At 37.5% G+C, this 68721-nt stretch overlaps 9 protein-coding genes across 21 annotated transcripts; 2 read left to right on the forward strand and 7 right to left on the reverse strand.

The window, feature by feature from the left end:
- Positions 1-4887: 4887 nt before the first annotated feature.
- On the reverse strand, positions 4888-7614 carry LOC106639908 (TIP41-like protein). Of its 4 annotated transcripts, none has more exons than XM_089596497.1 (6): positions 7336-7614; positions 6169-6389; positions 5922-6098; positions 5631-5853; positions 5397-5558; positions 4888-5269 (listed from the first exon to the last, which is right to left on the reverse strand). In XM_089596497.1, the coding sequence occupies exons 2-6, from the start codon at positions 6351-6353 to the stop codon at positions 5066-5068; spliced, it is 951 nt and encodes a 316-aa protein (XP_089452623.1). In that variant the 5' UTR covers positions 6354-6389; positions 7336-7614; the 3' UTR covers positions 4888-5065. The 4 variants fall into 4 exon arrangements, with proteins under 4 accessions (XP_089452623.1, XP_014209210.2, XP_089452624.1 ...); XM_014353724.2 differs by lacking the exon at positions 7336-7614 and adding an exon at positions 6592-6676; XM_089596498.1 differs by lacking the exon at positions 7336-7614 and adding an exon at positions 6493-6567.
- On the forward strand, positions 6878-8045 carry APC10 (anaphase-promoting complex subunit 10). 3 transcript variants are annotated; one of them, XM_089596499.1, is made up of 4 exons: positions 6878-6914; positions 7221-7268; positions 7339-7591; positions 7669-8045. In XM_089596499.1, the coding sequence occupies exons 2-4, from the start codon at positions 7244-7246 to the stop codon at positions 7958-7960; spliced, it is 570 nt and encodes a 189-aa protein (XP_089452625.1). In that variant the 5' UTR covers positions 6878-6914; positions 7221-7243; the 3' UTR covers positions 7961-8045. The 3 variants fall into 3 exon arrangements, with proteins under 3 accessions (XP_089452625.1, XP_014209216.1, XP_014209217.2); XM_014353730.2 differs by lacking the exon at positions 6878-6914 and adding an exon at positions 6987-7051; XM_014353731.2 differs by lacking the exon at positions 6878-6914 and adding an exon at positions 6987-7051 and having other exon boundaries at positions 7342-7591.
- A 195-nt stretch (positions 8046-8240) lies between these two features.
- LOC106639910 (RWD domain-containing protein 2A) lies at positions 8241-9492 on the reverse strand. Of its 2 annotated transcripts, XM_089596749.1 has the most exons (3): positions 9067-9492; positions 8675-8987; positions 8460-8613 (listed from the first exon to the last, which is right to left on the reverse strand). In XM_089596749.1, the coding sequence occupies exons 1-3, from the start codon at positions 9259-9261 to the stop codon at positions 8531-8533; spliced, it is 591 nt and encodes a 196-aa protein (XP_089452875.1). In that variant the 5' UTR covers positions 9262-9492; the 3' UTR covers positions 8460-8530. The 2 variants fall into 2 exon arrangements, with proteins under 2 accessions (XP_014209214.2, XP_089452875.1); XM_014353728.2 differs by having other exon boundaries at positions 8241-8987.
- A 3493-nt stretch (positions 9493-12985) lies between these two features.
- Positions 12986-17236, forward strand: LOC149373465 (uncharacterized). The gene is made up of 7 exons (XM_089596729.1): positions 12986-13158; positions 14437-14541; positions 14604-14790; positions 14872-15101; positions 15163-15599; positions 15697-16078; positions 16158-17236. Exons 2-7 carry the CDS (start codon positions 14462-14464, stop codon positions 16933-16935), a joined length of 2094 nt encoding a protein of 697 aa, XP_089452855.1. The 5' UTR covers positions 12986-13158; positions 14437-14461; the 3' UTR covers positions 16936-17236.
- An 886-nt stretch (positions 17237-18122) lies between these two features.
- mah (solute carrier family member mahogany) lies at positions 18123-21980 on the reverse strand. Its single transcript, XM_014353723.2, has 10 exons — positions 21769-21980; positions 21162-21282; positions 20972-21084; positions 20760-20892; positions 20465-20599; positions 20265-20374; positions 19750-19956; positions 18863-19145; positions 18514-18723; positions 18123-18421 (listed from the first exon to the last, which is right to left on the reverse strand). The coding sequence occupies exons 1-10, from the start codon at positions 21914-21916 to the stop codon at positions 18214-18216; spliced, it is 1668 nt and encodes a 555-aa protein (XP_014209209.2). The 5' UTR covers positions 21917-21980; the 3' UTR covers positions 18123-18213.
- A 470-nt stretch (positions 21981-22450) lies between these two features.
- On the reverse strand, positions 22451-30534 carry RpII215 (RNA polymerase II subunit RpII215). Its single transcript, XM_014353742.3, has 7 exons — positions 30387-30534; positions 29112-29381; positions 27965-28972; positions 27669-27891; positions 26868-27578; positions 26256-26795; positions 22451-26158 (listed from the first exon to the last, which is right to left on the reverse strand). Exons 1-7 carry the CDS (start codon positions 30462-30464, stop codon positions 23271-23273), a joined length of 5718 nt encoding a protein of 1905 aa, XP_014209228.1. The 5' UTR covers positions 30465-30534; the 3' UTR covers positions 22451-23270.
- Positions 30535-32851: 2317 nt separating this feature from the next.
- Positions 32852-34962, reverse strand: LOC106639855 (uncharacterized). Of its 2 annotated transcripts, none has more exons than XM_014353653.2 (5): positions 34751-34962; positions 34502-34670; positions 34305-34367; positions 33866-34013; positions 32852-33795 (listed from the first exon to the last, which is right to left on the reverse strand). In XM_014353653.2, exons 1-5 carry the CDS (start codon positions 34889-34891, stop codon positions 32961-32963), a joined length of 1356 nt encoding a protein of 451 aa, XP_014209139.2. In that variant the 5' UTR covers positions 34892-34962; the 3' UTR covers positions 32852-32960. The 2 variants fall into 2 exon arrangements, with proteins under 2 accessions (XP_014209139.2, XP_089452284.1); XM_089596158.1 differs by having other exon boundaries at positions 34502-34636; positions 34751-34805.
- Positions 34963-35685: 723 nt separating this feature from the next.
- LOC106639877 (protein transport protein Sec24D-like) lies at positions 35686-42189 on the reverse strand. Of its 6 annotated transcripts, none has more exons than XM_014353683.2 (16): positions 42043-42189; positions 40832-41065; positions 40538-40604; positions 39652-40469; positions 39477-39575; positions 39213-39392; positions 38937-39132; positions 38748-38863; positions 38246-38656; positions 38040-38166; positions 37810-37970; positions 37355-37736; positions 37090-37284; positions 36618-36809; positions 36343-36536; positions 35686-36261 (listed from the first exon to the last, which is right to left on the reverse strand). In XM_014353683.2, exons 2-16 carry the CDS (start codon positions 41054-41056, stop codon positions 36121-36123), a joined length of 3504 nt encoding a protein of 1167 aa, XP_014209169.2. In that variant the 5' UTR covers positions 41057-41065; positions 42043-42189; the 3' UTR covers positions 35686-36120. The 6 variants fall into 6 exon arrangements, with proteins under 6 accessions (XP_014209169.2, XP_089452281.1, XP_014209168.2 ...); XM_089596155.1 differs by having other exon boundaries at positions 42156-42175; XM_014353682.2 differs by lacking the exon at positions 42043-42189 and adding an exon at positions 41755-41803.
- Positions 42190-46094: 3905 nt separating this feature from the next.
- LOC106639904 (uncharacterized) lies at positions 46095-47929 on the reverse strand. The gene has a single exon (XM_014353719.2). The coding sequence runs from the start codon at positions 47715-47717 to the stop codon at positions 47040-47042; it is 678 nt and encodes a 225-aa protein (XP_014209205.2). The 5' UTR covers positions 47718-47929; the 3' UTR covers positions 46095-47039.
- Positions 47930-68721: the final 20792 nt, after the last annotated feature.

Raw genomic sequence — 68721 nt, forward strand, 5'->3', positions numbered from 1 at the left:
TGCAATCCGAACGACTACGTTATTCTTTGATTATTCGTCAGATGTGACGTTTTTGAATTATTTCCTTGCATAGCAAATGTTGGATCGTGGGACAAATTCAATAATTTGCGGATCCTAATGGCTATTTTTCATTTTAAACAGAAGAGACACATAGACAAAATGTTTTATGACTCGCGGTTTTTTATATATATGCACATTCATACTAATAACTTACGTTAAAGTATTGGCTATCATATTAAATTTTAAGCTGTTAATCAAAAAAATAGGTGTAAAAGTATTCGTAATAAATATCAATTAAAACAAATGTAAGTACTTCTGGAAAAAATGTCAAATGGAAAACATGTCTCCCGACACTAACTACAAATTTACAAGTTGGTTTTATGCATGACTATTGCGATACAGGAGTAAACAAATATTGTCTAGAGCAAAAAGCGTAACTACCTATGAAACGACTATAAAAGTAGTTTGTTTCTTAAACAAATGAGATTCAAGTACTTACACACTCACAAAAGTATACAATATTCTTTTTTAAGTATGAATAATGGTTTATGTAGTACCTAAGACATAACACTTTACTTTTGCCTCTAGTCGCGTATACCTACAATTTTTCATTAAAAAAAGTACGTCTTTTTTCCATTGATACCTATGAGGATCAAAATATTTTTCTGTATGGGCGAGAAGTTGTATTTTCAAGTTGGAAAAAAATCCAAACTATTTTACTTGTGCCGCTACCGGTTATTATACCCCGCAATTTGCCCAGAAATCTGTATCCGCAGTTAAAAAAGAGCGAAGAAAACCCTTTTTTCATTTCAAACAACGTATAACATAAATACAAAGTACGCACACGTGCAAAAAAAAGTGCTTACGCTTACACGTGAATCATAACCAGGTACCTATACATATACTGAGATATAATCAGCCGATCGTTGTATATAAGTACGTATAGGAATGCGTCTGTTACAAGTACTGTATTATATTTCATGCGACTTGCAAGTCTGTACCACAGTGCAGAACTTATCATGTCCATAAAACGGGCACACGCACCGGTGCCGCATATACCGGTCATTTCATAAAAAAAACCCGATCGACGTTAAGAGTTTTTTCACGTTCAAAAGATGAATAAAAAACACATTTCATTTACAGGTGTGTTCGCAAATTTTTAACTGCACGCGCCAAATGATTTTATAGGATAAAGAAAGTCCAACTGTGGGACGCTTGCTTTGGATAATTTTATTTTCCCGAGTGGCCAAGTGTACACGCGTATCCAATCTTTGGTGAACCGAAACTTCGGGTGCATAGCTGTAGCAACAACAAAAGGTTTTCTAAAAGTGAAAACTTTCCAAGTACAGCTTGTTTTTCTGGCAGTACGTGTGGAAAATGTCATCTTAGGCGTTAAAATTTATCAAAGTCCGATTGCTTTTCGGGAAAAGACCCTGCACGTACTCGCTTTCTTTGTCATCACGTTTTGTACACACTCGTTACAGAAATGTATACTTATACGACTGCTGATATTATATGCTTACTTGGAAGCGGTCGAGGCTCGGGTGGTGGAGAAAAAGTTCCGAGAACAAAATATGAACGTTTTCTTTTGTACGCGTTCGCTATCTTACTTGAACGAATGTGTAACGATACGATTCGAAATCAAAAAATCGGATGATCAAGGGAATCGAGAAAATACGAGATAATTTTCATTCTCCGGAACTATGTTTTGGTTTTTCTTTTTTTTTTTCTTTTTGCAAAACCAAATTTATATATCCGCAGATAACAATCGTTTTAAATGATACGAGGCGATTTATCAATGTACGAATAATGAGTCACACTGATAATGTATCTTTTTTATTTACAAAGCGGTTAATCAAAGAAACATCAAAAAATGACGCGTCAGAGCAGCCGAGCCGTGACATATTACAGTTCAATTTCCAAGAAAGTGGTGACAGATAAAAAAAATGTATATAGCACTCAAAATTAAAATTTATTGAAAAAAATCGAAAATTCGGATAAATATGTTAATGACTAAGTGATCATCAATACAATAACAATAAAATAGGATGTCGTGCTTATGTACACTCAAAAACAAGTAATAACCAGCCCCCGTAGATTCGGTGCACTTTTTTTTTTTTTTTTTTTTTTGACGTAGGTATTATACACACAAACACATTTAATTTATGGTTTGCGTACCGAGCCAGTCCCAGAGGTGCGATTCAAACACACAAGCCGGAGTCTTTTTACATGCACGTATTGAGGGGAACCAAAATTCCTCTAAAACCAACGTCCACCACGTTATTTACCATTTTGACAGGAAGTAGGTGATTAGTCATATCACGTGCAGACGGTAAGTTGCAATGACTTCAAATGGGATTTTTACTTGCAAAAAATACAAGTGGTACACCTGCTTCAGTTCAATACTTAAGACATTGTACAGATTGGTGTACATACAACTTCATTACAAAGTTACAAATATGTATCATAGCCATGCAAAATAAAACATGATATTTTGTAAACTGCAATGTAGTTTTTTTGTATATTTCCTTAATATGTCGCTCTATTAATAACTGATAAGTATATAGTCGCTAGTTAGTGACACATTTTATATATGTAAGATATTGAGTTTTAAGTATTTGGAAATGTCGAAGTTTCAAGTACCTATATACATGCGCCTTGAAATTTTATCAACTAAATTGAGAATATACGTCAGCTGTAACATTGATATTATATAAGTAATTAACTTTGTAAAAGAATTAGATTTGTATGGATTCCTGCTCATTGTGGTATCCTAGGGAACGAGGAGGCAGACAAAGCTGCTAAAGAAGCTGCCGTGAAGGGAGTATTACTTGATGCACCTTTACCTTATACCGATGTATTTAGTAAATTTAAAAAATTATGTAATGTAAAGAACAATGAAGAAATCACTAACTTAGCACTTATCAGTAACAAAGGTAAATATTATTTTCAGAAGTTTTTTGATAAAATATCAAATAAACTTTGGTTCCATGGATATAACTTGAGCAGAAATTCTATAGTATATATTAATCGACTAAGGTGTAATCATAACTCGTTAAAATCTAGTCTTATTAGACAAAATATTGTAAATAATGCGGACTGTGATTGTGGAGAAGGTGTTGAAAATATTGATCACGTACTATGGCAATGTCAAAAAACTAAAACACAAAGAGAATTATTATTGGAAAAATTAAGAGATATGAATATCTCCTACCCGTTTAACGTACAGGAGTTTCTCACTAATTTAAATATTAATGTGATTAAAGCGGTTTGCGAATTCATTTATAAATCAGAAATAAAAATATAATATAAAAAAAAAAAAATAAGTAAATACACAATTGATCTCAAACGAGATAAATAAATAAATTAAGATGAGTATCTAACCTTACACATAAGATTACTAGTACTATATATAGATTTAACAGTTCTGTAAGACTGTAATGTGATTTATGTGATATAAAAATACGAAGTCAATTATATAGAAACTATAATTATGTAAAAATTCCTTGTAATTTTGCCGTATGGCCATGTACATTTAATTGTGGAGCCAATAAATTATCTTATTTTCAACTACTAACTCTGTGATTGGTCGTAATTGTCTCTCGTCACTCCCCCGACACCCAAGACCCATCACCACCATGCCGTTTCGCAAATCAGCGAAAGATCAGATCAGCGATGCGACCAATCAGTGACAACCAAGGCTAATTTTTGTTTATACTGTTTACTCTCTCCGCCAATAAAGAATTTCAATACAAACAATGCCTATGCATATAAAAAATAATGCCAAGTGCCAAAATAGTAATGGCTGCAGATTCACAATGGAATATGTGTAAAAAAACAACATAACACACTCATACAAGCAGAAAACAATGACTTCTTCGTCTTGTTCTTCGTACACGCGTGTACGAAATTATGCTGTTTATTTTCAGACACTTCTTTCTCGTTGATGCTTCATTGTTTATATACCTACGTAAGTATATCGCGTACTTATATTCCTTGCAATACTACATCGTAGAAATAATTATTCATACATTTAATTATTCATTTATATTTATATACGGCAAATACATATACAAATACGGTTATTTCATAAATTATACATACCTCGAAGTGAATATCGATAATTTATGACTGAGAAAGCGGTGTACGGTTGTATTGTTGTAAGTAATGCTTGTTAAGTATATGTTATAACCGGCAAAACGACTCGACACCTTTGTTTATGTTTTATTCCCGTGATATAAATATGACTTATGTATAAGTATAAATTATAATTAATCTGTGCCAGTCTATACTGTCCGCAGTCTCAAGTGTCTCGACGCGATGACAGATTATACTATTATAAAAGTAGAAGAATTATGGCACTACACACGCGCGCACTTGGCCCAAAGGCCGGCCATAAAAATATACGCTTCTAAGTAATTCTTGCGCTTCATTTGTTTGTTTCGCTCGGAATCGCACCACGCGGAGAGTCTCCACGTGGTGCGATTCCGACTGGAGAGTATATATGTTATATATATGTATAGTACGTAATATATACTCAATACACTTTTACTTGACAGTTTGACGGGAGACGGGATTGGCCAGACTGTGAGCATCGAATCGCAGTTCGCAGTTCGAGCACGGAGAGCAGACAGCAGCACTGCAGCAGGAGTATATTAAAAAAATTATACCTATATTTAAATTTTAAAATGTATGTACACAATGTACAGTACGTACTTCTATTACAAGAAGTAACTTATTAATAATGTTTTTAACGTATCCTTAAATTTTGATAGGAAGAGAAAAGGAGTCATGGGTGCTTTCTGTGATAACCAAATAAACAAATATTTTCTTATCATTTTATTATAAATCTTTAGAAAACAAAAAAAAAAAAAATTCACATTACTGTTACTGGTAGGTAAATGAATCGGTAATGCAGAATTACAATTACCATTTTTTCTCCAAATAGATGTTGGATGTATTGCTAAACCTTTTCTGAAAATTATTGAGTCCTTGCTTAAGTGTACAATGACTCAATCAATTTTATTGATCCAAGAACAAAAAAAAAAAAAATATTTTAGGCACGTTATGCTTTTGTAGATTCTGAAGGACTGGCAGACTCTTGGCTTTGAACTTCTGTACTACTGGCATCACTAAAAGATGAGTCTGGTATTACAACGTTGCTTGGAGATTGTTCTAATTCATCGATTGTCAGCTTGTGATAGTAACTCCTGACTAATGGTAGTAAAGGTGCAATTTCATTTTCTAACGTAAAAATAGCAGGATGTATCTAAAAAATAAAATTTTAATCACAATGAATTATTTAATGCAGCACAAGTTTATAACGAAACGGTTTTACGAGATCTTGAGAAAAATGAAGATGTGTAAATTGATAAACCAATACTTGTAAAACTCACATGTTTTAATTGCTGCACTTTTGCTTCTCTTGACGTAAATTCTCGTAATAAATAACTTTTTCTGAGATCATGGTAGATTCGTGTGTCATTCACTCTCAGCATGACATTGTCTATTCTTAAAAAGTATCGAAGAAGGATATAAAAGGTTCCAGGCATTACTCTCTAAAACATTTTTAGTTACTAGCATTTAGATGATAGTAGGAATTACAATTGAAAACAGTTGGATTTACTAACCATTTTCACTTTCATAGATGCAATTCCATTGTCATGCAGTTCATCTTCAAATAGTGTTAGGTCGACATAAAATAAAATCTTATCTTTGCGTTTCAATTTTTCAAAATCTATCCTTTCATCTGTATTCTCGACTTTAAAGCCTGAAGCAGTACCCATATATTCTGTAGTATAAGTCCAGTCAAAGGGTGGAATACTTTCCTTCAAGTACTCTTGATTATCTTGCCTGCAGAAGAAAATTATACAATGTAACATGATATAAATTTTAATTTTAAAAAATCGTACGTTTAGTACCTAGTCTCACGCCAAGATTCAGCACAAGCCAATTCTATGTTAATTTTACCACTTGCCACTCTTTTCAGAGCATCAAAAGCCTTGAACTCTAAAAAGGCTCCATTTTTGTGTTTTAGACGAAGAACATTGTTTGGAAACACCATGTCAGGTAAAATCATTTCGAGTTCTCTGCTATAACTAAAATATTTCTTATTAATTTTACTGGTTTACTTACAAATTAATCTTATGGTGATTTGCATGCGCATACGTGCAAAATTGGCATGCATTTTCATTATCCAGACAGCCATTATCCTCCTGACCAGTTTTCGAACATTTAGAGTGAAGTATATGGGACTCGGTGTACTTCATGTGCCAAGGAGGAAAGACATGTTCCTTTTCGTTAACAGGTAGCCGCAAAATTTCAATGCCACCTTTAACCTTCACCATTGTCATTTTGTAGAAAACTTGAGTTTGCCAAATCGATGATACCTGAAAAATCTTTATTTTGCACATGGATGTTTACAGGAAATCGTAGTCAGAGTGTAAAGAAAAATATTTGATGATCACATTAACCAATTGTTTACTATTTAACCTGTCAATAAAGTTTGGCACTCAGTTGAAAGAGAACACAGACTCTTAGTCTTGCCAATTTTTTACACATTCACGTTTATCTTAAATATTCTTTGCCTACCTTGATCTTTGATAATATTTTAAATTTATGTTTAATACGCTTTTTTTACATTTGATGAGCGCAGATCATTTATGTCCCAAATTTATAGCAGACGATGAAGAGCAGAAAACGTACGTTGTAAGCATAGAGATATAAGGATATAGAGTGCGCTATAGAGGCTGAATACAGCGATACGGTAAAAGAAAGAGATGGTTGCCGAGTGTCCTATCTGTCTCTTTCTACCCGAGTGACCTTACCGACTGAGGATAGAATATAGATGCATATAACAAACAGTTTTGAATTTCAAAACAAACACGCACTTTTGAAGCGGAATGTTTACAAAGGTAAACTACTTAAGTATAGGTGCAATATGTTATTTTATACTTTGTGGGCACTGGCTTCTAGTGTTTTTACACTTTGTCTTTAGTACTAATCTAACAATAAATTTCAAAGTGTATGAGTCCTGAGATGGGTTCGAATAGTATGTGAAATATATAAATTAAATCGTCGATTATTAACTAATTACTTTGTATTTGTTCGCAACAAATTTGCTATTTAATGATTGCTGATTCTATAAAGGCTAGAATCGTATATTATATTTATATGTATTTATTGCACGTATTGATATGTTGTATGTACGTATGATGCAGATATTCTCAAACATAACCCCGAAATGAGCGGCAAAACCAACGCGTCGGGTAAGTGTATTTTTTTAATTTGCAAAAAAAAAGATTTCACGGTCATACAGAAGAAATGTAAATTTACCAGGAGTCATCGATCCCGTGACGGAAGAGCTCGCGGGCCGAGTGCGAGAAGTGGGCAACCAGGCGATCTGGAGCTTGTCCAGCTGCAAACCAGGTTTTGGAGTCGATCAGTTGAGAGACGATATGACAGAAACTTATTGGCAATCGGACGGACAACTGCCGCACCTTGTCAATATTCAGTTTCGCAGGAAAACGACGATTCGCGACATTTGCATCTACACGGATTACAAGCTCGACGAGAGCTATACGCCAAGCAGGTACTTTTAAATCGTCGATCGTCAGGTTTGCTTACTTGCTTCTGGCTGTATATTACCTGAAAATTTGTCAATTTTAGAATCAGTATTAGGGCTGGGACAAACTTTAATGACCTTCAAGAGGTGGAAGTTATGGATCTCAATGAGCCCAGTGGTTGGGTAGTGATACTTATTAAGGATGACAATGATCGGCCCATCAGAACGTTTATGCTTCAAATAGCAGTTATAAGCAATCACCAAAATGGACGAGACACTCACATGAGACAAATAAAAGTACATAGTCCTGCTGAGGATCGCTTTGGTCTTCATTCGCAGATTGTACCTGGACGTTTTGTCACCAACGAATTTCAAAGATATGCCACTATAAGATAGTAGGGCTTGTGTAAATATTAGCTGTTAAGTTTAAATTTTCTATTTTTTGTATATTTTTAATAAATATTATATTGTATATACTTAATCTGAGTATTCCGATTCCTTAAAACCTTGACATAATCTAGTCTCACCTACACTATACGAATAGGGTATCTGTTTACTAAACATCATTAAATTATTGGCTATAACGTAACGAAAAAAAAATATAATTTTTATTTTCATATGAAATGTGAGGATATAGACAAGTTTTGAAGTAGCAGACAAATCTTCTAACGTAGAAAAAATAAATTTATTTCAGCGAGTTTTTTTATGTACAATTTAAAAACGTTAAAAATAGAGATTAGGATTTGTCGTCAAGTTGAGCACTTTTATCCTCAATACCAAAGAGCTCTTTAAATGCATAATCCAAGCAATGTTCTGTTAGATACTTTTTTAATAGACCCATGTCATTATGACGATCCAAAGTAGGAAAGCACATCTCATGAAAATCAGAAAATTGTCTATATGTGTCAAGGTCATCTACAGGCTCAAATTCTTTTTCTAAGAATTTTACAAGTATACGTTGCCAGTTCATCGCTTTGATTTGCTGCCAACAATATTCACAGTCATCGGATGCACCCTCGAAACAAATGATACCTGGTCTCCCAACAAAACTAAAACCAGTCAAGTTACAATCCTTTGCTAGATCAACAATATGTTTTCTCTTGATCTTACTGTAGATGTGATGGCTGTAAATCCAGTATCTGGCAAAGTCAATGCTCTTTTTGATGCTACCACTGTGAGCCAAAGTTCTTGTGTTTTTTCCATTCTGGCTGGAGCTCTCCAGGTAAGTTTCTGCATTGTCTTGGATCCAAGAAATCAAAGAGTAGATAATCGGCTCATCTTTTTCTTGAGATTGAGTAAAAGACTGCAGTGCTCTGTTTAACTGCATTTGTTCATTTCTGTCCAGAACTGAGCTTCTGCAGTAAATTTCTGGATAAATATTTGGATAGTCCAACGGAAGGTTCACAAGCAGTTCAACAGTACCCTTACATAGTGGAGAAAAAAAAAATGTTTAAACATGACAACTCATCAATCACGAATAGTCTACTTTGTTTTTGTGTTACCTTTGAAGTTGAAACTTTTATTTCATATTCTAGCCTTTGCGGAACTTCTTGAATCTTTCCAGCAATGTAATCATTGATGTCAGCCACATTTCCATGGTCACATATCGATAATTCTTCGGGGTAAACTGATTGTAGGGCTTCGAGTTCGACAATTTGAGTCTCTAAATTTACTTTTATGTTTGACACAATGGACATTACTATTGATGGTGATGGTATAACATGGACGAAGCATCAAAAAATACCAAGTGTGAAACAAATTATCGAGTTAACAATCACGAAAACGTTATTTCACCTTGCACTACAATTCGCGGTATCCACCCGTATGGATATAAGCAAAAGTGAAAGTAAAAGTTCAAACTATAAAATTAGTGGCAAACTGCACGTTGCACAGCATTCCTTGGGTGTATTCCGCAAATGCTGCCAGCAGTTAAGTTACGTAGGTCGTGGTAACGCCGCATGGTCGGGCGGCGCTAGCATCAACCTGTACTAACTGTCGGTGGGTTCCGCATGTCAACAAACTTCGATATTTTTTACTGTTTTCACTCCTATGCCATCTGATATTTCGGAGTTTGTTGACATGCGGAACCCACCGACAGTTAGTACAGGTTGACGCTAGCGCCGCCCGACCATGCGGCGTTACCACGACCTACGTAACTTAACTGCTGGCAGCATTTGCGGAATACACCCTTTGATATTTTTTACTGTTTTCGCTCCCATGCCATCTGATATTTCGGAGTTTGTTGACATGCGGAACCCACCGACAGTTAGTACAGGTTGACGCTAGCGCTACTTTTTCACTAACGTTTAGAATAATGATTGAGACAATCAATGATTGTATCATGAGTTTTTGTATAAAGTTCAATTTATACAAAAAAGTTGGTAAATATAGGCACACATGATTAATATTTAAACATTTTAAGCTGTATAAATATATTACATAGATTCCGAAATATGCATTATTACCGCTGGAATATGCTAACAAAACCAAATATCCGTCTTTCTCACCCAGCAAAATAATAGGTAGCTGTATAATCCTGTATCAATTTATTGCACACATGCGAAATGTTCAATGACAGTAAACAATGACATAATTTCAAACTTTACTTTTAACTCTTCATTTCACACGTAATTTTACAATGCAATTGATAAATTATTATTCATACAAAAGTATTAATATTCTTATAGGAGGTCGATTTTCAGGCAAAAGATTATTTGTAAACTTGCCGTAAACAGCACAGCCAATGTCAACTTTTTATTTTCTATCTACACAACTAGTTGCGGCTGGTTTTAGCGTTTCAGATTTCTAAACTAAAAAGTGGCCCTAAAATTCTGAAGGAAAGCTTTAGATATTTTAGGCCCTAGAGCCATGTTGTCAATTATAAACCAGCCGCAACTTATTTGACAGATACAAAATGGAAATTCAACATTTTCTGTGCTGTTTGCGGCAAGTTTACAATTTATCTATTACTCGAAAGTATAAATATATAGGAGGTCAATATTCGTATAAAACATACACTGCAAACTTGCCGCAAGTAGCACAAACATCGTTAATTATTTATTTTGTATCTATTTCAAGAGTTGCGGCTGGTTTATAAGTGACTAAATGGCTCTAGGGCTAAGCTGCCTAAAGCTCTCCTTCAGAATTTCAGAAGCAATTTTTGGCCAAAAAATCACGACCGCTAGATGGCGCTGATCCTAATGATTATAACTACTTATAGTAGAGCCATTTAATCAATTATAAACCAGCCGCAACTAATTTCGTAGATACAAAATTAATAGTTAAAGATAATTGTGCTACTTGCGGCAAGTTTGCAGTATATGTTTTATACGAATATCAACCTCATATATATTTATACTTTTGGGTAATAGATGAATTGTAAACTTGACGCAAACAGTGCAAACAACGTTAACTTTTTATTTTGTATTTATGAAATTAGTTGCGGCTGGTTTATAAGTAATTAAATGGCTCTAGGGCTAAGCTGCCTAAAGCTCTCTTTCAGAATTTCAGAAGCAATTTTTGGCCAAAAAAATCACTACCGCTAGATGGCGCTGATCCAAATGATTATTACTACTTGTAGTAGAGCCATTTGATCAATTATAAACCAGCCGCAACTAATTTAGTAAATACAAAATAAAAAGATAACATTGTTTGTGCTATTTGCGGCAAGTTTGCAGTGTATGTTTTACACCAATATCGACCTCCCTTATATTTATACTTTTGGGTGATAGATAAATTGTAAACTTGCCGCCAATAGTGCGAACAATGTTCACTTTTTATTTTGTATTTATCAAATTAGTTGCGGCTGGTTTATAAATGATTAAATGGCTCTAGTATAAGTATAGTAATAATCATTTGGATCAGCGCCATCTAGCGGTAGTGATTTTTTTGGCCAAAAATTGCTTCTGAAATTCTGATGGAGAGCTTTAGGCAGCTTAGCCCTAGAGCCGTTAAATCACTTATAAACCAGCCGCAACTGTTGAAATAGATACAAAATAAATAATTAACGATGTTTGTGCTGTTTGCGGCAAGTTTGCAATTTATCTATTACCCGAAAGTGTAAATATAAGGGAGGTCGATATTGGTGTAAAACATACACTGCAAACTTGCCGCAAGTAGCACAAACAATGTTATCTTTTTATTTTGTATTTACTAAATCAGTTGCGGCTGGTTTATAATTGATCAAATGGCTCTACTACAAGTAGTAATAATCATTTGGATCAGCGCCATCTAGCGGTAGTGATTTTTTTGGCCAAAAATTGCTTCTGAAATTCTGAAAGAGAGCTTTAGGCAGCTTAGCCCTAGAGCTATTTAATTACTTATAAACCAGCCGCAACTCATGACGAAGCTATAAAATCAAAAAATAAGAATACATGTGTTTTTGGCGGCAAGTTAACAATTATTTTTTGCTCGAAAATTTATCTTCAAAGGTATAAATACATAGGAGGTCGATTTTTTGGTAGAAAATAGATTGTTAACTTGCCGCCAAAAACACATGTATTCTTATTTTTTTATTTTATAGCTTCGTCATGAGTTGCGGCTGGTTTATAATTGACTAAATGGCTCTAATCCTGATTGCTCTGGTTGAGAATTTTAGGAGCCACTTTTGGCCAAAAAATAAAGACCGCTAGATGGCGCTGATCCCAATAATTATTACAACTTACAGTAGAGCCATGTTATCAGTTATAAACCAGCCGCAACTACTCTTTGAGATAGAAGATAAAAACTTGACACTGTTTGTGCTGTTTGCGGCAAGTCAACAATTTATCTTTTACCCGAAAATCTATGTTCAAAAGTATAAATACATAGGAAGTCGATTTTCGGGTAAAAGATAAGTTGTAAAGGTTCAAGATCAATTGTAAACATTCAATCGTTTTGGAAGGATACGGTCCTTAAAGATATTTGCCTCGCTTTCAAAATTTTTTTTCGTGTATTCACACAAGAGGCGCCTTTAATTCGCTGCGTGATTGGTCGATTGACCACGTGGTTTGTTTGGCGGGGTTTTCAAATATTTGAATACACCGAATAGTCGCTAAAACCATATTAAAATGCTATAGAGTGACAGTACTCGGCTTATTTGTTAATTTACGTAAAAAGTTATATATATAAACTCATGATATTGTACAGGTAAGATGTAGCAGAGTTGTTTGCAGAAATGAAAAATTATGTGTCATGTTGAGTAACAAAACGTGGAAATATTAACCATTCATGATTATAAAAGTCGTGTCAGTAACATCATATGTGGATCGGAGGAAGGGCGACCAAAATATCTTTGAATATAATAACCACACAGATCTCATTTGGCCAAGGACAAGGGGAAAGAAGAAGATCGATGGAACGTAACGTGTAGCCTCCTCATCTCTGTCCTAAAGTCATTGTTGATGAATCATTTCTGCTTCGTCGTTCGTCCATCCATGTAAACTTATAATACTTAACCATTCGGAGTCTACTCTTAAGTTCACACAGTCGCTTTGCCCTTTTACATATTAAGTATATTTTGTCGCATACACCGATTGGTGTTTTTACTTTTCTCAATACTCAAAGACACGCTCGGACAAATATAATCAGCGAATATCCTGCCAACACACAAAGAGGTAAAAAAAAATCGGATTATTGTATTAATAGCGCTCCGCATATCCTGACCGATGATTCGAAAGATCATTCGAAATGCAGCTTGAGAAGATGGGATTTGAAGAAAAAAAATTCTGAAACGAAGGAAAAACAATTTTATATCTTTAGTGTTTATATGTATATTGTATTGAAAAGTAATTGTTGATTAATTTATACTCTATGTATGTTTTGAAATACTTAAATATTTAAAGTAAAAATATATTCTGGGCTGCAAGTGATCGATCGTGTCATTTTGACATCAGAGCCACTCTTTTGAGTGATGAATCTCCATCATTAATTATTTTCCTTTTTTTCTGTTTAAAAATTTATTTTACAAAATTAGTACAATTTTTTTTTTTTTAATTAATAAAGTGTAATCAATACATTTAGTAACAAAGAATGTTGTGTACCATAAAACAATACATGTTATTACACAATACGTGTTGCTTAACCAATTTTTTTTTTTTTTTTTTATCATGCGTATAATATGTCACATCGTTTGTTTATTTGTATAAATAAAATACGGAAGAGAATGAACGCCCTTTGCGTATAAAATTTCAAACAACGTCCTGTGAGAGCCAATAAAAGTTTTTCTGAATTTTCATTCTTCGAAATCTTTCGGCTTGTAAAATACTGTCAAACCAGAAGAAGGAAAAGAGAAATTTTATTGCTCTCGAGACAATTGAACTCTACGGAAATATACCAAGCTGCTAATCTCCAACTCTCACCTCTCGTCTCATACACTTATATATACATATATGTGCTTCTCGAACTTTTTCATGCTCTTCCTGGTATAATTCACGGAGTTTGGATTTTCGGAATATAAAACTGCGAGGCGTAACACCTTTAACTTGATAATAATAATTTCCAGTCTTTTCTGGCAAGTAGTACTTTGATGCCCTGGACAATATGTCATTGCGTTAAAAGTAGGGGAATTACTCGAACGTCGTTTTTACAAACACCCACCCAGTCTTTATCTTCGCGGTGCCTGTGTACATTATAAATTGTCCATAATTAATAAATTAAACCGAAAACAGCATCGGTGTCGAATCAAGGGAAAATGGAAAACAATTTGAAATAAATGCCGCGCGTTCAGTCGAAAAGTTGTTGCAAATAAAAAATACCAGTAAGTATTTATTAATAATGATGCAAGTAACGCAGAATTGCTTTGTTTCCCCTTAAATTATCGAATTACAAAAAGTACTTTTTTTTTAAATGCCCACACTTACATAAGATATACATATATGCCGTTTTCTCAACAGAAATCCAATTAGAACACGAGTAATCATGGATACTCGTCTCGAAGGACCACTTCACTTTGCAGTCGTCTTTGGGACTATAGGCGACGTTCGCGATATTTTGAAGAGGTAATTTTCATGAAAAAAAGAAAAAGAAAAGAAAAGCTAATTTTTTCCTACCAATCCACCAGAGATCCGTCCAGTGTCAACGATTGGAATTTATTTTTCAAAACACCTTTGGATTTGATCTGCAAAGACAACTTGACCGTAGACAAATTGCCAATGATAGAACTGCTCATCAGTTACGGAGCGAATGTTAATTTTCATGGCCATACCAACGTACAACCAGTACTGCACACGGCAATCAATGCAAACAAGGTAACACGAGGATTAAACAATAATGAAGAAAATTGAAATGATTTATTTTTGTTTTTGTTTTTTTGTTGCTTCAACACAAAGATCGACATGGTGAGATATCTTCTGGAAAACAAAGCCGATCCAAACATCATGGGTTATGATAATTTCACGGCTTTGCATTGCGCGTTGGACGCGAGACGCGAAAATATTGTAGAGCTGCTATTGGAATACAACGCCGACCCCAACATCGTTGATTTGAGTGGTAAGACAGCACTGGATCGAGCGGTTAATCTTGGAGTAATCAAGTGTGCGAAGATACTCTTGGAATACGGGTAAGGCACAAGTTAATTTATACCTGTTGTACTTCGATGGTGACATTGATGCGTTCCACAGGGCGAAGAGCAAAAACATCTACAAGCGCCTGATGGCTGCGTGTACCTTGAGAAAAAAAGAGAGCCAGGGGGACGAACCGCTGGTGGAGCTGTTACTGAGTCGCGCCGCCGAAGTGGACATCCACGGGAAATTCTCGCTCCTGGCCCTGATGCACTACGCGCACCACTCATTCAGTTTTCATTCGCACGAGGACAACGAAAAATGCTTCCTCATGGATTTCCTGCACAGTCGAGGCGTCCGTAAGTACGACGTAGAAAGGTTTTACGGTGATCTAAGGGGAATGGAGCATGAAAAATGGATTCGAAACTTCATCAAGAGTGGACGGGTCAACGACGTCGATCCTTTTGGCAAGACTCCGCTGCACATGGTGCTCACTTCGCCGTCGAGCTATTACGAACATACTTTTTACGAGATTGTTGGCGCGCTCATTGACAACGGTAATTTATTGCATTTTCATTCGACGACTTGTATATTTGTATGAAACAAAAATATATATAACGCCCATTGTCACGAATGCATTGTTTTTTTTTACAGGTGCCGATGTACGTGCTAGTGACTGTTTGAACCGCAGTCCGTTGGCTCGGGTTTGGACTTTTCCTGACAAACAGAACTTGATAGAAATGATGCTGGAAAAAAGCACAAATGTTGACTACGAGACGAACGTCAAAAGGTCAGCTCCCGTAAACTGTCCTTTGTTACTTCGCAATCGGTACGAAGTACAGCTGTTGGAGCTCGAAGCTGCCATTGATGCCGGTTGCCGACCTTCGACCATCGAGCGCTTGCTCGACGAGCTCGAAGTCACCGAGGCAAACGAGCACTGTTCTCAAACTGTCAACCAACTGCTGGATCGAGCCATCTACGAAAAAAACAGCTACGCCCTTCACCTGCTCTTCCAGGCTGGCCTTCGATCGGACAGGTTAGCCACACGCCATGCTTTCAATGATTAAATTTTACATTTTTATTACTTTTGTTTGTTTCCTTTTATTTTTCAACAGGCGTTTTACAAGGATTGTGCTTAACGATCGTTACGGAGACCCGTTCAAAGCAATGTGCTTGTTGTGGGAATACGATGGCGTCACATCTTACGATGCAACGATCATTACTTACAAAGGAGGAGACAGTGAGCGCATTAAACTACAGTACCTGTTTATTTTTAATTATGTCATACACGAGAGATTGAACAAGTTGTGCGTGGACTTGATCCCGGCTCGAGGGCTTTTCAAATTACGCCGACGATTTTCGAAGATTCCCTCGATTTGTAACGACAAACTGGACGAGTTGAAGGACGCCGCGGTCACAAACGAGATGTCCATGTACGACATCGTGACGATGCCGCTCGATCGAGTTGTGAGGCTGTTGCACGACAAAAAGAATTTCGAGGCTTGTGAAAAATTGTCGGTGTCGTTCGAGGAAAAAAAAGGGTTGAGGTATTACGAGCACGCGATCAAGTTTCGCGTTGGTCTGGCGATCGAAAGGGTGAGGACTTGGAACGCTGCGAGGAATATTATTGACGAAGCTCTCGAGGGTGCTTTGGCGACGACGAGTTTTGAACGCCTACCCGACGAAATTATGGAAAATATTTTGTCCTACCTTGGTTTTCGAGAATTGGCGAGGATCACGAAAATCGATGATATTGTCCAAGTCATGTACCACGTGCCGTTGTGTTCGACGGTTGTGACGGTACCCGCGAGCACCCCCGCTCGAACCGGTAGCTTTTACGAGGTACTCTACGGTGTTTTTCGTGAGTTGCTGTCGCTGTTACGGCTCACGTGAGCTCTTTTTTCTTTTCGATTTTCATCAGACCCTTTTATTTTATTCTAACAAAAAAAAATAGACAAAGCGATACTTTTGTTATTAAGTATCATTCAGCGATTTCTACAATTAGCTAATGTGGATCATCAATTGACGTGTGTGTAATGTCTCCATTCGAAGACATGATTCGTTATTGTTAACGGTGACACTGGCCCCGCTGCGTTCGCACTTCTATACACGATACCGCGTATACTAATGTAAACAATGTGACGACAATTAATTTGATGTAAAAAATCATCCAATGTTAGTTAGAACTTTTTTTGGGATGAAAGTTTTAATGAAATAAAAAATTTTAATGTACAAATTATTTATTTGTACTTCAATGAAATCGGTGCACAAAATGCAGTTCATCGGTATCAGTCTTGTGCGTTAAAATTTATTTAATATCAGTAAACGCGCCTAACACTGGAAAACGTGCTTGAAATTATTGGAAATTTTCAAGCCATTATTTTATAATACACAGAATCATCTTTTTATATCACGCGATAAAATTCAGTTCAAACTTGCTTGAAATATCCCCACTCTTACTCATGATCGCGCCAGAAAAACAAAGCGATTTTTACTCTTTCATTTTATGTGTATCGCGTACGTATGTTCATTGAGGGCGAAAAGGGCAATTTTACGCCCGATAAATTACTTTTGTGGCCCGGAGGGTCGGAAAGTACGTATTTTACTGCCCGTGAGCAAAAAGCGCCGAAAGCTCCTACAGTCGATCCCAAACGATCGCAGCGAGCCGGCCGAAGCCGACTGCTACTTTTAGCGACTAACTCACTTTATATAAGCATTGTCCGCTCACGGGAGAGGGGGAAGGGTCCCCTCCTCCAGTGAGATTCCACTACATTTTTACACCCTGCACACTGACTCGCTCTCTCCTTTATCAGTTTATCAATATCTTCTTGGTCGCCAATCAAGTTTAATTATTACGTTAATATAAAAATTTAGTTGCACTGAATTCATTGTACTAGACTAAATTTTTCATTGTGTTTTCGTTATCAACTGAAAAATATGCCTTTGCGATCTTTTTTTGTAGAAATAAACGTGTGTGATATATGTATAACGTATTAATAAATGTTTTAACAATACTCGGTCAATGTAAAATAATTAAACACAATTCTTTTGATTTTCTAAATTTTACTAACAAAAACATATGTGTGTGTATACAACTCTGTTAAAAATCGTTAAAGATAGCGTACAAACAATTTTATTCAACAAACAATCAACAAAGGCAAAAACGACATTTTAAATCAAACTTGGAAGTTCTGCTGTCGCATTAATGATACAAGGAGGAATAAACCTCACGTATCTTATGGTATTCCTTATATTTATGTAAGTCGACGAGATGGTTGTGAAGATACCTATGATCACCACGCAGTATCCAAACCAATCGCTTAAATCTGGCACACCCCAAAACTTTCTTGGTGCTCTATTCATCCTCCCTTCGAGTCTTCTAAATGAAAGAAAAAAAAAAATTCCTTGTATATACACATTTTTTTTGTAATCTCATGCATAGTGTCACGAAGACGTTTTCATTGTAAATACGTTTGATTTTGCACCGAAAGATGATCGGTATGCGTCATCGCTGGGAGACTTTCGCTTCTCGGCCCATCAAGGGGTTTCGTCGTTATGCTGCCGTACTCGGTGGACAATTGGATTTCGTCCTCGATCGTTTCCATCTCACCATCGTAGTAAATAAACGAATAGCCATCATTCTTGTCTTCGTCTCCGTTGCGAAAACCATAATGAGTCGATCTGTAAATTTTTTTTTACGTAAAAAAAATAATTTAAAAAATCGGTAATTTTTGTTAAAAAAAAAAAAAAAAAAAATCTCGGCACTGAGTAAGTGTATATTATTTACTTCGTTATAATGTAGGGAAAATGTCTCAGTTACCTGGAGTGCGCCCGTGGGTCGGACAGAAACTCATCGGATTTTGGATGGTGCTCGGGGCCGGAGCATAGGAATCCAGGGGCCGAAGATCGGCGTGGATTGCCGGTGACTCGCAGGCGCGCCTTAGCTCGCGCGTACATCAGCGGCGGCAGTATGAAGACGAGGGGGCCCGTGAGGGTGCCGCCAATCAGGGACATGACTATGTCGAAGCGCGGCACGGACTCGCCCACCGCCACGGCCAGGAATACGACTGCCGAGCGCAGCGCGCACCGCCGCCATCCGAACGCTGTGGACAGTCAATATTGCAGGCTTTAACACTTGAAACGACTCAATTTTTTTCTGAGCCAAAAAAATACAATAAATAGAAATCGTTATTAAGAATCGGTTGGCAAAGAGTTACAACAAACATACGAATCCATTGTGATCGGGCCATCGTCACTAAGTTTAAAAAAAAAGAAACCGTTCTATTTATCATCGTAGCTCCCTCTACCGAATATACATATCTACATAAATATACTTTCTCCATCAACTTCATAGAAAAATAACAATGATGCTATACTTTTGTTTTATATCTTATTACAGTGTCCTCTACTCTACTCTTGAGAGTGAAGTGAAAAACTCCCAGTGCCATTTCTGCACTGAAAGTAGAAAAAAAAAAGAGTAATTTTACATTGTCTTGTAGGAATATACCAAGGGTGACGTTAATTTGCCGTGGGGAACGATGGCCTATACTCTCTTTCCACGCGTTTGAGCGTAAGCTCTTCTCGAGAGACCGATCGGTAGACTTGTCCCTTCCATTCCGAATTTACGCGTTAAATTTTGCGCCTTTCAGGGGACACTGCACTGGAGAATTGTGTAAAAATGATGCGAGGGATCGCACCCTGACTCACATCTCCGCACGTGTAGCTGATCCTCGAGGTGCTGGAAGAGGGCCGAGTGTCCTATGGCACTGGACAGGCAGAGCTGGAGAGCGGCCAGTAGAATGGCCACTTGAATGGTCCAGCCCGGCGGAACGATCTCCAGCACGTTGGCGGTCGCGCTGCCACCGTAACGCCAGACCACGAGACCCGTCGTTATGCCGAATGATGCGACTATGGCTACATATACGCGAAGAAACGACGGAGATTTACTATTGTTTAATTTTGTTTGGTTTACGCAAGTTAAAAAAAAAAAGGATAATCCAAATGCCCACAAGTGTAATGTTATGGGTAAAAAATAAATTAAAGGGGTAAAAATCTTGTTGCGCGTGTCACGCGACAGATTCGATGTAACAACGTCCATGTTGCGTTAAGATGTGTGTGATTCGACACGTTAATAGATAGGAGTTAGAAAAAGTGTTAGCTGTAATTTCGTATGTTCACAAGTATTGGGAAAAATAAAAAAGATCGTATTTCCCGCCACTAACTGAGAAAAGAGAAGACAATGGCTCTGTTGATGTCCTTTGGTCTTTTCATGTCCACTTGAATGGTCATGAGAGTCGGATGAACGTCGAATTGAAATGCCAGCATGCCGTACCTTGAAATCGTTCATGTGTATTATTCATGACACTGCAATAGATCAAAATAGCAAAAGACATCGATAAATGTGGATAATTTATTTATATACCCTGAAATGAATTGTTCCCACGAGGGAGAGCTCGGAATCGGTTCGACATCCGAACTTCTGCGATCATTCAAAATCGACCACCATATCAGCAGAGTAGCTACGGAGATCGTCGACGTAGAGAAAGTCGTCAGCCACCTCATGGCGGAAACAAAAGCAAAAAATCACTAATTAAAGTTAAAAAAAAAAAAAAAAGGAAAGTATTAAAGCCAATGATTATCTAATCCAATGTATATATTGCTCTGTGACTCTCGATGTATACATGCAGCGTTCACTTTCTACATGTACACTTACTCACTTCATGTCTCGTGGGCTTCCGAGCCACATGACCGGGCACAGCAGTACCCCGACCACAAGCAGCCAGTAACAAAAGGACAGGTTGAAATTACTTTCCGACACCTTGAGACCGAATAGTTGCAAATTTTGCGAGGCTGTGTTGAAAACATTGATATGTGTACCTTTTATGAAAAAGCTATGGAAAACCAGATGAGTGTTCTTTTTTTTACGTACCTACCAACAAATTGGGCACTCCGCCGCCGAAAATACTCAAGTCGAGCAGGGCTGCAACCACCAAGCTCGCCGATCGTCCCAAAGTCAATTCCGTGACAGCGGCCATTGGGTACCTTTTCATCGAATTTCATCGTTACATATTTACACCCACGCAGTTGCCGGCGATAAAAAAAAAGGGGTATTAACTTGCCGATTTTTCCGAGTAATACTCGGATCGATGCTCGTAGCTAGGTTCCAGGATTTACCCACCAGCACGGCCGTGTAGATCTGTATCGTGCCCACGACGACCACCAATGGGATTCCGAGCAAGCCTGTTTTAAAAATCAACGGAATATACATATCATCGAGTCTTAATTGTTTTTTAAACCCCCTCCCCCCGTTCCATTGATCATAACTATTAAAGGGAAACTTTTTCTCGTAGCTAAAAATCGTTACAATAATATACATGACAATGAGAAAAACCTCCGATAGTCCCTTTCAGATGCCCGTGAAAAAAAAACTCCGAAACTAAATTATATACAAGTAGGTGTAGAAAAATCGAGTTTTTCAACGAACAAACAATAGATAGAATCGATCGGATTAGATTTAAAATAGGCACGCACCCGTCAACTTATAGTATCTAGTTTCACAATTATATCCACACGTATATACTATGGCAAATATGATACACTTGTTTAGGTCTCTCGTTACAATTTTACACGTATGCATGGAAATGAATGTCTCTGTGCCGCAGTTACCGATTTCTTCTACACGCAAACCCGGGAAAACAGGGGGAAGGATCGGCAACGAACTCTCACCACACTGGACGATGGCACCTGGCAGGGCGATTATCGGAAAAACCCCGAATATATCGACGATGCAGAGGCTGGCGAACAAAAGGGACAACCCGGACCTCCGGTTATTGCGCTGCAGCAGCGGGACGCCGCTCTCCCGCGGGTAACTCATTACGAGGCGATTGTTTTATTCTCCGTGGATCGACTAGACTCTTGGTGATGCTGCTACCTACTGATTTCGCGCTCCACGCGTTAATGTTTTTGTTTTACCTGTGCAAAGCGCGAGTGTATGTTGTAATATTAGCCAAGGTAGGGAGAGAGTGAATTAATAAAACTCCTCGGGGGTAACTTGATAAACTTTTGCGTCATGTAATACATACGTGTTATGTGTGCCTTACTCCGTATACCTACCTACTTTGCGTCTATCGGTCACTGTGCACCAAATACAGGTATATACGGAAGACCCGCAAGTGTCTCCCTATTTTCTCTCTCTCTCTCTCTCTCTCTCAGCGTGAGCTTTTCTTGGCCTTTTTTTTTCCTCGGGTGTAATGTACCCACCAGGAAGTTGACTTTTGCTTTTACTTGGATTTATATAGATCCCCTCGTGTGGGGCTTGGCTGACACTGTTTATTTGTTTATCGATCGATGCATGTCGTGATTTAGCGGAAATGAGGTTTTTTTTAAAATAAATACAGTTATGTATGGATTGGTTTTTTTGAGTTTTCAATTTTTTATTTTATAAATATATACTTTTAATTTTTACATAAATTTTTAAGTAGAAAGCTTAAATGCTAAGAAGGGGCGTGAAATTGGGATTAACAAAAAAAACAATTTATTTTAACGAACCCAATATCACCACTGAGACTACGAAAAAGTATACATATATTACCTGATGCGTTTGCCACAGGTAAATAAACCAGACACGCATCCAAACACGGAAATTTCATTTTTATAAATTTTTCGCTTGTTACACAGTACTCAAAATCATACATTAGTTTTACACTAATCTTTGTGTTTTTTTCTTATTTTCTTTCTTTTATTGAAGCTGCACGTTTTGCAGTTTTTTTAATCATCTAAAAATAACAGCTCTTATTATTACGTGAAAAATTTCAACTTATGAATCAAAGTGTTATCTTTTATTAATTTTTTTTTTCAACATCGTGCGAGTGTTGCATTGATTTTCATGTAAGAGTTAAAAAGTAAAAAAGTAATAGTGATAACTATAAACTAAAATCTATTATTATTTTTTTTTTCTATTAAAATGTCACACCAGTCCTTTGTACAAAACAAAATTTTAAACAGAAATCAAATAAATGAATAAGGTAGTGGTGTACACTAGTAAGACATATAGCAAGTAGCTCTAAAAAAATTGCTACAAAGAAATCAAGTCCAACGGTTTATCATCCCAAAAAAATTATTTCTACGATTATTCCTATGGATGAGTTTCTTTCGGACTAAAAAAAAATATTCCAAGCAATTTGTATAAATGTGAATTTATTTCCTTAAAAAAATTAAATACTAAGTATTTAAGTTTCATCTGTATCGTATCCGGGTACTTGAGGCGAATACGCTGGACTCGTGGGCGAGTAGCTCGGTGATGTTGGCGAGTACGAGGGTGATGTAGGTGAGTACGACGGCGAAGTGGGTGAGTAACTGTGACTCGTCGGCGAGTAAGTTGGACTCGTAGGTGAGTACTTGGTGCTGGTCGGCGAGTAAGTGGGACTCGTCGGCGAGTAGTTTGGACTACTTGGCGAGTACTTGGTGCTGCTGCCACTGTGCTGAGGCGAGCTCGGCGAGTACGACGGTGAAGTCGGCGAATACGAGGGCGAAGTGGGCGAGTAGCTGGGCGACGTCGGCGAGTACGTCGGACTCGCGGGCGTGTACTGCGGCGAGGTGCCGGCGAACGAGGGCGAGGTGGGTGAGTAGCTCTGCGACATTGGAGAGTACTTGGGCGAAGATGGCGAGTACGAGGGTGACGCGGGCGAGTACTGGGGCGATGAGGGAGAATATGAAGGTGACGTGGGTGAGTATGAGGGTGAGGCTGGGGTATAACTCGGTGAAGTGGGTGAGTAACTGGGCGAGGTCGGAGAGTAACTCGGCGACGTGGGCGAGTAACTTGGCGAGGTAGGGGAGTAGCTGGGCGACGTTGGTGAATAGCTGGGCGATGTTGGTGAGTAACTCGGACTAGTGGGCGAGTAAGAAGGTGACGTTGGCGAGTAACTAGGTGAAGTTGGTGAGTAACTCGGCGAAGTTGGCGAGTAAGAGGGCGAAGTGGGTGAGTAAGACGGTGAGGTGGGTGAATAACTCGGCGAGGTTGGCGAGTAGCTCGGTGATGTCGGTGAGTACGAGGGTGAAGTGGGCGAGTACGACGGAGAAGTCGGCGAGTAGTTTGGACTCGTCGGCGAGTACGTCGGACTGGTTGGCGAGTAGTTTGGACTAGATGGAGTCATACTCGGTGAGGTGGGCAAGTAGGCTGGACTCGTGGGCGAGTAGCTGGGCGACGCGTTACCAGCCGGCGACATTGGGAAGGGGCTCATGCTTGGCCCTGGACTGCCTGGGCTTCCCGGCTGTGGAGAGTAGGCTGAATATGCCGGCGACAGTCCCGAAGCGTCGGATTGACCGGACGGTGAAAAGCAAGCACCTCCGGGCGTCATGCCACTGCCGATGCTCGGCGACATACTTGCTGACCCATAACCAGGTGTTGCTCCCAACCACGGGGTCATTTGTGGACTCATGCTCGGGGTGCTCACGTTGCCAAAGAACATTCCCGTGCCACCCATGATGTTCGCGCCCACAGCCATTGGGATCTCGATACCCTGTTTGCACATTTCGGCGTCGAGGATCAGGTCGAAGCAGCCAGTGCCGATACGAGGCAGTTGGCCCATAATAATGTTCTCTGACACACCACGCATGGGATCGACCTCGGCGTGCGAGGCCGCGTCCAGCAGCACGTCGACCGTTTCTTCGAAGGAGCACCTCATGAGGGCTCCGGTGTCCTGTCTGTTGATACCGTGACGTGTGATGGCCATGAGATGACCTTTGGCAGTCATAACGTCGCAAAGCAAGGCCAAGTGCCGGTAGTTCACGTAAAGACCGTAGAATTGAAGCACGGCGTTCATTTCTTTCTCGACGGATTTTCGCACAGCCTCTATGCCCAACACTCCAAAGATCTCGCAAATGTCGTTTGAGAATGTCCTCACTGGGTCAACGTCGCGCTCACTCAGCACTTTCATGAGACTCGTGCCGTCAGTTTCCAGCAGCCACTCGGCAATGGCTTTGAACTCGCCGGTATCCGTGATGACCATCTTCTTTTTGGAGTCCGTCTGTGGCAAGTGCATGTATACCTTGCTAATAGCCTCGATACCCTGCAACGTCATATCACTGAGCATATTCGCCTCTATGCATCGCAGGAACATATCGTCGTCCATCTTGTCCACCGATTCCTCGATATCTGCCGTGTCCGTGAACTTGTTCTCTTCGCTGTTCATTATGCGTATTCGCAGGACCAGTTTCTCGGCATTGTCGTCGTTGAATATGCAGTTCAGGTCATCGCCAAAACCAGCGTTTATCTTCTCGGCGATTTGTTCCATGGTCATTTTCTTATCTGTCATGCGCTTGCGATCGAGCTCGATACGCAGCAGCCAGGGCGATATTTTCGTCGGATCAAAGTCCGGCATTTCGTAGTATACGTTGACGAACTCCTGATCCTCCACGATGACGGTGTTTTGTGGCTCCGGATCGTAGTAGATCGCGGTGTTGGCTGTCACCTTTTTCAGAGTCGTGTGCTCGAGTCGGCACAAAACGTTCTTGGCCTTCTCGGCGTCTCTGGCTGCAGCACCCGTCAAAAAAACCGTGAGGGAAGGAGCCTTGGGCTTTTTACTGATATTAATGATTTCCTTCAATCTGGGCACACCCAGGGTTACGTTCTTCGACGACACACCAGCAAAATGGAAAGTATTCAGGGTCATTTGGGTGGCAGGTTCACCAAGAGACTGAGCAGCCAAGGCACCAACCATCTCACCAGGCGAGCACTGGGCTTGCTGGAATCTCGTCTCGATTTCTCCGATGAGCCACTCAAATGCCTCACTGGACAGCCTAAAATCTTCGGACACGCATTTTGTGCAGAGGGTGGAGCGCACAAGGCACTGGAACAGCAGAGTTGCGTTCTCGTTGGCCTGTTTGCTAAGGCGATCCTCGCCAGCTACTATAATACATTTTTCCAAAAGATCTCTCACGCCCTGGATAACTCTCATTGGACTCAAATCTGTGGGTGCTCGCTTGTTGATGTGGAAGATTTTTTGCACGTTCCATATCATACGCTGTAAATTGCAGGGCAATACAACCTTATTTTCACCACTAGGGAAGATCTCGCGAAGCGCCGATCTGTCCTTGTTCAGTTGTTCCCACTCGCGTTCTGAAATAACAAATAAGGGTAGATTATTTTTTTTATCCAGTAAAGTTTATAAATCAAATTTTTGAATCATCAAACAGTTTTGCACACGATTTCTTACCTAGTTCTGAAATAACTTCACCGGATCCCATCATCTCACGCACGATATCTTCGTTGAAGATTTTCCTCAGGTATCTTTCGTTGCTCGGATCGAACTTGAACTTCTTTTCGAAAGTCTTGTTACTAAGCTTGATAGAAGACAGAGTTTGGAATTCTACGGTTTCACCGCAGAGCCCGTCCTCGCCGTAACGCAGCTGGATGAGCTGGCCGACGGAATTTCTCACGGTGCCGTCGTAGTGCACCATAACGGACTCCATAGCCTTTATCAGACGACGCTGGATGTAACCGGTTTCAGCGGTCTTTACGGCAGTATCGATAAGACCCTCACGACCTCCCATAGCGTGGAAGTAGAACTCGGATGGTGTGAGACCGGCAAGGTACGAGTTCTCGACGAAGCCACGAGACTCGGGACCGTAATCGTCTTTGATAAAGTGGGGCAGCGTGCGCTTGCGGAAGCCGTAGGGTATACGCTTACCCTCGACGTTCTGTTGTCCTACACAGGCAATAACCTGAGAAATGTTAATATTGGATCCCTTGGAACCTGTAAATACCAAGTGTATTAGATTGGGCTAAAACTTTTAAATTGCGATGAAATAATACAACAGTAACAAACCTGAAACGACCATAGCCTTTAGATTGTTGTACTCGGTCAACGATTTTTTAGCAGAGCCACCAGTCTTGTCACGAGCGTCATTTAGGATTCTGTTTACTTGATTTTCAAAGGTCTGCCTGAGCGTATTACCAGGTGTCGGCTCGAGCTCCATATTGTGAGCTTTTTGAATAACTTCTATGACGTCTTGTTTGGCTTTCCTGATGGACTCCTGGATTTCAAAGTAGGTCTGAGGATCGGCAATTGTGTCTCCAATACCGATCGAGTGACCCTCGAGCAGAAGCCAGGTATTGATCACAGTCTGAATGTTACCGTAGAATCTGCCGCAAACCTCGTGACCAAGCTCCAACATGCATATGTGTAGCAGCGAACCCGTTGAGGCTCCCAGCGTTTTTTTACACAGGATACCCATGATGAGTTCACCGTGCTCTACAATGACTTTCGTGTCACCGGGAGATATCCACTTGTAGGGACCGTCGTCCTCGTCGTCCGGATGGGTGCTGTGTGTACGCGTCATGTTGACGTTGCCGGGAATGATCAACGAGAATATTTGTTTGCCCGTCCACAAGAGCTTTGGCTTTAGGATGCAGGGCTGCGGCATTTTTCCGTCCCAGCTGGGTAAGAACATGAGAATGTTCATCATTTGTTCTTTCTCTATAAAGACGTCTCGTTTCGTCATTTTTCTGACGGCCGTAAGCGTGTCTTGCACAATACCTGAGAGAGAGAGAGAGAGAGAGAAAAAAAAACAATATATTTAAGCTTAATCTACTGCATTAGTACAAATATTGTGTGTCAGTAACGTACCCATGACGGGCTTATTAGCTTGAGGAGTGATAATTTGTCGAGGGGTAATGTGAATGTTTTCCACCTCGGCACGGGTTTCCATGGATTGAGGAACGTGCAAATTCATCTCGTCACCGTCGAAATCTGCATTGTACGGAGACGTGCAGCTGAGATTCATACGAAATGTACTCCAGGGCAGTACCTTAACTCTGTGGCCCATCATACTCATTTTGTGAAGAGTGGGCTGAAAAAACAATCAATAAATAAAACTGAAACATGATACACAACTCTGAATATTGTACACAAAGAGTACACACCTGTCGGTTGAAAATAACTAAATCGCCATCCCTAATATGTCTCTCGACCTTGTAACCGCATTGCAAGTGCAGATCCGACGGTTTGGGGTGGAACCTCAAATCAATACGATCTCCGTTGTCGCGTATAATATACTTAGCGCCAGGGTAGCGAGTGTTTCCCCTACGTACGAGCTCCTGCATTTTGTCGATGTTGAAGGGTGTGACGATTTCAGGAAAAGTCAAGTTCTGAGCTATACTGCGTGGCACGCCAACTTGATCGATTCGCAGGTTCGGATCGGGCGTGATGACCGTTCGTGCCGAAAAGTCGACACGCTTGCCCATAAGGTTTCCACGAATACGACCTTCCTTTCCTTTCAGACGGGCTTTGATGGATTTCAGCGGTTTGCCGGACTTCTGCATGGCCTTGGGCATACCGGGCATGTCGTTGTCGACGAGCGTGGCTACGTGGAACTGCAGCATTTTTATGTTCTCGCATATCACGTGAGCCGCTGCGCCACCCTGCTCGTTCCTCAGTAGCTCGTTATTTGATTTGATAATGTCGGAGAGCTTGTGCGTCAAATCGTCCTGATTTTTGGCCGAGCCGTACATGACAACAGCCGGACGGACGGATAATGGGGGCACTGGCAGTACGGTGATAATCATCCAGTCAGGTCGCGCGAATTTTGGATCCATTCCAAGGATGAAGGATTCCTCGTCGGTTATGTGTTTCAGGATTTCATAGGCACGTTCAGCCGTGAGAACGATCTTTTTTTCCTGTGTGTCTTCGTTTACGTTCTTCCATTCGGCCGTGACATCGAGACCAGAGCGTCTAAAGTTCGGCTGGTAGTGACCACAGCCACCGTGGCTTGGCTTTTTGTTAGGATCCGGTGGTTGGCCTTCTTTCGCGATGTCCAACTCGTCGCCACCTTCGCAAATATTTTTGCTCTTGCAGAGATCGTACACGTGAGTGAGACGCTTTCGCGGCTGGCCTTTTGTTTTCATGACGATTTCTTTGATTTTTGGATTTTGCTGTAACAGAGGGATATTTTTCATTTTTATTGATAAAAAAGAAAAGATAAACACATGACTATGTTCCCTAAGTCGATCAAGAGTGAAAATACATTCTTCCAAACTTTTGGAAAAATCATATAAGTATAAAAGTACTTACCGGACTGACCAACATTTTTGAGCAAAAGAAACAAACGCATCTAAGAATCTTGATAGTTTTTGTGATAAATCCACAGTGAAAAACTGGTTTGGCTAAGTCAATATGACCGAAATGTCCAGGACATTCCGTCATGTTGCCAGCACAAGTCTGACATCGAGAGTTTCTGTCAATAACACCCTGCCTAGGATCCATGAGACCACCAAGTTTTGGGCGACCACCTTCCATGGTTTCGGCAAAGCGAATACCACCCTCTGTAACTGACATTCGGTGCTGGAAATGAAAAATTTTTTTGTTCACGTTTTATGAAAAATTGACAAAAAATGGAAAGATAATAATCAGTTAAGTATACAACATTTTTGAATGTACTATTGAAGTATGTACTTTAGGTACTTGAATATGTACATCATGATTTTTGTACATGTATCAACTGTATTATAAGTATACAATTTTTAAAACATTGATTATGACATTACTGTAAGATATGAAAGCTTTAAAATGTAGGAAAGTTATTGCATGTATTGTCGAATTGTGTAGTAATAATTCAACACTTTTACAATCATAGATTTCCAACATTTCAGTTTAAAATAAAAAGTTTACTTTCTCTGCATAGCTTAAAGTGACAAGTAGTGAAAGATTTTGGAGATACTATTTCGGTGGGTGGAGATGTGACAATACAAAAACAATAAAAGTTTGGTAAAAAAAAAAAATAAATAAAATTCAGGTATCTAATTCTGGATCATATGGTATTTGGATTTGCTAGGTCATTGCACATAAGGATGATTACACTACAGTGTGAAATTTATCTGGATAATATAATGAAATCAAATTCGCCTAAAAGAAAGTACTCATATGCAGTAAACAATCCAATTAGTTTTAGTCTACCAACGCTACTAACAAAGTTTTCCTGCTGTATGTGGTAAGTACATGAAAATACGTTAGTCGTTTATTAGTACTGATCATGGCCACGTCGGCTTTATAAAAATTCGCAAAAATTACGCGAAATAAAAGTTAGACTCCAAAACAACCCTGACTAAGGTTGAGATGATAAAAAAAATAAACAAAAACATGGGAGACACGCGCGAGCCATTGGCAAAGTGCCCGTGACCACATATCTGTCTCCAAGTACGGACACACCACACGCACACGTATATATATATATATCACACTTTTGTTACTTCCACCCATTTTTTCCAAGGCAAAAAAACACGAAGCAAAAGCCTTTAAAGGGCTACAGGCCTACGATTATCAAAAGTAGGTTGTATTGGCGAAACTCACGATTTCTTCGGGTGAGAGGATGCCGAATTGGACCCTCTTCACCGTCCTTATCGGGGCTTTCGAGTCGTTCGTAGCCATCTTGGACGAAAGACAAGAGACTTCTGTCTCTTCGTCCGTACCAGAAAGGCTTTTCTGGGCTTCTGGCTTTCTGCCGCGACCGCGGCGTTCTGATGCGCGCGGCAATGCTATATGTGTCATTTGAGCCGTCGGCGCCATCTAACGGACAATTTTTCTCCGTTCTCCGTTCTCCGTTGTCTCCATATAGATATATAAAAGCACAGAGATAGAAGGATAGAGTGCGCTAATTATACTAATGTACGTAAGGGGGAGCGATACGGTAAAAGAAAGAGATGGTTGCTGAGTGTCCTCTCCATCTCTTTCTTAGCTGAGCGCTGTGATTGGCTGAATGGCTGCTGCTCAAGGGGGTATTCTGGCCGTCAGCGGCAATTACTGACATAGGTTATTGCCTCTTGATCTTGAACATCATTCCGCAATCGTACCAGCAAGTAATTTAAGGTTGCGCTCTACGTTACCGTCAAGTCGGTAAGTCAACTACCTTGAATTAAACTGGCGCTCTGTTCCGTAATCTGGCCAGTAAAAACAGCAGACGACAGTCAACAGCGATGAAATCTTCACTTTTTTCTCTACTTTCACGTCGTCTGCTGTTTTAACTATATATATATATATATATGCACCCGCTGTGTTATCCAGCGGGTTTTCCTTAACGACGATCGATCAGAGAGAATTTATTGCAGAGTTTCTTTTGTACCGACGACAATGAAATGACAGCCGACTGTCAGTAGGACAGAGTCCGTATTGCTCGATCTTTTTACTTTTCGGAACGGAAATAGTATAGAGTTGGTAAGGTACTTGCTCTGATGTACCGACGCCAGGGTTTCGCGCCGTCCGTCCGTCGCATTAATTTAAAATTACGCAGCCTGAAACATATAAAATTTTGAATTTTGAATGATGTTGAACATGTTGAAACACTATATATATACCGAGTACCGATATACAGGCCAGCGCCAGCACCAATAGTGTCGACAGTGTCAGACTGTATACCTATGTATATTACTTCAATGTATGTCACTCAACTGCGCTCAACTTACGAAGCTCACATGTGAGATTTTCCGAGCCAGTGATTGGCTGATGGTGTGCGTATTGGTCCAGAATATATGGCAGAGCCAATCAGGACCAGGAGAAGTTCCCACATCTGCCACACTGCACTTGACCGGTTGACCCTCTGTATATACTCTCACTCTCTCTCAGCAGCAGTGATTAGACTGATGAGTAGACTCTCAGGACTCAGTAGACTATAATATAAATATCTACTCATATGCTACTCATTTCTGTCAGCATACTACACATAAGTGTGTAAATTCATTTATGATGGCCTAGTGACAGTAGTGACGTAGTGACCCTAGGCCGACACTAGGTTAGGGCATAATGGCCCTTTGCCCATAGAGGTATAAGAAGTTCTACCTCTAAGAACCTACCTCTATGCCCTTTGCCTTTCTTTCATAACGATGGTCCCGACGAAAAGTAGCAGCATTCGATTTTCCCCTTTTAAAATAATATTAGAAATCTGAATAATGATACTTTTCATCAGATTTAGTTAGTATTTGTTGTTTAACTTGCAAATGCAAATTTGCAATGATGAAAATGTGCTACTCTCTCAGCCTTTCATCTCTGAAGAGTTTGAAGTTCCCTCTCGTAACTTTTGTTTTGTGACGTTCGTGCAAGTTTCGTCACTACATTGGAGTATTGGATTATTGGAACCTTACAAATTTCAAGCGAAAGCGGAAAGAGAGTTAAGTACTGAACTGTGATTTCTTGGGTCTTGGAATTAGGGAATTTTTAAAGCCATTTTATATAGTCAAATCGTCAAATCAAACGCTTTTTGTTATCGGAGAGCAACTTAGTGCGCGCGCGAGTAAAATTCAAAAAACGGTGTAAAACTTTAGTGAAAAATAGTTGAATGAGGTTTTGATACGTGAAAATGAACAAATATAAGTCAAACCAAATGAGATTTATTCGGTACAAGTGTATTTTTTCGCATTTTTTATAGTATGTATTATAGTGAAATTCTGTACTCAATACTTTCTTGATTTCGTGATGTTTACTGGTGTTAATTCTGCTTAACAAATATACTGAGATCAGCAAATGTTAGTGATTATGTCAAATAAGAAGCAAGAATTTGCCAAAAATTAAAATATTCCTGAAGCTGCAGTTTGCAGTCACATCCACCCCTGAGAGCAATCTGCAATTTGCATGTGTATTCAACAGGTATGAAAGATTCAGCAACTTTTTGTTTTTGATAATACTTTTCATATTCTTACAATTTCGCATCATTACCTGAATACTTACATTAATTACGATTGTAAATTCTTATCATTACGAGTCAAGAAAAAAAATAAAGGAATCATCAGAGGATCGACTTAAAAGGGTTAAGTGAAAGATAGACATGCCTAAAAAACATTTAAACGTTTTATTTCGAAAACGTTATAGTTGTATTTACAAAATGAAAGCGTCGATCGACTTCATTGCAACGTGATTATCAATGTTATATTGAAATCAACTTGAACTTCTGCTGCGTCGCTTGTGATCGTGTTTGGAATGCTTGTGTCCACTGTAACTATCCTTTGATTTGTCTCTCTTTTTTTTACGCTCCTTCTTATGCTTCTTGTGACTCTTTCGATCATCATGATCTTTTTTTCTCTCTCTAGACTTACTTCGCATTCGCTCACCATCACGTTTTCTTTCCCTTGAACGACTTCTGCTAAGCCTGTTAGACTCATCCTTAGATTCTTCATCTGGTCTCTGTTCACTGATTTTACTTTTTTTTAGTTTGCTCTCCTCTGATCTACTGCGGCGTTTCCGATCATATGAACTGTACCTTTCCTTGTTATTACGAGAATCACTTCTATCGCGCTTTCTACTCTGATGTTTGTCCCGAGATTCACGATGACCAGAATATTTACGCGAGTCTTGGACCCTTGAAGAGTTTTCATAATCATAATCTTTGTAACGACTAAAATGTTTGTAACGGTTGTAATCCTCATCGTAGTGTTTTTTAAAACTTTTGTCCCTTGAAGTGTCATAACTTTTGTGCTTTGAAGAAAACTTGGAACTCTTATCCCAGTCCACCACATCATCTTTTTGCTTATGTTTGTCATCATTAGAATAGGAATCCGAGTAGCAACTTTTGTCATCCGAAGCGTCAGGAATACCATACTTTGCTGAAATATAATCTTTATACATTTCCATTTGCTGCTCAACGACTTCCCTTAAAATTTCAGTGTGGGTTTTTTTGTTAGTATGAACTCCTCTGTATTTAGCTCGGCGCCTCTTCAAATTTCTTTCTTGCTGCAAAAGCTCCAATATGGTTGTATTTCTTTCTTCTTTTTTCCTAAAAACACAAAAAGCAGCTATAATTACAGAACTTTTTTATGATTTTGTCAAAGTAGAATAAAACTTACTCAATGTTTTCGATGTCAGTAACATCTTTGCCACTATCTGGAGCAATAGTGTTGGCAACAACATAATCGTACATTGCTCTCCTCTCGTCAACTGTAAAGTCACTCATAAGTCTGTCTGATGTCATAGGAATTAATTTTTCTTCATCACCTGTTGTTGTCACAAAAAATAGCAATTCAAAGTAAGTTTCGTCTTAATGGAGCTTTCAATACTAAGAATATTCTATTTGACAGTTTTTAGATATCTTTCTATATTCATTTATGAAACAATAAGTACATTTATTGTAGTAAAGGATATAAAAAAAGGATATAATGATTCCATGGTGTAAATAACACTCATAAGAGTCTGAAAAAATCGGAGCAGTTCAATCATGATAAGCATTGGTATTGTTGCTTTTTTTCAATAAGCAATAATATATAAAATACTATTAAAAATACCTACTAATATTCAGTTCAGGATTTTTTCTTTTTGCTTCCTGTAGTACTTTGTGTTGAAGTTCCATATCTGAAAAAAAATTGAAAAACTTACACTCAACAATGTTAGCTCCATGAAGGTAATGTTAAAGTTTTAAAGTTTAAAAGACAAAACAACGAGATGGTTATGTGTCTCAACACTACTTGCAATCAGGAATATCTTACCAAATTTAATTGTCGATTGTGACTGCAAAGGAAGTGCTGACTCTGGAAGTGGCTTGCAATCCTTAGTATATCCTAAGGTGTTCCATTCACACTGTGCAAGGTGCCTTTCCATACTTCTTTCTGGTACACGATGTCCTGAATTAAAAGGGCACATCATAAACGGTTCTCTCTAAAACAGGTTTTGAATTATTTACTTTTAGTTTAAAAAAAAAAAAGCTTTATTTATTAATAGGTTATGTTGTAACTCACATATTTGTTTATTTCATCAAAATCGTATCCATAAAAGGAGCACAACTCTTTGATTTGTTCATCAACATCTTGAGTGAATTTCTGTAGTTCCTCAATGTATTTCTGCTTTTCTTCAGGTGTTACCTCTGGTTCCTGATCCATTTTTAACTTTATTTATGCTTATACCTAAGTATTTGAAAGCTGAAAAACATCGACAAACGCACATGCATCCGTGTATGCGCGCTACCACTACCACTGACCGGAGGCCACGCCTATTTATCTACTTTAAAAAAGATTACCCCACGCTCCCCAGTGCGCGCGTTACCTTTCATTTTCATCGCCAGCCGCACCGCAAAAAGTATTTGCAATACTTCTACTTGCATAAATTGAACGACAATAAATACATTTCGTTATAGATTAGCTGTAGACATAGAAAAGTGCGTTTAAAAAATGTCCCCACGGTGTTGGATGATTTTTGTATGGACGTTTTTCGGAAGGACCACTTTTTACACATTTCGTGTACAGGAGTTCGCTAAAAGTTAACGACTTATCTTGTTGAAATTGTGTGTGAATATTGAGGGGTACATGGATACAATAAGAAAGAGAGTTGAACAAATAAAAAAAAAAATAAAAAAATGTCAAAAAACATGGTTTTTGGCCCTTGGCGAGAAAACGGTTCATCCATCTGGGCTCATTTTCGTTGGTAGATGGTAACACGTAGGGGTATAGTTACCATAATTTTATTTAAAAGATAGCTGACGAGTCTGATAATTAATAAGGTGGAAAAACATATGCAATACGTATTTTTTAGCAAAAATGATACACGGTAAGATTGGTTTGGAGAAAAAATAAGTCAGTTGTCACTTGTTTTCAACAATTTTTTACTGTTTATTAAAATTAACATAAAATAATGATAATGTAATAATAATAATAATATAAATCAATACAAAGACCCAACTTGTTATAATTTCTATTGAAAATGCTTCGTTTCATCTAATTACTGCAAACATGCTAGTTATCATATAAAAATATATCAAGATTTTCAATTACCACTTTAAAAACTGATGTTCACCCATACAATATATCATCTGGCACATCCACTATCATTCTGGAGTTACACTTTCACGGAATCAGATAAATCTTTGAATATCATTCAATGATTTGGAGAACATTGTTTGCCATCAACAAATTCGCCTGTGTTATATGTTTAAAACCAGTTTGACAAATTTTTATGAAATGTTTTTTATGTGTTCTCAAACAGAGATAAACAAAAATTTCTTTGCAAATATTTTTCTGTACCAAGTAATATGTATGGTACCACGGTGTAAGGATACCACAAGTGTTGAAAAAATTTTACTTTTTAATTTGTGCAATGGTGAATTTCGTTTACATTAACTTAAAAGTTGTCGGATTTCTTTGTGCATGTGACACAAGTAGTCAATGTAACTTGGGCTGCCATCGATACCACGGTCTTCTACCAAAAATTGACGCATCACCGATTCTGCTTTGTCTCTCTGTCTTACCAATCTTAACTACAAATAAAATAACGTCAATTAATAATATTTAGCAACCACATGACCGTGTTATAAAACGTTTTACGGATTAATACTCACTCGCATGCAATAACGCCTGTTGCTCTGAACTTGTGCGATAATGTCTCTAATCCAGTGATTCAAAGAGTTGTCCAGAACAGGAAGAGTAGTTTTGTCTGTGTCAACTTGCACTACTGAGGCAACTCCAAAAACAGCTTGGACCCATTGAGGATTCACATTTAAGCCGAGCCACAGGAACATGTGAATTCCGTTTTCTGAAAAATGAAAAAAAAAAAATTATTGTTTTCATTAAAAAAAATATAAAAATTTGATTCTTGAATTTACATGAGACCTACCTAGTAGATATACCCCGTTGTCTTGGAATTTTTCGATCGAACAACGCATTACAGGAGGTATTTCGTTGCTCGCGGCATCAGCATCGTACAAAGAAATGAGCCGCGGATAGACGTGAAAGACAGTTTCTGTGATTGGCATCGAGGACACCAACATCATTATATACGATTTTTCATCAACTGTTATTCCAGCACCTAAAATCACAAAATTGACAAACGTCAATATCGAGAAATCATTAGGACATTCAGCACATCAGCGGGAGTTTTATTTCACCAACAGCCTTAGTTTAACCCATTTTCATTAATAACTTTACAGTTATTTTTTCAAATAATCAGAAAGTGCAAATCAAGGCAGAAAAGTTGCAGTGCGTGATCTTTGGACTTTAGTGAAGATGTATGTCAATAAGGTAAAAACTTCGGCTAATATACTGAATGCCTTAGTACAAAGTTTGTACGAAATCGACATAAAACTGACCTCCAGTGATTGCATCGCTCTTCAACAAGCTATTGGCGTAGAGGGGCAAGAGCTTAAGGCACTCGGGAAGTATCAGCTGTCCAAAAGTTGATGGCGAGGCGCAGTGCTTTCTGTAAGTGGCTAGGATGTGAGCGCACTTGGAAGTCAAAGCATCTCGTATTGCCTTTGGAGAATACTCGACCAGTTTGTTCACGCCTGTACAAAACAATGGAAGTAATGTAGTTTTCATTCCAACACACTGATCCAACTTAAAGAGTCAACTTACTCTGTTTGAGAAGGAAATTCACTAAGGCGTCACAGTCGCAGGATTTGTAGAGCTCAGCCATCATCGAAGAAGTCCTCAAGCTCAGATTGATGATCCGTAGTCTCCGGACACCACCGCAGGAAGTGTAGAGCAGAGCTGCTTGAATGAAAACGCCCTCGTCGTCTGTGAGCTTGTCGTCGTGCTGTATCTCGATTGCAATGGCTTTGTCGCTGTCTAGACTGGCTAGCTCAACATCGGTTGTGTTGGGCATGTGTAGGTGACCATAGAAGTCCGTCGGCCGAACACCCGTCGAAGTACGGACGCGCATCACGGCGTCGAACGCGATTGGTCGGCTGATGTTGTTTATGATGTCTGTGATAAGTCTTTCACCGTCTATGTCAGCCTTTTGACGTTTAAACAAACATTTACAAGTTAAGAAAGTCTTTTTAACACAATTGTTAAGTATGAATAGTTACTTGGAAATATGTGTATTTGTAAACTTCGCCGCCTGTGACTCTTGCGACTTGGCCAGTGGTGGCAACGTCTATGTACGAATTGTTAAACAAGAACAAGTCGACGGAGCATCCGGCGGTCACGCACTCTTGGCCCAAAGTGGTGTAAAAATTTGTCTGAGGAGCTGAAATTAAAATTTTACAATTTCAGAAGGAATTTTGCGTTAGCAAGATGATTATAGAAAGCAATTTACCTAGGACACTTTTTTCCTTCTCAGTTCCAAGAACATTACGATCGTCACGGTTTTTCAGTTTTCCTGGAGCTTCTGAGCTGGGCAGTGAAGATTGAAAAACAAGTAGTTTTCCTGCGCATTCGGAAGCCTAGAAATATGGTTAAAAAACATAAATAACTTACGACATTTTAGTGTTCAACAAAATAATTGGAAATTCCTGTTCTTACCTTAAGGGCCTCCAATCCTGCTTGAATAGCTGGTCCCAAATTACATTCTGTTTCTCGAGTATCCCCAAACATGACGGGAATTTGTGCCATTAAACTGTCGATCGTTGCCTCACTTTCCTCGGGATCAACAAGGAAACCCTCCAAAAGTGGCATAAACACCTCATGCACATCTCCAACGTACAACATCTGGGGCTGTGCCAAATTGGCTTTGCAATTGTAAAAATGAACGGAATGGTTGTACGTTATGAAACCAACTTTCATGTTTGACTTTGATTGGTACATATCAACAGGAAGATGGCGAATCATTTCTTTCATTTGTGAACAGAGGAGATTTACTAAACCTGATTTAATATTGTTGTAAGAGACATCGATCACAAAAATAATTGCTGGTGGTTTCGGAAAAGTATTGTCCTAAAAAAATAAAGTCAACATAGTTTTTTTTTTTTTTTTTTTTTTTTTTAATGAAATAAAATTGAGTTCAAATATTTGGATTTCTACGTACTTTACAATACAATTTTGTTGCCACGTACTCGAACGTTCCCAGCCTTAGTTCTGGTCTCTCATATCGGTCCATTCTTTGGCCGGTATGATCTAAATGTTGGAAGTACTCTTGTGGAACTGGATAAAAAGATCATGTTAAGAATTAATTACGTGAAAAATGATTGAAAAAGTACTAACAATTTCGGGTTACCTTCAGTAGTGGCTTTACAAAACATACACTGGAACCGCCTTCCAGCATCAATGAATTGCATGAAAGGACACATGTAAGCTTTACAACGAATACATCTAACAGGCCCGATTTCACCCATGTCAACGATAGGCGGTTCCATCTCGCCCTCTTCGCTTTGAGCCATTGGACTTAAAATAATTCCAAATGGAAATTGTGCCTGATGTCGTGCAGAAGATGTCAAACAATTGGTTTTCAAAAACTCGTTAAGGACAATGAAAATTGTTGTGTCATACTCACTTGCTTTAGTATGTCTGCCGTTGTAGGAACAGTGTACATTGATGACCTAATGAATCTTGGAGATGCGTTTCCTTGATCGTGGACTACATATTTCGTTGTCACTAGCGGAGGAACCAATCCCCTCTGATTCGTTATGAAATCTCCACCTTTCATCTTTTGGTCATCTTGAATAACTTGAATCTGCAAGGGACATCAACATTTTTAATGAAAAAAATCCGTGAGTCCATGGATACTCAATTGTGATTGGTGTGCAGAGAATCTTACAGGATTCGGCATGTTATCAGGATCTAGTCTCTTATTCTGGGCCTGAGCATTCGCTGGGTATCCTCCAGGATATGAGCCAGGCTGATTTTGATATATTGGCTGACAACAAAATTTTCGTTAGCAAATCAAAATTTTTAATTCATTTTAAATGCGTAATTGAAAGTTCCTATCTTACAGGTTGGCCTGGACCAAAGCCTGGTTGTTGAAATCCTTGATTCATGCCACTTGGTTGTCCCGGTAATGGAGGACCGGGTGGGTAAGGCTGTTGCCCAAGCATTTGATTTTGATAGGGACCTGGTGCAAAAGTTTGCTGGCCTGGCAGAGGCGGCCCCGACAAGTTTTGTTGACCCAGCATAGGAGGTCCTGACAATGTCTGCTGTCCAGGTAATGGAGGTCTTGATAGGTTTTGCTGCCCTGGCATTGGGGGTCCAGAGAAATTAGGTTGACCTGGCCTTGGAGGTCCAGCTAAGGTTTGAGCATTGAGCATGGGTGGTCCAGATAAATTCTGAGGACCTGGTGGTTGATTGAATTGCGGCCCGGATAAACTTTGCTGTCCTGCTAAATTGTTTTGTTGGCTAGGAAGTGGAGGTCTGGATAGATTTTGTGGACCCTGGAGGTTTTGTCCATGCATTGGTGAACCGGATGAGTTGTGATTGCCTGGCATGTGGGGCATTGGCCCAGATTGAACCCCCATTGGTCCTTGACTCATGGGTTTGTTCATTTGATTGCCTACTGAGCCATGCTGTTGTTGCTGACCTGAAATAGGTGGGCCAGGTAAATGTGATTGATTTTGGTTGGCTGCAGTTTGAGGCATGCTCTTGGGAATGTTTGGTCCAGAATGTAATCCTAAGTTAGGCGGCTGTGTTGAATACTGTTGACCAGGAAACTGAGGTGTTCCTGAAGATCCTTGTGGAAATGGAAGACTGGACGTTTGTGAAGGGGGAGGTGCAGTAACAGGCTTATCTGCAGCTGCATGATTTCCATCTGGTGTACCTGTTGAGTTGATTGTATTAATAATGTTCGTGACGTTGGAATTTGAATTTGGTCAATTTTAATTGTACCTTGTGGAGGATAATGATTCCGATTACTAACTCCATTCACGAAATGGTTCTGGGCTGATGAATTTTGCTGCAAAAATAATTTGGTCGATGTTATGCTAATATGCTTAATTTGTTAGATTCAATGGTGACCAGTTTTTAAAATGTTACCAATCAGAAAATAAACGTTAGATCATAATTTAGATATTTTTAAAAACGATGAAATTTTTTTTTTACAATTCCATTTGTTTTTACAATAAATCAAATTTGGAATTTTTTTTATAATAACATTATCTTTATTCAAAAAAAGGCACTTACCGTGGAAAGAGGTTTTTGAGGATCAGTCAAAGATACACTAGACATTTGGTCCACAAGATTGTTTTGATTTAACTGTGGCAAAGGTGGAGCAGATTTTTGTTGAGGCAGAGACTGTGCATCAGAGGCAATTTTTGATGGATAATTGGCGTTGGGTTCTTCATAAGGCAAGTTTGGTGGCTGTCCTCCATAGAACGAACTTTGTTGTTGCAAATACTGAGGATTCATTTTTTAAATCTAAAAATAAAAAAAGATGCAATATTTTAGAATTTTGATAATTTTTCAGTTACGTTCAGTATCACGTTTTCGGTAATAGTAAAAAAGATTCTACCATATGCACGTAATATCGTTACATTAAAACATCACCCAACGAAAATGTTCCCTCTTTTATCTGCTTTATAAATCAATTAAAATAAGTAAACTAAGCATTCAAACATATGGCAAGATAGAAGCCGCGTTTTAAATTTCATTTTGAACAAAAAAAAAACCAAGCAGGATACAAAAACAGATGTTGGTCCCCAATACCCACTCACGTCGTTTAAAATCTAAGTATAGCAATCACGATCAAAAAATTTACTAGAATATGTCACTCGAGAAAAATTTAGACAACAAATTAGAGTAATACTTATAAAAATTTTGTTGAGGCACAATGTTTTTTTTTTTTTTTTTGAAGTACTTATTTGTTGGAAAAAACTTTTCTCTGCTGAACCAATCAATTTAAAAAAAATAAGAGTGAACTTGAAAAAAAAATTACACCAGACAACACATGTGTTATAATGCTTTGGTGTTGCGCGAATGCAATGAATTTCTGCATTTTAGAATGGTGAGAGTCTGCAATTTTTGCAAGTGGCCATGTGTGTACATACATGTGAGTAAACATACGTGTGTAATAAACCCCGTTCACGCTTGCGATCCGAGCTTCTTACCTCTCTCCAATGATACATAAAATTGTCAAACAAACAGAGAGAAACACTGCATAAAATGGCGTACATTATAACAAATATTTATTTGATTGACACATTAGAACAGTATTAAAACGATTAGTCGCACGTTGCAAACAAATGGTATATTTTGGAGAGTGACAACAACTGTCAAACGTGCTTTGCTGTATTAGCAGGATAGCATGCAAGGGTCACGTATAGGAAAACGCCACGTATGTAAAACTCGACATTCGATATTATCGCGACACAAGACTGCACACTGCACATACTCACATTTTCAATACAATCTCGATTTACACATAACAAGGGACTTGAACAATTGTCTTTGACAGAAAAAATAACAATGTCACATGTACACGGGAACGTAGAAAAATATATCAACTAACAAAAAGGCGTAAGTGTACGCACTGCACTGCACACTCGGGCAGAGCAGTGTGAATTACCACGTTGCCGTAGTAGCGGCTTTCTTCACAACTATACCTAGTCTGTGTCTCTCTCTCTCTCTCTGTCGCCCACGCAAGACAAAAATTTTGCTGACAGATTTTGCGGTCATACGCGTATTGTTTCTTTTTTTCGGGGAAAAATTGCGCCCAAGGGGCATCCCCATGTGGTAGGGATGGTGATTTTTGTTGGTGGATTGAGTAAAAAAAGGGATATCCGGGTTGATGATTAATATATTTTATGCTCGTTTGGTTTATGTATATCTACCCGTGTGTGGATACAAGCGCTTCCTTTGCGCCAATCAAGCAGCGGCTTTTACTCTTGAGAAGTTGCTTTTAAATGTTGTTTCCAAATTGACAAAACTCATTGCAATTTTATCCCTCTACCCTATTCGATGACCAACAAATAACGAAAACAAAATCTGTTGGATTTGATCGGTAGTAAGTTTTGCAAAAAACCGGCTGGTACCACCAGGTGGATATCAAATTTTTGGGATAAATGTTTTTACGTCACATTTTTTTATAATTTTTACTTTAATTCACAAATTAGTGAGTAAAAACAATTTTTTTCAACTGGTAAACATCAACAGGAGTTGTATGGCCGTACACGTTTTGCTCCAGTTAATAAAAAAGTAAAAGTGGTAAAAAAAATAGAGATACATGGCGAAGTGCGGGAGTAAAAGTACTTAAAACAAGGTATTCAACAGCTATCGTGTTGAAGAAGAAAATTTAGAAAAAAAAAAAGTATTTGAAATACATTTAACAGTATGTAATAGTGAAAATAATGTGAAAAAAAACAAATACGCTATCTGTTGTCTTTACGGTAGTAACAGTTATTTATATTTTTTCTTTCAAATATTTTTTTATTTTCTTATAATAATTCTAACAGTTATCCTCACAATGTTTTTTAGTTTTTTTAAAGTTTTACTTGTTCATAATATGTTCCAGTTATTTTCAATTTTCAAACAAAATATTTTAGAATTTGCTTACGTTTATTTGCAGTTTTTTGTATTTTGCTTTGATTTAGAAAGGTTGTAAAATATAAAGTTTTCTGAAAAATATGTATTTCTTATAGTATTCAAGATAAAAACAATCATAAAAAAAATGTTTCTGAGTGTGTAAAATCAGTCACGTCTCAGAAACCCTTCGATTAATTTTAACAATCCAGGGCTTTCCTCTTCACAACGGCTCACAAAAAAATGTAATAGGCCTCAATTAATGCTTACTTCTGTTTGTATATCATAAATTATAGGAACAACAATTTCGATGAGAGAAAGAAAATTCGGTAAACGTACATTTCTCTGTAATACTCAATGTACGTCAAACTACAATTATTTTTATTTTCAGCAAATTCCTCCATCTGAAATCTGATACAATATCACCAACTGACTTTTGACTTAGTCTTGTTTAGCTAAAATACTTACTAGATGACATAATGTTGTCTGAAATCGAATATTGATGCCGATGTTGCTAAGAAGTGAAAAAAAAAAAAAAAGATGACATATTACTTAATGGAAGAAAAAAAATAATTCAACCTGCCAGGTAGATTGTCAAAAATATTAAACACCTTTTTTTTTTTATCAACATTGAAATACAGTGAGTTACATTTGCTTGATTAACGAAGTGACGTGATAAGAGCGTTTTAAATGTAAACGTTTTACTACAAGGCAATGTCACTCCTTTATTTTCGTAAGTTGTTATTTATGCGAAAGAAAAAAAATATACGCGTCTCATGTTTTTCAATAATCCACCTGACTCACCTAATCAACAATGAAATTTTTTGTATTCTTCCTAACTACTAGTTTTCTGAACAACTCTATTAATTTCAACAGTCTCAGTATACGTAATTCTTTTGACGGGTGTCAAGTGATGAGTTCCATTTGATGCCCCAAGTACTTCAAATTGCATTCAAAAAGTTAAATTATCTTTAAAAGTTGCTGAAGTGTGATTATTTTGTAGACCCATGCGCGAATGGCACATTGAACAATCCACGGGTCTAGACGCTATTAAGCTGATTCCTCTTTTGGATTACGTACACATAAAATGGAATGTATTTAAAAAAAATCGTAGTACACATTTGAATTAACATAGATTTTTTTGAACATGGCAACAATGACAAATTTCTAGTTAGTTTTGATCTGGTGTACAATACTGAAAAAAAAATTATTAATAAATTCGAAATAAATTTTTTAATTCCTATTCCGCTCATTATAATATGTGGCACTTTTCGTTAAATGATCCAATTGTATGTATGAAGGGCGCTATTGTTCGTCAAACACAACAACCCAACTAATTTAATTGTATGGAATATGCAGTTGATTCAAATATTTCGTAAATTCATAGTCCAAAAAACAAATGAAAAACCATGACTAGGAGTTTTGAAAAACCAAAAAGCAATTGGTAGGAAGAAACATCTAATTTCTCTGATTTTTTCATAAGCAACATGATGACATATCTGTTACTCTATATAGGTATGTCCCTCACACGTTTTGAGTAAAAATTTATTGTGTACTGATATAATACTGGTCTTTACAAAGAAAATAAAAATATAATAATAAAATAAAAATAGAAATATAAGATTTCTGAGATTAAGTAATAAGTTATTCAGCAACTTACTTTCCAAACGTTTCCTTGTGATTGACCTCAAGTCTATGAAAAAAATTATGGAAATAAATTTCTTGTACATAGTTTTATAGGATTTCAAAAAAGTAAGCATGAGCCGTAATGAGATTGTTTTAATGTTTTAAAACTCATTCGCTATGAGGGAGGGGGGCATTCAAATTTGCTTTGTAGTAATCTATTTAAAAGTTATTTGAAATTCATTAGTAGATTCGGCCATTTTAACTCGATTATAATATTGCCATAAAAAGTTGTTCTTTTTTTTTTTGAGAGCACATTGAAAATTATGAATTTTTTACTTCAAGTGATCTAAAGTTAGTTTATGAGCTTTTCAAAGTAGAGTCTATATTGTTAATATATTTGAGATTAAATTACAGTTTTACTTGCTAATGTACTAATCTTAAGTTACCATTAGTTAACAGTATTAATTTGAATTCTAACAACAAATCAGATTATTAAACATGGACAACAAAATTTCTAACTAAATAATCTTGGCTGATCATCCATGCAGTCATCAGTTGCATGTACTCATTCTGTCTTGGAATGGGCTTCACTTTTGATTCACCTGTTGATCTCATTGGTATACATTTTGACAAATCTGCTATCAAATTTTCATGAATAACAAACTCTCTTTGTACTAGTTATGCAAGTAAATGACATGAAAATTGACTCAAAAATAATTTCTTACTTCTATGATAAATTACTACAATGATTTAGTATATTATTTATTTAATTTATACAAAATGTATTTCAGTTTACAAAGAATATGTAAGGCTAAAAGATTACATAATTGTGAGAGTTCAGATGATCAGTAGTCTGGGTCTTTTGTGTTAACCATTGACAATAGTCTAGTGTTGAATACAACATTTATTTAAATAACTCATGTCAAATGTATAGAGCCATGTACTTGTTGAATTGAAAAAAAATTGACAGTAACATTAATCTGCATTCAAACAATTTGAGTGCACTCATTCAACATGTAGTACCATTATAGATGTAAAATTTATAAAAATAGTACTTTATCGGATGGCAGCTTTCATATTTTCAACCCATTAGATAATTTGATAATTAAGATTAACATAATTGAAGTTGTGAGAAATTTACCTTGTAAAGTTTTGAGAAACATCATTTACAATAGATTACTTGAATAAATGGTACCAAAGATCAAGTGATACTACACTGGGTTACAAAAGTTTGTTTTTTCTACCATTTAAACAAAATATTTTATAATGTAGGTATGTTTTGGAAAATTAATGTTTACATTGATTTAAAAAAAAAAATTTATTGATGAAACAGTAAAAACTTACATACAGGTTCAAAATGCTTTATACATTTTAATTTCAGAAACTAATTGATACATGAACTCAAGTTTACAATAGGTCCATCTATGAGGCTTGCGATAAAAAGTTTTTAAATTACATTTACATGTCATGAAAGTGTTTGCTTGCTGAAGTTAATTTGTTTTGAACAATATGATTTTTAACATTAATTTGAGAACTTGGCTGAACTATTCGTTAGGTAAACTGTCACATTTTAATTTGAATACCAGGAAATCACATAAAAATAATTTATTATAACGACGCAAACATAGTATACAGAGTGTACTATTTTAGTCATATGATTGAAAATCTTATTTTCATAAGTTGTTTGTATTTCAATAAACACTCTGTCGCAGATGATTTTTGAACAAAAACATTTTGATGAAAATTTCTTATGACATTTTCTACTTAGTGAGTCTGATAATCTAATCAAGTTTACAATATAAGTTGATGTTTTCTAGAACAATTGGGTAAAATGTAATATAATATATGCAGCCATATTTTTGAAAGTAATTACTGATTTTTACTATCTGCATCAAGTCAAATTATTCATCTGAGTCACTTAAAATATTTGACGAAATCATAAGTTTTTTACAACTATAACATTGATGAAACAAAGCAATACAATAAAGTATTAAGAAAAATATTTCACAGAAAGTTTTTTCAATCTAGTGATTAAAAAAAACTTATATTTAAAATAAGTATAATTTTTGTTTCTTACTTCAGAAAGAAAACTTAATTATAAGCATACAGTTAATTGGTTCCTTAGTAGTAACGGTACTTATTATTAACGTTCAGTGTCTTTGATTTTTTTTTTTTTTTTTTTTTTTTTTTCAATGTTTTCATAAACTTACCAATAAAATTTGGACGATTCGTATGCTTCTCAAACTTTTTACTTCATGCTTCTTCTGGCAGGCTTCTTGCTTTTGGCTTTCTTTGCAGATTCCGGTTTACCTTTTTCTTTTGTTTCTTTAACAGCAGATTTTTCATTTTCCTCCTGTTCAGCTAGGAATTCTTCGATGAGCCTATCACAGTTTAATTTTGTTTCTTGCTCCCAAGTATCTGCATCTGCGGAGTATCCTTTCCAACGGATGAGGAACTGACGCATACCTTTGATTGTACGCTGATCCACAATTTTTTCCACCTCGTACTCCTCACCGTCATCACTCTCATCTTCTTCTTTTTTGGAAGCTTTGCCCTTTTTCTTACTCTTGGATGGCGATTTTCCGTTGCCTTTGACTTTCTCGCTTTCATCGTCATGACTCTCGTTATTTCCAACCTCTGATTTACCCTTCTTTTTCTTCTCCGCAGGCTTTTCCACCTCCAACTCGGAACCGTTGCTATCACTCTTCCTTTTGTTGAGCGATTTTCTGTTACCTTGTTTCTCGCTGCCGTTCTTGTCCTCGTTGTCCTTAGCGTTTCCTCGTGAAGTACGCTTCTTAGCGGAACTCAACGTTTCAACTTCACCTCCATTGTCAGCTTTTACGGAGTCATCCATGACCACCGCTTCGTCAGTATCATCATGAGCTGACTTCTTGCCCTTCTGTACCTTGGAAGATGAACGGCGCATCCTGAATTTTGGTTAATTTATATAAATTTCCTCGAAGGGCAGCGTCGACGTTGACCTGGGCTTCAGGGCTTCAAAATACCTGCGTGTAAGCTCGTGGCTTTTTCGCCGGATGTCTAGGTTAGGATATATTCACTTCACGGCAAGCACGTGCGTCAAAGTTGCCGAGTTGGTGGCTTACTGCTCTCTGATGGAGCGCCGGCGGGAAATTGTCGCAGCTATAGCTTGTAGGACATGTATATACTTACTTTTCTCCGAACTGCCCGCGCTTTTTACTGTTTTGCTTTTGACCGTCCCTCACCAATGCGTCGTCGTGTTGCATGACGTCAAATCGCGAAAAATGTGAACATGCACAGTCGCACATACATGGGCACGGAGTCTGTGTGTGTGCGCGACCTCGTGCTCTGATGTAACACGACGTCACAGAACTCTGCAATAAAATATACTTATTCAGGAGAGCGCGATGCTGCAGAGAGGATATTATGTCTATTCTAGGATGTAGGTAATAGGTATATGTGTTTGTTTAAAAATATTTGTACATACACCTGATCCACGTCCGGACGTTTGTGTGCATCTCTTCAATGTTTAAGTAAGTGGCTCATACGTTCGTTAAATTATTTCACATTATTTTGTTCATACCGTGATACTACAACTTATCATCTGAATAGACAAAATTTCCCGTGATATTTTGGCAATTCCTAATCGTTGGGTTACGTGATCATTAGCCATCAGTGCGAGGGAGACACGGCGATATTTTCCTTACGCGGCTACGCGCTTAGAATAGTCACGTGACTTAGCTGACGGAGCACAATTGATATAGTTTTTGTATCATGGTGTTATTTGAATATTTATAATATTCATCCAAATTTTTTCATTGCCAATGTCCCAAAAAAAGCATGGATTTAATTTGCGAAATTCGGAATAGGCTACACAATACACCTCCTCACTGTTCAAGACTTCCCTTTGTTTTTAGTTTTTTTCAATTTCCGGTTTAGTCTCAAGTTGAGACTCAGTCTCAAGGTGTATTTTGACGAGATGTTAAAAAAACTACGTCCAGTCGATACCGTGTGGTTTCATATTGGTATAAGTCAACAAGTATACTTGTAGTATGTAACATATAATGTATATATATTATACGTAATACATAATAATTTAATATATTAGATATAATAAATATAAAACATTATGTTATTTCATGTACCTTTGGTCTAGTAAATTAGTGGGGACTCCTGTGTTCAAAGGTTCTCTTTTTACAGTGCAGCACACGCTTTACACTATAACCATAATGGCGGCTAAATGATGTTGTGCATTATTATTTACGCAACTGTTTCTAGGAAATCATCATTTTGATGACAAAATGGCGTTAGCTGCGTACAACTAATACATGTGTAGCCATAGTTTTCTAGGTTAAACTATCAGTAACGACTACGCTAAGCAGCGGGCGAAGATTTCATGGGAGGTACAGTAGGGTACAGTTAGTGGGACTTTGCATGATCTGTATCCATCCATTCGATTTGTCAACAAACTATCACAACTTATGATAACCCATGAAAACCGTGACCTCCAATAACATTTGTTGACAAACCGGATGGACATCAGATCAGGGTTGTATGTCTATCGCCATTTTCGTCAGGTTTACAGTCTTTGTCTTCCATGGCTCGGGTGTACCTAATAATACATAAAATAAGATTCGTACAATAATTAAACATTCCATTCCGCTGGCTTTCGCCATCTTGCGTCAAAATGCGCTGGAACTGCTGGAAGCCAACTTCTACAGCGCAAAGAACGTTCATGACGTCACATAAAAACAATTACAGCGGTTGATTCTTCTTTTCGTGGTTGGCTACAAGTACCTTGGACCTCAGTTGACTACTACGCTAGAAATGGTAGGGATATATCCTCCACATCCGGGGTTCAGCATAAAAATGGACTTTAAGGCATGTTTTCATGTTTACGCAGTAGTAGTAAGTATGATTATGGCAGTACATAAGGTCACGTGATCACCCGACTTGGGCGCGCAGAGTTACACTGCACATGGATACCAAACGACCCTGCCTTTGTAGTTGTGTCCTTCGCACTATAGCAATGCAGATCACTCTACAGTTTGGTAAGCCGGTTGTTCCTCTCATACTAGTTTTGGTAAGAGCCAGATGGGGCACGGCCAAATAAAATTATCACTATCACTATCACACTCGTGTGAAAATGTAACCCTAGGCGGTTGTTTCTGCGCTTAGTAATTTATTTCTTATCTCACAGGCATCCTCTAGGTTTTTGTATAGTAGAATAAGACCGTTAGATATTTTTGTAATTTAAAAAAAAATCAGCGTCCAAGGCTCACTATTATTTTTTATGATATAAGTAACTAAATAATAGAAAGACATCTCTCCGTAAGCATTCATATTACGGTATCAAAAATAGAAAAATACAATCATTAATATTTTGCCTCCATGGAACCCTATTATACCCTGGATGTTAATTTAGCTGTGCCCCAAGTTTTATAAAGATCTCATGATTATCCACATTCAAGATAAACTTAAGTATGTACTTAGGTATACGTAGTTTATTGTCTATTACACTAAAATTGTTGTGTGCAATGCTTTAGGAACATAAGGTACAACTAAAATCCTTATAATTTATCGAAGCTAATTAATTGAAGATGTGATGAGTAATATATGTATTAAATTTGATAATTCAACTTGAGTTAGCATTTGTTACCGATCTCGCTATAACGGTATTTAACATGCTACTTTTTACTAATTGTAAGAATTTACGGTCACCCCACTTTGACTAGCTTCTATGTTTTTGTTTAAAGTCTCTTCCTCGTATTTCCTTTACTTTTCTTGCTCTCTTATTTATTTATTTTTTTTTTTTTTTACTTTCAGAGTAAGAAAACTTTCTTTTTTCCAAGGCATTTGCCCAAGATCTGTTGATATTTTTCTTAATATTAATCAGCTCACTCTTATTTTTTGCTACGCTTTCTACAATTATCTTTGAAACCTTTACTCAAACCGTTATAGTCCACTGGCTCTCGGACTTAATTAGGGTGTGGCAAAAGGAGAAAGACTTAGTCGTTATCGTGTGCTGTTTTAACTAAATGTCTAATTAGATAGTTGGAACAAACAACCGGCCATATTGAATTTTAGTCAATAAGCGTATGGAAATTAAATTTTTTTTCTTTCTGATCTACACTGCGCATAAAAAACAAAAATACATTGATAGGTGCTCGCCCACGCAGTGCTTGCGTTGACCACGTCTTTGCAGACAGAATATTCACGATCACATTTCTAATAGCCGTGGCATTTATTATGACTGGAAAATATTCTGTAGGAATATTATATCTATAGAAACTGAATTGGTTCTTTGTCTTCATTAAATTTAACTTAAAAAAATACTATTCCTACCCTCATCATGTTATTTTTCTTCATCCTCATCAGTTTTTCTTCCGTTTAATCCATTCCCACCGTATGAAATCGTTTTGGTTCAAAAGAATTATTAAAGGAGAGTATCATGCTTCGAGATCCGCCGTATACAGTGTTATTTTTTCATGCATTAATCAAATTTCGTCTTCTACCAATGAATGACAAAAAGTCAGTTTAAATTATGATATCCGCTACTCATACCATCATTTCATCAATTGTCAATCATAATACTTGTGTATTACTGCAATGCACAAACACCTATGGATTATAAAAAAATCATGAAAGACGTAAAAATATTTTATTTATTACAATACAAACAGTTTACTATTCAAATTATTGTGCTTACATTTTTTTAAATACGTATTAATAGCTAAGAGAATATTTTGTGAAAAAAATGGTATTAACGCCCACATAAAGTTGTTTCTAGAAACAAATAGTGTGATTGCGTTGTACACTAAAGTAAAATTAACTCAGATTTTTTATCTATTGTTTTTTATTTTTACTGTCGATTCGGCAACGAAGCAATTAAGAAATCACAGCACCTTTATAAATAACAGTTGACAAATTCTTTGACGAAAACAATGTTAAAGCTCAACTTTTACTGGAGCAGCTTGTACTACACAACATCTATCAAGTAAATTCATTCTAATGGAAAACAAATTGAATTTAGCATTATAAATAATTTAATGCTGATATCAGTGTAAATCAATTCTATAAGGTATAAACACAAAAATTGATTAATTTTACTAAGTAAGACAAGAGAAAATTTACCAAAAAATAATAATTAACTTCCACCAAAGTATCATTTTTTGTTATTTGTTAGTTAAAAAACTGGCGTATTACGTTAAAACCATCAACTAACATTAGGTTTGAGAAACAAATTTTTTGTTTTTACCGTAGATTCGTTAGTATCTCTAGTTAACGTATGTATTCTTGATATACAGCAATAAAGAAGAAACAGTTATTCATCTAAATTTATTTTTAATTCTTTATCGGTTGAACAAAATATAAAATATCACAAACACTACTAGAATCTTATATCAAAGACTAATAGTTTTTCCGTAAATTGGCCTTATTTATTAACACAATAACCCTTATATCTCTACTGAATCCTCAGAAGGTATTAAAAAGTAAAGATGGAAAACCTTCTAAATTTGCCATTAATTCCTTGATTTACTAAAGAACTAGAACAAAATGTTACAAATACTTCAAATTCCAGCATCATAGGTGTGAAATTAAGTTTTTTCATTGATTTTCCAGTGTCTCTCGTTGGTGGGATAATCCTTAATAGATACCAAATAAGTAGGAACGATAACCTTTCTAAAATTAATTCTTTGTTAACTGAATAACAAGTAAAAAACACAAAATTTCAATTTCACTGCATGGAACTAAGTTTCTTCGATAATTTGCTAGTATCTCTACTTAAAAGGTGAATCCTTCATAAGTATCAAAAAAACAGCGATTAATACCCTTAATGAATAAATTTTCTATTAATTACTAAATTTATTGAAGAACTGGTATAAAATATTACAAACACTTTCAAAGTTTCGGTTTCTTACAGTATAAAACTAAATTTTTGTGTTAATTTACTATAGTGTCTCTAATTGAAAAGTGGATCCTTATTGCGTATCAGAAAAGTAGGAACATACACCCGTATAAATTAATATTTGTTGCTTTGATTTATTAAAAGCTAGCGTAATGTGTCATAATTACACAAGAAATCCAGTCTTACACAGTAAAACTATGTTACTTTATTATAAATATCTTTGTATCTCTAATTGATAGGCGGAATAATTTACAGGTATTGAAAATCGAGGGTTAGGCTCTTTTTAAATTGTTTTTTTATTCCTCGATTTCTTAAAGAACTAGTTTTAAACGTCATAAACACTAAAATTTCAGTCTTAAGGCATAGAGTAAAGTATTTCTCGACAATTCCCTAGTATTTCTAGTAAACCATCGAATCCTTAATAAGAACTATATGAAGATAGTAGGTTTTGTATATTGAAAATTGATATTTAATTGACAGATAGCAAAGGAAATTTTTTAATTCCTTGGTTTTTGAAGAATTAGCGAAAATGAATTTTTTATTTCATTATTAATAAAGTAATACTGCAAAACGTTACAAATACTACTGGAATTACGTCTTACAGATTAATTACCAGTTTTTTTTGTAAATTAGCTTATCAGTTAACAGGCAAGTCTCTCATGGATATTGAGAAACTAGATGGATACCTTTCGAAACTTCTCATGATTTCTCAAATAAATTGAATTGGAGAAAATTCAACTCGAAAGTTATTATTCCATCCCAATTATAATAATGCTCATGTTCTTCGAAGGTATGAAATCTTATTAGACTTTTTAAACAATTTAACTTTGAGTCCTCTCAATTACTAATATAAATAATCTACCTTTCTCTGTAAAAACAATAATGACTTAACTACTCAGAATTAATGTATTACAACGATTTAAAGTTGCTTGTAATTGTATGAAAACCAACTCAGCTCTAGGATACAAAGAAGGTCTCGTACAAAATTATACAAGCCCTACCTGATAAATGCAGTTCTACTGTTTTTCTATAATGATCTATACAACTAAGGTTTATTCCTCTTTGGTTGGTCAAAGTACTTCGTAATGCTCATGCCCAAAGGAAACGGCTACAAAGCACGCTGATCTATAGAAGCTTCATGCCTTCTTAAGACCTTTGAAAAAGGTTAAAACTAAAGGAAATTTTTTCCTCGTCATAGTATGGTTTCCGCTGAGGAAAATCCTGCGTGGATAGCCCATCTTTGTGAACACCGAAGTTCAAAAGTGTTTCTATGAAAACGGATATCTCTATTTTTTTTATCAAGGGAGCATTCGATGTGATCTCAGTTGAAAGCTTCAGTAAATCAACTAAAAAAATATACTGTACGTGTTAAAAATCATATGTATAAGAGGTAATCGATACCTATCAATTGAGGGGGGAGCGCTCCTAAGGGCAATCCTAAGCTTTTTCGCATGACCTGATGGGGGGCCAATTCCAACCCCTTCTGTTATACAAAATTTTGTTACGGCCTATATTGGAATATGGAGGTTTCCTCCTCTCTCGATGTGCGGGATCTTAGCATAATAAATTTCAAAGCACTTCAAAATCCAGCAATCAGACTCGTTTTGTGTCCTCAAAGGAGTAAATTGACATCGGAATGGAGAATTTCTTACATTTACTTTGAATTTCTACTCCAGACCCCTCCACATTTTCTACTGAAAAACTACTGTTTGCCTCTTTAAATTACCAATACAAATCCTCGATAACTAATTAGATGATCTGTCGAGATCCTTGCAAGTGCTTCATTACGACTACTATCGTGTAATTTAATTGCATTCAAGTACAAGATTATACAGTATGTTCTCTGATTTCAAATAATGTGAAGATCCTAAAATATCCCTATTGATCTAGAATTAATAAAAGTGAACTTGTTTCTAGAGCTTTCATTGTTTTGATGACAAATGTATGGCTCCATTGCATTAAGGTTGGTAGAACCGCAAGATATACGAGTTAGGAGTCATGAGTCAATAGTCAATACTTAATAAACATTGCGAATCTAAATATATTATATTCTTACTATATATTGAAGAGTTCTTTAATGAGTATGATTGTAATGATACAGTTTTTTCTCGCAAAAAAAAAGTTCATTCATAAGTAGTTTATTTATTTTATAAAATGATTATTAATACCATAGAAATTTCCCAAAGTTGATGGGGTAATTTAGGAGATGGAATTCCAAGAGCGTACAAACTACGTGAAGTACATGCAGCCTAACGCAAGAGTATCGACTGCGAGTGCTGTACCATAGAATGTTTGATTTAGCTCTTCATTACCGGTTACCGGTATATGGTGTGTAATATGCATCGACGGTACGAAAAACGAGTCATTCACAAACCAAATGTGTTCGAAATTTCACAGCATGCGGGAGTTAGTTGTATCTTTCACGAATCAGAACATTTTTTTTTTTAATAAGTTTAAACTTAGTATTACAAGTGATTGTCAATAGCGAAAATAAATATTAAAAATTCCTGAGGCTAACGTAAAATTTGGGATACCAAATTTTTGGACAAAAACGTTTGTGTTTGTATATAATACGTATACTATACAGGTAAATTGTTAAAAAATATTAGATATGCATATTTTCCCTTTTCACATAAGCAAAAATTGACCAAAATTTAATCCGTGAAAGTTTAGGAGTAAAGGGCTGATGACATTGGAGAGCAGTTATTTTTATATCTCCATAATTTTTTACATTAATAAAATAAAAAAAATTTTAATTTATCGTTGTTTGATAATCTTTTTGATAGACTTGACGAATTATTTCATGTAAAATACCAATTCTTCTATTTTCCTACATCGATTCTTCCCTTACCTACTTAATGTATCGCAATTCCATCCACGTTTACACCTGAGGTAAAAGGGTACACTTGGACACTTAACTGAAAGAAAATTTCAGGATGAAACTGTGTAGGATAATTTTTTCTTTGAGAACAGATAAATAAAAAATCCAAGCGTAATAACTCAATAACTCTTTACCCGTAGAACAGTATTGTCTATAATTCATACGCTAAACACGAAGCCAATACTGGTCTCTTGAAGATTCTTATTATCTTATAGGGTTTAAACTTTATTATAGTTTTCATAGGGATAATTTTTATAGTCATTTTTGTTCGTACCCGACTATAACAATCGATTATGCGACTTGCTCTAACATAGTGCAGACACTAGATACAAAGTCATTTACGTAGAGCAGTTTTGCAATAATTTATGTGCATCTTATTAAACAGAATTGGTTACATTTTGTAAAAAATGTAGTCCAGCTATTTATTTATGCTGTTCACTGAGCTACATCCATTTGATTTTTCATATCCCTTTTACATAGAGATTTCCACAGAACACTCGCAACGATAGATCCTTCAATAATGTTATGTACCTACTATGATAGAGCTTAGCTGTAAATACAGATTATTAACACAAAGTCAGCCAAGAAAATAAAGAAAGTAAGAAAATTTGTCAAAGATAAGCTGTGTGAAATGGAAACTCAATAGTGAAACGAGCCTCTGCTCCCTCCTGGAGCATTACAAGGACTTGCCCTACGTATATCAACCCCCTATCTCGGATGTAAATAAATACGCTCACACTTACCCCACATACAGCGCACTTACACAAACCATATTCATAGATACACCAATTAGTTTAAAAAAGATACAATGTTGACTCTTACCGCTTACTTATACAAACATACATACACACGTACGCATACGATTTTTCTCTTGACACACCATCATGCCACTTCTTTCATCCCTGTGAGAGCGAGTTGGTGTTGGTCACCAAGTTTTCACGTATATTTTTTCAGATTTTCCTTCTCATCCTTCCTTATTTTTATACTAGAATTCTGTAAGTCAGAACCCAATGTACAGGTTGATCTGATGCGTGGAGATTTTTGGTTTAGCTGCTGGACACCGTTGTTGGCGAATTCAGTACCACCCTGTGTTCTACACCCTATGAAGTACGAAAGATGTCTTCATCGTATTTACAAACAAAATCTTTGATAGATGCCACGAGGTCGAAGTAATCTTCAAAATGTTAGCTCTCTTAATCGTGTACTCGATAGATCAACAAATTAATACCACTGCACGAGTCGCGCGCAACAACTTTGGCACGATTTACTTCTATTCGAAATCGTAGCATTACTCGTACGGAGTTAGGATAGGCGGACGGGGCGAGGAGGCCCAGGTCATATCGAAACGTTCGACTGTATAAGACCTTCGGAAAATTTACGCGCTTCCTTGAACTCGCTCGCGCTCGCAAAGTACCGCCGCGCTGTGTACATATACCACCACGAGCTCATGAACAGAGGTCTAAGATAGGGGGGTTCAAGATTCGAGAGGAAGGAAGGAAGGAAGGGAGAAAAAGATAGAGAGAGAGAGAGATGTGGTTCTGGGGAAGGAAATTTCTCGCTCTAAGTCCTCAGCGATTATGGATTTGGGATCTTAACGGCGTAGGCGCTGCGTGGCAGGGTATTATTCTATGGTCTTTGGGAATAAGAAGAGAGAGGGGGTTCCCGTACGCCCGGCGAGCAGGGCTTCAGCTCCCGCGACTTCTCCGCTCTGCGGCGTTTGTCTTTGACTTGGCTTTTCGAGAATTAGCTCGTATAAACGTTTTGTCATTCCCGCGACGCTGTCTAGATACGACTGGAATCGCCGGAATTTATGACGATTAGAGAAGATACGGGGAACGAGAGTGCGACAGAGTTTGCCGCTATAGGGAGATTAATCGTTGGATCGATAATTATGTTACTGGTACCCTGCTCGACGAACTTTCGCGGTGTCCGAGTCCTAATGTCAGGTACTAATCACGATTTGGTCGCGATAGTGAGATGGTATCTAGTTGAAGAAGTGTTCCAATAATTTTAAGGAATTTCATTGGCAGATTATGCTATGGATAATCTGTAACTACTTTAAAACGAGCTTCTACCAAGTTTACGTACGTTTGTATGCTTACGTGCATCGAAAAAAGATACCAGACAATTGGAATTAGGTTCTTTATTTTGGGGCTAAGGACAAATGCCAAGCCCCAAAATAAGCATAATAATAAAGTAGTTTAATTTCTCATGAAACCCAATCGAGGTACGAACCCACGCCAGCAAACCAAGCTACAATTGTTATCTAGTGAATTGAACATAAAAAAAGTCTTTACTTAGAATCCGAGAGACTAGTTAAGAATACACATAAATATGTAAGTTATTGATACGAATTTAAGCGTTGGTCTTCTTGTTTGATAATTTAGAACAGCCTGCTTCTTGTCCACGTAAGGTGAGGGGTAGAGTAGAGACTAAGGGGTGAGTTTCGTTATCTTGTAGTTCCCATCGTGAAAGGTGTGTATGGGATAGTTGCAGTTCAGCAGCAGATGAGTACCTCGGACTAAATCTGCTAGAAAATCTACATCCAAATGCAGATATTTCAGCCACGTTAGGAAGGGTGTTAGTCTTTTAGTATACACTTAAGGAAACATAACATTATATACGATCTTCTACTGGTGAACGTTATATCACACCGAGTTTTTTTTATAGATAGGCGTAACATATTTTGACTTAAGTAGATCATGTACAAAGCGAAATGCTGCGTTTATACATCTGCTCATCTTATTATCCATAATTATGTCTAAAGATCACATAGTGTAGACTCAATATAATCTAGGTATGGAAATTCCAAGATACGGACCAGTGGTCGAGACTAGTGTCTTTTGACAGTCCGTTTTTATTCCGCCTGAGCCGAGACCGTATATATAGAGTAAAATTTCTTCGATACTAGCATATAGTGTGGCCTTAAAGTTAGTATGCTGTCGAGAAAAACGCCGAGCAGTTTGATCGTGTCATTGGCTTCTACAGTAATGCCATTGAAGATAACCCTAGATAGTGTATCAATGCTTTGAAGTCTGTTGTTCACACCTTTGGTGCCAAACCGAATAACCTGTCTCGTAAATTTATTTACAGTAAGACCAGGAATCTTAGTTTATTTATAGATACATTCCAGCATCTTCTTAATTTTTAAGATGATTATTTGGATTCCATTAGCATTACCATTGATGTAAAAGCACAAGTCATCAAAATAAATGTAACAGTTGCATCCTTTGCACGTTTCTGGAAGGTTATCAATGACTAAGGAAAACAATAGTGGATCCAATGTGCTTGTCAAGCCAGGATATCCGAGTTCCTGCACAAAGGTTAAGAACACTATATTTCGATGAAATTTTTTTGAATCCATTGCTTTAAGAACTCGGTTGTCCTTTGTTTTCGAAAATTAGCGTTTTTTTGATATTTGATATATAAATTTTCCTTGCAGCGAAGCTTCTATGACTTATATTCTAACAAAGATGTAAGATTGCTTGTAATGTAATTAAAACGATGCATACCGAGTTTTGGTAAAACGGCAGTGCAGTACTCAACTGGGGTAGGGGGGGGGGGTGTTATAACTAGTAAGATGGAAAAAAGGGGGATAACATCCCGTCCCGAGGGTCGGGCAGGTTGTCCTGTGCAAAGAAAGGGTTGAAAGAGTCAACTCTATATGTATCGCTCTCTTTCTCTCCCTCTTGATGGCACAAGCTCCGTCTAATCCCTCGCACGGAAAAGTGTTGAGACGTTGTAATGTACAGAGCACGCACAGTTAAGGCCAAGGTGTAGAGAAGCGAGCGAGCGAGTAAGCAAGCTCTCGGGCCGTTAGCCGGTAAGTATGAAAGATGGTTATGCAGCCCCGGGGAACTCGTTCTCCTTCCACGGCTCGCTGGGCAGCTTCCATTATTAAGGGCTGCTTTCATAATTGACGGAGTCAACGCTAGCCAGCCCCGAATGTGCGACCTATACGCCGTATTTTCCTCCAGTCTCGCTCTTCCTTTCTCTCGTTGTTTGACGGTGCTTTCGATGTAGCCTAAATTATTTGGGTTTTACTCGTGAGTATCGTTGAATATATGCTTACGTACCTTTTCACTACAGCTAGTAGTTAATCTAGACTCTGTCATCTTTCCTTGCCAACTATATTTTGGTGATACGATTGTTTCTTCTTAATTATTTGTTTCACGATTTTGTGTGCTATTTAAAGTAGAAAGTAAGCAATTCCACGTATAGGAGACAAAGAATTTATTCTGGTCATTATCGTGGAGATAAAAACTTTAGATGATGTTTCAATAAATTCAACTAGTGAAACCTTGTTTATAAGTAAGATAGGTAAAGAACGAGGTAGGAGTTTTTATGGTAAGAAGAAAAAAACGATTAGCTAAACCATTGCTATTAGATACATTTCAAGGGAGGGTTTCTTAAGGTCGAACGGTAAAGAGATAACATAAGATTGGGCACTATTTCCACAAAATGATGTCAGGTACTTCTTTCTTAGCAAATATTCTGTTCGTGGTAATGAAGAGATAAGCAAATAAACAAATGACTGCCAGTTAATCAAACAGATGAACCGCAAATTAAGATTAATAACATAAGATGCCATGCTTGCAGAGTAAGCTGTGCCTTAAAAGAATATCGACAGGCTGTCATGCCATAGTGCCATTTATTGTGTAGTATCTTTAACTTTTTGAGGCATGTCGTATAGTAGTGATGAATACTCCTAAAAATGCAAGATCATATCAATGAGCTTTTATATTTTTTCACTCTGTAGGTACAAATATATATTTGTGAAATAATCTTTTACTAGTACATATGTGATGCCTTCTAAATCGAAATTAATTATGTGATGAAATAAAAATGTATTCATCTTAAGTATACTATATTATCCTTATTCCACACAACGTACGTAGATAATTATTTTTCGAAGCAATTGTTTAAGTTCACATCCTCGTAATTACAAAATTTACTTCCCTAAGTAACATTGTTTGGCGGTTTGATAGAAAAAGACACGACAAACCAAAGGGAAAAGGAAAAGGTTGAAAAATGGTTGAATTTATTTCATACGAAAGAAATATTTAACGTTTTAATCTCCTCTCTTATTGATGTTTGGAAAAATATTGGATGAAATTACAAGTTGCTTACTCGTAGTGCACTATTAATTATTGTAAAATTGGTTTTCCAAACTGTGATACAAAGCCTAGCTCAATTCCAATAATTTATCTAAACATTTATTACTGAGTCCAAAAGTAATCTGATGAAAAACCAAAATGTCCCGAACAGTCATAGTCGATAACCAATTACGATAAAACGCAATGGAATCTCTATACACATTCACCACACCCAACTCGTCGAAGTACAATCGAGTCGGACAGGAGTACTGGTACAGTCTACGTATAACCCAGTGAACGACAGCCAACTGGCACGGAGCTGCAGCAAAATAGCGGCTCGCGGATCAGCTCTTATACGGCGAAACATCGTTCCATACTTCTGTCGCGGTGACCAATGACAATAGTGCCGTCTCGACTCGGGACGTTCGCGAATTCGTGATAAGCGCACGTCTACCGATGATTTATGGGCATTACCGGATATTAATTTTAATCTGCGCCCAGTGCGCACGCCAGAGTAGATTTGGCGGACCAAAAGAGTGCGGTGGTGTCGTCGCGCGTAGTGATGCACTCCCGGTGCGAATGAGATTCGAAAGAGAGATATATCCTAGCGATACTCGTTGTATGCAAATTTTAATTTAAAGTATTGTTACATTACTAACGTGAATAAATCTTTTGTCATATAAAATTTAAGCATTTATTCAATCAAAAAAAAAATTACCGTACATGTATCAAGTCATTTCAAATTTATTTATATTTAATATTCTGTCAATAATACGTAATTGTAAGTAAAGTAATTATGTTTGTTGCAAATAAACTAATGGATTAAAAAGTACTGGACAATGGGTGGATCTCCTCGTCCGATTTTGTAAGTATTTTTTTTGTTGCATTTTTATAAATTTTACTATAAATTTTAGGTGTTAAAATATCCTTTTTCCTATTTATTTCTTAACTTGAAATTCGTGTGCAATCATATGTAATTTGTACATAAAATATTTTAAAAAACTTACATTATAATAATATCGATTTAACTAAGTTTCTATAAAGAGCTTATGTTCATATTGATTAGGTTGTATTATTAAGTTCGTATTCACTTGTTAAATGATTATTTATATTGTTAGAATTTAGCTTGCGTACCATTAGTATGTCCATACAGGCTCCAAAAAAAAAATAAAGAGTCAGACGGACGTCAATAAAATTCAGTGGTGAAGTTTGCTCGAGCTTAACGTTTCGAAAAACTGCAAATTGATCTATACATTTGTCCATCCATAACAGCGTCACGACAATCTCGTCTGCAACTGTACACACGCACCGACAGTTGTATCGCTTGTATCACGAGTGATGACTATTCAATTCAAAATGGCGTCACAGATAAATCTAAATAAGCACTCGGCAGTTGAGAAAAAAAACAACACAAAGAATAAATAGCTTCAAAAAAAAAAAAAAAAAAAAAATCGAAAAAGAACAGAATCGCCTCGTATTTTTCGAATGCCCCTGTTTCATTTGCAAATCCGCGAGGTATCTTTTTTTTCTCTTTCACTTCGCGTAAATGTATACGTACATTTATATATGTATTTTTTTTTTTTTTTTTTTTAACAGCGCCAGTCTCTCGTTGCGGCGCCATCACGCGAATTTGTACATAACGTCCGCAATAACTTGCCGTGCCATAAAAGCCATCGACAAATCAAACTTTGACGTGATTCACTGGCTGACATAAATTTCGAGATTCCGACGCCCGGAGAGATGCCGGTGACGCGGACATGTGTTCCCTCATCTCTGTTGTCTATCTGTATACCTATTCGCTGCCCAGCGTTATTTCCTCTTTCTATCGATCTCCCTTTCTAGCTCACCTCGTTCGTCTGTCTTTTGCATCACATCCGACGATTCTTTCGCCACGTACCTTTTTTTCCTCATTATCACTGTCCAGTGTTTTATCAACGTACCATGTTTTTATTTATTTATTTTTTAAAAATATTTTGTTTTTATGTTTTTAATTTACAAAACTTAACTTGTTGCGTTTAAGATTTTTTCGAAAATTGTTTTAAGGAAAAGTGGAATATTCTATAACTGCTTTGCTTTTAATTTTTTTCAACAAATTCAGTGTTGGTATAAAAAAAAAATATGGTACAAATCTGGAAAAACAAAGACATGTTAAATCAAGAAAGAGATGATAATCAAGAGAGTGCATTTAGAAACAGTTATTAATTTCAAACAATTATTTTAACTTTAATTTTATTTGGTATAATTTTCTATACATAACACATCAATCTCATAACTTTTATCTTACTATTTACTAATTTTGTATGATTAAAAAAAAAAAATTTTTAATGCGTTTGTTTAATTTTATGTCTTTTAATATACATGATATTTTTATTACATGTATTATCTTCTTGTTGTAATTAGCAAGGTGTTTGTTCAAGTGTTGTATATCTTTAAGGGGCCCTTTAACTGTATTCCCACTCATCCCTCCGAATGAATCCTACCGCCGCAATACTGCACTTCGTTTTTTCCGCTAGACAATGTAAAGCAATCACCCCCTGGTACGTATCTCGATACCACATTCTTTCTCGTCAACGCTGTCCATCTTCCGTGAACTGCATCCTTTTTTCGCTCCGCTCGAGCGGCGACCGCACCCGCGCATCTCGTGCCCTTGGATTATTTATCGTCCACGGGCAAGTTTGACGGGCATCAGAACCGCGCACCGAAAAAACAAGTGTTGGTAAAACAAAAGGACAAGAGCAACGGGGAAAGATGACGGGAGCGAGTCGATCCCATTTCCCGATAGCTGCACTCGTCGACGAGAGACCGCGTATGCCTACTCGTCGTCGTTTTTTATTGCGGTCGAGATGGACGTCGGACCGAGTGCAGTTCATCTTGTCGTTTCTCGCTCCCTCGCGTCAAGGTGATATACAAACGACAACGCGTTGTTGTTATCGTTCCGGTGGTTTTGTCGTTCCCCGAGCTTTATGATCGAGTTGTTTTTTCTCCCCAGTTTTCGAGATTAAAACGCGGAATCGAGGTAAAATTCGTGGTCGCTCTTGCCGATGGTTTGAAATTTATCTCTTTTTTTCTTTTCGACTGGAAATGATTGCCGTCAAGATCATTATTATTTAAATTGTTTCCAGTGGAGATATTTACTTAAAAAGTATTAGTATATAATTAAGAGAACAGAAATTCAGTGATTTAATTTTTTTTATAGTTTTAACTTTGTTTAAATTTAACATCAAGATTTGTCTTGTCTACAGTTTAAAATTTTATTTCAAACCTACAGCTACATATTAATTGACAATATTAGCATTTATACCCATGTAATGGTTAATTTGTATCTTATTATTATCATCTCTATAATTGAATCGTTATTATTATTGCTTTATATTTGCATCGTATCTACGATATTGCTGTACACAATATTTTAGCGTCGTAGATTCGGTGCAACTATTCACTTGGCCATCTTTTTAAGCAAATTTGTTGCAGTAAACACATACCTGTGTGGATAATTATATAATAGACGTAGACGTATCAAGTAAATTTAGTTATAATTTTAATATTATTTTATCATATAATTTTTCAATTATTATTAATGTTTTTCACACATACACAAATATATTTTAATGTTTTTTTTTACATTATTACTACTATTATAATTATTGGGACTATTATTTTTATTTCTTATAATAATACCACTACTGTTATTCAAACATTCTAATAACAATATAGATATTAAATCAACAATAATCAAAAACAATAGATATTAATATAGAAAAAAAAGATAGCTATCGACCGGTTAACCATGAAAATTGATTCCGCATGCACGAAGAGCCACAAGCAGTCTCTGTTGAAAGAGTCAAAGGGAACACTATGTGCACTGTCGAAAGACAAAAAGGAATCGTGGATTAGAACGCGGACGATGAAAGTAAGAATAAGGTCGCCAGTACCGGCGGCTAAATTTCCAATTTGCCGCCGCAGCCAAAGAAAGCCCGGCTTCTTTTCCGACTCCGCGAAAGAAAAGTAGCAGTGTCGCGAGCTACTTCTCCGCTCTTCTTAGCTCGGCTCCTCTGACTAATGAAAGGCCTGACAGAAGGTTACTTGTAAGCAAGATGCTTCCTTTTTTTTTTTTTTTTTTTTCCGAGAAAGGATTTTTGTCGGCACGCGTACTTTGTTATTCGTTGGCTGGGGCTATAGGTAAGCCTTGTTCTGGAGTGCTGACAAACGAGAGCTCAAAGACGGTCAGGGACGCATCTTTTTTTTTTGGTGTTACTCTTTTGATTGGACCTTAGGTATAAAGTAACTTGCGAAAGTTAATTATTCTGGAATTATTATTAAAAATTACGTTTTATGTAACGATAAAAATATTCATCGTAAAAGTATACAGGACTTTCGGCAATTTAGAAAGTATAATTAATACATTTTTGATGTATTAATTTGTAAATTTATTAAAAATAGGTTGACAACTGAGTGCACTACTGTTGCGATACTTTTACAATTTTTCTTTACTTTGAAAAAAAAGTATAAAAAAGAATTCCTTGATTTTACACTTTTGTGATTATTCCCTTATAATTCAAGAAAAAATAGTGCCCAACAAATTTTTTCTCGAATCAATTATCTCCTTTCCCGAAATATTTAAAGTCATTTATGAATCTCGAGCTGCATACCACTAATAATTTAATTTCTTCGTAGGTCACTCATTCACTCTTACGTACAATTAATGGTAATCTATTACACATATTAAAATCATAAAATAGTTCGTTTTCGTTTCTGCTGTTGCACGCACTTTTCATCTTCACTTTACGAACAAAATTACTATTTAAAAAAAAAATTCAAACGTAAAAAATTCAACATCCACAAATCGTTGTATTTCATCCACAGTAGCAACACTCGAAAGCCAAAAAAAAAAAAATCCATCCAAGTCCCAACCCGATTTCCCGGATACACCCACGGACGAACGATCGACGCGACATAAATATCCGCGCCAAAACAAGCCTCCGGATTTTTCGCGGCCCCACCGAGTCCCTAAGCGCCCGTATACGCACGCCGCAAAAGGGATTTTTCTCGATTCTTTCGAATCACGATCGAACGTATACATGTATGCACGTACACGCACGCAATGTACATCCCAAACGTAGCGCGTTAACTACAGCTCGTCGGCAGGGGTAGATCCTCGATTTCGAAAAGCCCCCGCGTACGAAACCACCCCTAGATCGTGCTGTACAGGCGCCAGAAACAACAGAGTTTACGGGACGCAGATAGACGCGAATACACAGCAAACACGTGTACAAATGCATGTACATTTTATACGTATGTATGTATTTTCCACGTTTAGGTACACATCGGGAATATATGGAAGAGCCGTGAGACAGAGTAATCTGCGCGCACGTGGTATCAAGCGGGGCACGTGCCGCGAGGATGCCTCCCCGAAAGAGAACGACGCCCTCACTTCCCTTGGACTACTTCAGGCTACTCCGACCGATAGCACAACCATACTTGGGTGCGTGTGTTTGTTGGCTAATGGGAAATTTTAGTCATGGCATGCAGTACAGCGAAAGCCTCTGCGGTTCAAAGATGTTTTTAACTGGCGATTTTTTGAGAGGCAACGATTCTTTTGCAAAACGGAAAAACATCATTCGAGGCAGGAGGGAGGGGACGCACGAAGCAGGTAGAGCAAGTAAGGAGGGGCGTGTAGGCAGACAGGAACTGATAAGAGCAGCGAGCCGATGTCACGTTTCGCCTTGACTGCGCTTCACTTTTCACAAGCGATCTCCTTGCGTTCGGCTGTTGCTGGCACGGGAGTGCAATCGCGCGTGTTAGGATTATAACATCGGGGCCTTATAGTCTGTACTCGTTTTGTCGGTGACTTGTTCGGCTCGTTGTTCCAAGTACTGTTCGTAACAGCCACAAAAAATGAATCGGGAAGTCTCTATCATCTCGGGGTGAATTTAAATGTATTTGTTAACAAAAAATAATCCTGGCCAGCTTCATATTTTCCTCCAAATGGCTTAAATTTTTTATCCTTAAATGACCTATAGGAATCACAGCCATTCTTATACTTTATACAGAAGCAGCTGAGATGAGACGAGATTAAGATTCTGTCTCATCTTGCACATGTCTATAAGTTTGGAAGTAAACTTGAGACGCGTTTACTTAAATCTCGATAGGACTAGTGTTATATTGGACTTTGGATGAAAAAAAAGATTACGTTAAATGATTGCACCATCAAGTTCGTCTTTGAGACGCTCGATCGAGAAAACAGAGGCATAGCACCAGCGTGAAGAATGAAAAACCGCAAACAAGTAGTACAGGTAAATATTGGGTCAGCCGGCCTCTGCGAGGTCGAGTTGACAGGGTCCAGGAGAAAAACGGAGGCACGAAACGTGAAAGCCATCAAGAGCGTGGGTTTCTACGATCGCTTAGAGGACAACTACCGCAAGTATCGTCGCTGCAACACCGTATACACAACCCATCTCCTCACAAACCGCCACGGCGACCGCGAGACTCCGACGGAGTCGAAGCAGCGGGAGCGGTTATCTCGGCAATTATTATGATCGAGGAGACATCTCTCACGTCCCTGTAATATCTACCAATGGCCCAAGTTCTGATTGCTTCGCCTCTCCCCCTTCATCCCCCACCCCCTCGTGGTTGCGCTATCTCGCAAAAGCCGTAACCCTTCCTGGGGAGACCTTCTCCTTTTCTCCTCCGCGTGCTCTCTTGGCTCTTCCTCCCTCCCCGTGCGTGGACCCCCTCGTATATACACCCAGTGCGCCTTCGAGTTTCCGTCCTCGTGCTCTTGGCTCCCTTCTCGTGTGGATTATTCTCGCTGGCGTGTCTGAGTTGGCCAAAGTTATGCTGTATGGTATACTCCACGTTGGAATGATGGCGAAGAGTACTCGATGACTTTACGTTTATGGTGTCTGCACTGATGGGGGAGGGTGGAAGATTTCGGCTGAAATAATGACATTTTTTGGACAAGTGTAGTGTTTCATTGATGGCCACTTCAAGTGTGTAGTGAGCCATCATTGTAAGAAAATATGTTCAAGGTGGTTCATGCATAATGGTCAAAAGATTTTAATTTTTCAATTCGTAGAGTGCAGATAATTATCGTGGAATATTGTTTGATGGAATGAATAAAAGTACTGTCATAAAATTGACAATGACATTTTTGAAAATTTCATAAAGAACATCGAAATAATGTTAATACCCTTCACCAAGAGCACACGTTAAAACCCGTAATTTTTAACAAGTTATTTTTTCGTTATTTTGACAAATCGTGTCATTTGAAATTTTGAGGGAGAACTTATCGTAACTCAATAAACATTTAACGCTTAAACTGCTTGATGGCAGTACAATTCCGATTATTATTTAATAAATACTATTTCATTTGTTTAATAGAGCATTTTAATTTCAAAAATATTGGATCTTTATTGGAATATTTTTGTAACATCACACATACATTTGTGATGAAACAACACTGTCCATTTAATTAAAATTTACAAACTATGTTTTTTCAATATCACTTACTGTAAATCGTGTCAATTCGCGATCCCAACATTTATGTGTACACTAGGTGCATCTTTCAACGTTCCAACTAAAAAAGATCGCATCAGACGAAGGGTTGAAAACCCGAGATCTTGTAAGAGGCTGCTAAAAAAGTGCTAACGTACACTGAAAACCGTATTAGGGCAACTTTTACGCGTGCAATATCTCGTAGAAGCGACGATTGCGTTTCCTCTTTCTTCCGTATCCTGATTCATGCCGCGTAAGGAAAAGAGCAGCTCTCACATCGAGGGATGCAAAAAACGAGACAGAGTCCCGTGCTTCTCATATTTTTGGTAAAAAAAGAGCGTATCTTCTCGAAACGCAAACTAACGTCGCGCGCGTGCAAGTGGGGCGTGAAAGCTGTATGGCTTCCCTTCGATTCGATGATACGAGGTATAACGAGTCCTTCCTGCTGACGCGTGCCAAAGCTTGGCTCAGTGCCCTCATCGACGCGGGCAAGCGAACGTGCGAACTCGCTTCCTTTTTACCTCCTGTCTTCGCTTTTGCCTCCCTGGGTCTTACATGTGCCTTTCTTTTC

Source organism: Copidosoma floridanum, unplaced genomic scaffold, assembly GCF_036245765.1.
Source record: "Copidosoma floridanum isolate Cflo_tuat_1 unplaced genomic scaffold, Cflo_Japanese_pri ptg000030l, whole genome shotgun sequence".
NCBI lineage: Eukaryota > Metazoa > Arthropoda > Insecta > Hymenoptera > Encyrtidae > Copidosoma > Copidosoma floridanum.

Excerpts from the sequence above, each read along its gene's own strand:
- LOC106639908 (XM_089596497.1), bottom strand. The coding sequence starts at position 6,353 with ATGACAATGGTGAAGGTTAAAGGTGGCATTGAAATTTTGCGGCTACCT. Across the intron at positions 5,559-5,630 it reads CATCTATGAAAGTGAAAATG|AGAGTAATGCCTGGAACCTT; the intron begins GTTAGTAAATCC and ends AAAATGTTTTAG. Across the intron at positions 5,270-5,396 it reads AAGTGCAGCAATTAAAACAT|ATACATCCTGCTATTTTTAC; the intron begins GTGAGTTTTACA and ends TTTATTTTTTAG.
- APC10 (XM_014353730.2), top strand. The coding sequence starts at position 7,027 with ATGAGTCCTGAGATGGGTTCGAATA. Across the intron at positions 7,269-7,338 it reads CGGCAAAACCAACGCGTCGG|GAGTCATCGATCCCGTGACG; the intron begins GTAAGTGTATTT and ends TAAATTTACCAG. Across the intron at positions 7,592-7,668 it reads GAGAGCTATACGCCAAGCAG|AATCAGTATTAGGGCTGGGA; the intron begins GTACTTTTAAAT and ends TGTCAATTTTAG.
- LOC106639910 (XM_014353728.2), bottom strand. The coding sequence starts at position 9,261 with ATGTCCATTGTGTCAAACATAAAAGTAAATTTAGAGACTCAAATTGTC. Across the intron at positions 8,988-9,066 it reads TAAAAGTTTCAACTTCAAAG|GGTACTGTTGAACTGCTTGT; the intron begins GTAACACAAAAA and ends CCACTATGTAAG.
- LOC149373465 (XM_089596729.1), top strand. The coding sequence starts at position 14,462 with ATGGATACTCGTCTCGAAGGACCACTTCACTTTGCAGTCGTCTTTGGG. Across the intron at positions 14,542-14,603 it reads GTTCGCGATATTTTGAAGAG|AGATCCGTCCAGTGTCAACG; the intron begins GTAATTTTCATG and ends CCAATCCACCAG. Across the intron at positions 16,079-16,157 it reads GCTGGCCTTCGATCGGACAG|GCGTTTTACAAGGATTGTGC; the intron begins GTTAGCCACACG and ends ATTTTTCAACAG.
- mah (XM_014353723.2), bottom strand. The coding sequence starts at position 21,916 with ATGAGTTACCCGCGGGAGAGCGGCGTCCCGCTGCTGCAGCGCAATAAC. Across the intron at positions 19,146-19,749 it reads TCAGCTACACGTGCGGAGAT|CGTTCGGATGGCGGCGGTGC; the intron begins GTGAGTCAGGGT and ends GACTGTCCACAG. Across the intron at positions 18,422-18,513 it reads CTTTCGGTGCAAAATCAAAC|AAGACTCGAAGGGAGGATGA; the intron begins GTATTTACAATG and ends TCTTTCATTTAG.
- RpII215 (XM_014353742.3), bottom strand. The coding sequence starts at position 30,464 with ATGGCTACGAACGACTCGAAAGCCCCGATAAGGACGGTGAAGAGGGTC. Across the intron at positions 28,973-29,111 it reads CAAAAATGTTGGTCAGTCCG|CAAAATCCAAAAATCAAAGA; the intron begins GTAAGTACTTTT and ends CCTCTGTTACAG. Across the intron at positions 27,579-27,668 it reads AGCTAATAAGCCCGTCATGG|GTATTGTGCAAGACACGCTT; the intron begins GTACGTTACTGA and ends TCTCTCTCTCAG.
- LOC106639855 (XM_014353653.2), bottom strand. The coding sequence starts at position 34,891 with ATGGATCAGGAACCAGAGGTAACACCTGAAGAAAAGCAGAAATACATT. Across the intron at positions 34,671-34,750 it reads TTGATGAAATAAACAAATAT|AGAGAACCGTTTATGATGTG; the intron begins GTGAGTTACAAC and ends AACCTGTTTTAG. Across the intron at positions 34,368-34,501 it reads ACAATCGACAATTAAATTTG|ATATGGAACTTCAACACAAA; the intron begins GTAAGATATTCC and ends ATTTTTTTTCAG.
- LOC106639877 (XM_014353683.2), bottom strand. The coding sequence starts at position 41,056 with ATGAATCCTCAGTATTTGCAACAACAAAGTTCGTTCTATGGAGGACAG. Across the intron at positions 40,470-40,537 it reads GAATCATTATCCTCCACAAG|GTACACCAGATGGAAATCAT; the intron begins GTACAATTAAAA and ends TCAACTCAACAG. Across the intron at positions 39,393-39,476 it reads CTGATAACATGCCGAATCCT|ATTCAAGTTATTCAAGATGA; the intron begins GTAAGATTCTCT and ends TGTCCCTTGCAG.
- LOC106639904 (XM_014353719.2), bottom strand. The coding sequence starts at position 47,717 with ATGCGCCGTTCATCTTCCAAGGTACAGAAGGGCAAGAAGTCAGCTCAT.